Raw genomic sequence first — 72,089 nt, forward strand, 5'->3', positions numbered from 1 at the left:
ACGTAGGCCGACCGCGTTAACTTGGTGCGTCTGTGGTGTAGCGGTGAGTGCGTTGCGCTACGAACCAGGCGACCCGGGTTCGATTCCCCGGTGTGTAAACATCGCCACTTAGGGAGACAAAGGCGGTCCGGGCGTGATGCTGGCCACCCACCCCCTCGTGTACCGTGCCGGCCTTCATAGGTGCTCGCTAACAACAGCACTTGCCCCAACAGCCTGTTAAGGCTACACGGGGGATCTTTGCCTTTGTTTGTGTCGCGGTTAGCGCCGCAACTTCGCTACGAACACGGCGAGCTCGATTCCCGCTCACGGCGGCAAACACCGGTGACGATTATCTGAACCGGTCCTGGGCACCCCCTAGGTCGACTCAGCCTCAAATGAGTACCTGGTGCCGTGTGTAAACATCGCCACTGGGGAGACAAAGGCGGTCGGGCGTGGTGCTGGCCACCCACCCCCTCGTGTGCTGTTCCTGCCTTCATAGGTATCGTCTGTAAGTTGAACTTCTTTTGCACAGTACGTAGCCAACGGTGCTAATGGGAGGTGCTGCTCGCTAACAGCTCTTGCCCCCCCCCCCCCCGGATAGTCTGTTCACGACTATACGGGGGACCTTTGCCTTTTCGTGCGCACGCAAATTTTGCTTTGTGTTTATATTGATTTGCATATTTATGAGCCAATTGTAGGTTTAGGCTCATGATGTGCTTCCAAAAACAATCTGGCTTCAAGAGTTGTGACACGTTTCATTCAGGGTTGTTGTACGTGGGAAAAACGTTATTTTTAAATCCTTTATATTAAGTTCACTTGTCTTTTTAAATCCTTTATATTAAGTTCACTTGCTTGCTTGCTTGCGCGCTTGCGACCGTGCAAATCTTTCGGTCGTTTTTTAACCCACTTCCCGTGATCCAATCGAGCTGACATTGTGCACACAGACTCGTTGTGCGTGACAATTAATGTTCGTTAAAAAATTTTTCCAAAATTTTACACTTTTTAGGACAAAAATATTTTATTTAATTACCAATTGCTTAATGGTGGCAGGCAATCATCTGACCCATAGGTGGCAGCCATCTCAAGCCAGAGGACGAGAGGACTCTAGCCGCCACGCATATAAAGGATTTAGAGTGAAAAACTTTGTTTTTACTGGTTACACTTATTAACCGTGCAACGACCTATTTTAGACCTAAAAGCGAATTGGGTTTGGTAACGGAATGTGCTCAACTCTTTGAAGGCCACGCATGAACGGACATTGGCTTTTTTTTGGGGGGGGGGTGACACACCGTGTGTCTGCACGCACGCACGTGCCATCCACTGGCGAAGACACAACGAGCATCTCCAACGCGTCGACAAGAAAACCTTCATGTCACGGGTTTCTAATATTACACGCGTTTTATTAACTCACTCTGTCTGTTGTTGTTGTATCCTCAAATCTTGTAACTAAATTTGTACCCACTTGCCAATGTGGTATCGACTGCAAAGTTGGTATACTTATGTCTTACTGATGACCATACTATATTCTATCATAAAAAATAAAAAAAACATATTTTTAAACATTATTTTTTTTACGTTATATTTTGGCTTGGGTCTAATTGCCCACGGTAAACTGACGTTGGCTGTAAATGACCACGGTCCGTTACGTTGTGGCAAGCTTCGGGGGCCACTTCCTGGAGTCGTGGAGTTCTTCCAACACTAGTACATTTAATTAAAGCGTGTTTTTTTAAGTTTAAAAAAATATGACTTTTGTTCGATGAGATTTTTTTTTTGGCTGATATAAATGTTCCACGCGACAAGCCACTCCGTCGAGCAATCGTTTGCGCGCCACGTCGCTTCTGAAAGATAAGCTAATAGCTCGGAGGGGTTTTAACTGGTGGCATGTCAACTAAATTGATCCCCAAAAAAAAATATTTCTGGCAGGCGCGGTTCGTCCACTAGGGGATTTGGGGCACTGCCCCATCAATAAATAATTTAACTAATAAAAAAGACTTTTCTTCAATTGTTTTGTTGCGGAAATTTTTTAAGAAAATGTAACGATTCTTTCAACGTGAATTGTCTAATGAAGATACCATTTTAAATTTCGATTTAAAGCTTTCGTGACTGCAGGGATTCATCTTCTTGGTTCTTTCGGTAAAGTCACGTAGAAGAGAAGTAATAAAATAATAAAAATGAAACATAATAAAATACAATTCTCACGACGTTTCGGCCACAACGCAAGCAGCCGTACTCAGATGAAGAACAGGTCTGTCGGAAAGACAGCGTCTGAAACGTCGTGAGAATTATTTTATTATGTTTTATTTTTATCATTTTATTATTTCCCTTCTACGTGACTTTACCGAAAGAACCAAGAAGATGATCAATAATACTTTTCTTCAATTGCTTTGTTGCGGGAATTTTTTTTTAAAGAAAATGTAACGGTTCTTTCAACGTGAATTGTCTAATGAAGATACCATTTTAAGTCGTCTGATTTGTGCCTCGGGGAAGTCTCGGTGCGACTGTAAAGGCGACCTCTGAGCGAGAGATTTCCTTTCGTCATTCATTGCGATGGGCTTCCAGCATTGTAGCCACGCCGTTCGAGACCCATTCATGGCGGTGACAAAGGAGCCCACGGCTGCGATGAGACGATATCACGACACGAGGTGGCACTGTGCAAATATAGCAGGTCGCTGCTTTTGGTAGTGTCAAAGGGATGGCGTAGTGTGGACTTGAGGGTCAAGGGGACAGCATTCGAGTGCTTTGTTGTTTTATTTCGTATTGTTTATAAGTGTCTACCGTTGGTAAAATAAGACAGTTACATCACTTTCACTGGGAGGCCAATGACGTGACGAGGTTTTGCTTAATTAGAACAACATCTTCTTGGTTCTTTCGGTAAAGTCACGTGGCAGGGAAATAATAAAATAATACAAATAAAACATAATAAAATAATAAGAAATAATTATTTTATTATGTTTTATTTTTTAAAATAAAACATAATATTATGATAAAAATAAAACATAATAAAATCATTCTTTCTTATTATTTTATTATATTTTATTTTTATTAATAAAAATAAAACATAATAAAATAATTATTTCTTATTATTTTATTATGTTTTATTTTCATTATTTTATTATTTCCCTTCTACGTGACTTTACCGAAAGAACCAAGAAGATGAATCCCTGCAGTCACGAAAGCTTTAAATCGAAATAGAACACCATCTTTTCAGAGGTCACTCACAACAGCCCCGCCTGGTGGAAATATCAGCAGCCGCCATGCTTTCTGGTTATCGATGACCAGCTTGACTAGCCGGATTAACACACGGCCTACGCAGAGGGTGGAATGCGTGACGTCAGAAGGCACACTGCATGACGCTGCCGCATGCGGGTGACATCACACATGCGACGTCACCGCTCACTTGCCGTGCAATATGTTACATGCATTGTTGCGCCCCCACCCCCCCCCCCCCCCCAAATACAAAAGTCTATTTTTAGACTTTTTGCATTGTGTACCGTCTGGAAGCTACCCACATGCCAAATTTCAAGTTTGTTGCATGTCGGGAAGTATGCTAAACATTTCGAACAGACACACATTTACAAATTTATCTTTTATATATATAGATATCCATTATTTAGCTGCCAAGGCCACTTTACCATGCGAGCGAGGTGAGTGAGATCACGTGGTTTTAGCTGCCAAGGCCACTTTACCATGCGAGCGAGGTGAGTGAGATCACGTGGTTTTAGCTGCCCAGGCCACTTTACCATGCGAGCGAGGTGAGTGAGATCACGTGGTTTTAGCTGCCCAGGCCCCTTTACCATGCCAGTGAGGTGAGTGAGATCACGTGGTTTTAACTGCCCAGGCCACTTTACCATGCGAGCGAGGTGAGTGAGACCACGTGGTTTTAGCTGCCAAGGCTCCTTTACCATGCGAGCGAGGTGAGTGAGATCACGTGGTTTTAGCTGCCCAGGCCCCTTTACCATGCAAGCGAGGTGAGTGAGATCACGTGGTTTTAGCTGCCCAGGCCCCTTTACCATGCGAGCGAGGTGAGTGAGATCACGTGGTTTTAGCTGCCAAGGCCCCTTTACCATGCGAGCGAGGTGAGTGAGATCACGTGGTTTAGCTGCCCAGGCCCCTTTACCATGCGAGCGAGGTGAGTGAGATCACGTGGTTTTAGCTGCCCAGGCCCCTTTACCATGCAAGCGAGGTGAGTGAGATCACGTGGTTTTAGCTGCCCAGGCCCCTTTACCATGCGAGCGAGGTGAGTGAGATCACGTGGTTTTAGCTGCCAAGGCCCCTTTACCATGCGAGCGAGGTGAGTGAAACCACGTGGTTTTAGCTGCCCAGGCTCCTTTACCATGCGAGCGAGGTGAGTGAAACCACGTGGTTTTAGCTGCCCAGGCCCCTTTACCATGCGAACTAGGTGACTGATTGTGAGCAACATCGCCCCCTTCTGTGAAAAAATAAACTTAGCAGGAACTAAATTTCGATTTAAAGCTTTCGTGACTGCAGGGATTCATCTTCTTGGTTCTTTCGGTAAAGTCACGTAGAAGGGAAATAATAAAATAATAATAAAACATAATAAGGAACTCCTGAAACGAGTCTTCTGACCGGGTGAGCCTTTAACGGGTAAACACAAATCATAACACTAATAATACGTTGCCAGGTATCTTCAAAAAATGACTTAATGAACCTCAGCGGCGTGTGTGTCTTTAAATAGTCGGCGCAGCTCACTCGAATTCCACGTTGCCGTTTTAATCCCAGCCGAATTCACGAATTTGCCCTTAATGTGAATACGAATTAATCTCCCTTTCATCGCGAAGAATGTCGTAACTTTGTAATCGCCTAAAGAGCCTTTAATTTATTATGAGAACTTGAACGTGGGTAAAAAAAAGCACCTTTTAAAATTAACGATTTTCGAAAGGATTCCTTTCAAGGTTGCATTTAAAAGGCGTTGATTAATGTAAGAATGAAAACAAATATTCCACGGCGCAATACATCTTCCAACTCATTATTGCGGCCTAAGTCTGTTTATATGAAAGGAATAAGTAATACCATATGCTACGTTCAGCAATTCGACTGGCATCTGTGCGTGTTGGCGCACACGTGCATGTGTGTGTGTGTAGGGAGTGGCACTGCAGCACGAACCCTGCAACACTCACTGGGTGCAATTTCGAGCCACGGATTCTTTCACGTTGAATGTGGACCTGTATTGGGTTTCAACAAGGGTAAGTCAAATTTCGATTTAAAGCTTGCGTGACTGCAGGGATTCATCTTCTTGGTTCTTTCGGTAAAGTCACGTAGAAGGGAAATAATAAAATAATAAAAATAAAACATCAAATAATTCTCACGAAGATGTGTGGAATCCCACCCCGTAGTGGCGGTTAAATTTCGATTTAAAACATAATAAAATAATTCTCACCAGGGTAAGTCAGCCTTTGCTATTGAGGCACCGGTAGCCAATCACAGTGAGCTCTCACACTGCCTATAGGCACCAGTAGCCAATCAGTGATCTCTCACACTGCCTATAGTGGCACCAGCAGCCAATCAGTGGTCTCTCCTGCTGCCTATAAAGGCATCAGTAGCCAATCACAGTGAGCTCTCACACTGCCTATAGAGGCACCAGTAGCCAATCACAGTGAGCTCTCACACTGCCTATAGAGGCACCAGTAGCCAATCACAGTGAGCTCTCACACTGCCTATAGTGGCATCAGTAGCCAATCACAGTGAGCTCTCACACTGCCTATAGAGGCATCAGTAGCCAATCACAGTGAGCTCTCACACTGCCTATAGAGGCATCAGTAGCCAATCACAGTGAGCTCTCACACTGCCTATAGAGGCACCAGTAGCCAATCACAGTGAGCTCTCACACTGCCTATAGAGGCATCAGTAGCCAATCAGTGGTCTCTCCTGCTCCTATAGAGGCACTAGTAGCCAATCACAGTGATGTCTCGCTACCTATAGAGGCGATTGTAGCCAATCACCAGTCCCTCCAGAAAAACGCGATTATGCGATCGCATGATTCCACGCAAAATCAGCCAAAGTCCGCATATTTATGCGGGGGGCGCGTTTTTTCAAATACGCCGCACTTTCGCCGCATAAATTGCAGATTTCCGCGCGCAAAATATGCGGGCTTGCATGATTTCATAATCCCCGCATTTTCGTTGCAAAAAGTCACATATATCTTAGCAGAAAGTTGAAAAATGTTGCGTTTACTTCACACAAGCGCAGCCATTTCCCCTGTTGCCATGGGAACGTTATGAAGTAACGTCACTCATTACGCGACATCATTGAAAAGCTGCAAACCCCGCGATGCCAATGAAACCATGATGAAGCCCGCAAATCTTTCTCATTTGCCAACAAACATAAGCGCAAAAGACCACGCAAAGCAGTTGTAAGATTGCACTTTTTTGTTAGTAGTATGTAAATTTACATTACTGTAAGACTGTACTGTTACTGTATTGCTTACGTTACTGTGCACTGAAAACACTTATTTTAACAGAAGATGTCTGTTTTGTATAGCTACCTCTGTAAAACAGGAAGCACACATTTTATTTTTTTATATTTTATTTATTCATTTTTACAGAAGTTGTAGCATATTCATTTTGTAAAGCTACAGAACTTGTTCGACTCAATGTTTTGTAAGTTTGAGCCATCTGTTTGTTAAGGTCTGAAATAAAACAAGCTGAGAACTTAAATATTCCCAGCACTTTCTGTGATGTAGTATGCTTGCTTATCATAGGAAGTAATAAGAAATGACTCTTTACATTAAAGTAGTAGCCTAGTGAATAGGGTGTTGGGGGAATCACTTTTTTTTCTCTTTTTCATCAAACCGCAGTTTTTGCAAGTTCCCGCAATTTTTGCAAGTTCCCGCAATTTAATCGCGTAAAATTGCATAAATATCCCGCATATTCCATCGCATTTTTTAAGAAAACGTGCCGCATAATCAACGATTTTTGCCCGCAACAATCACCAAAAAACTCCGCGTTTTTCTGGAGGGACTGAATCACAATCATCTGCTACAACGTTTATAGAAAAGCCGAATGTGCCTTTTTTAGTCCGGTTATTGGTGAGGGGCGGGTGGCCAGTACCACGTTTGGCACATTTCACTGCGGCAGCAAAAACCAGCGGGCGGTCTGTCAAAAGTCACCAATTACCGGTTGAAGGGATTGCCCTGAGGGGATCTGTTTCTGCCACCGCCTACGGGGGTAGCGAGCTCGCAGGTTGCAGCTGTCACGCAGTGCATTGATGTTCATGTCATAGGCTCCGAGTGTGTGTGTGTGGTTTTTTGTACAACTCTGTCGTGGGAACCAGAGAGCAATGTCATCACGCTACGTCTCCTCCGTCCGGTCGCTTCGAAGCCAATCGCAGTGACCCCACTGTTTGTGGCCAGGATGCGTCTGGGCCTTACCCGGTCAAATACAAATTGTATTTTGCCTCTCGGCTGGCTGCCCGTCAAGATAAATGCACACTCGCTTCGACCTCGGAGATCCGACCGTGTCCGTCTGGTGCTCGGCGAGCTGCATTGGCTTCCAGTTGCCCGAACGAAAACATTATAAGGTGGCACTCATTACGCACAAAGTGCTTGCCTCAAATGAACCACAATACGTTGAACCTCTTTCGCACCGTACGTAGCCGACCATACCGATGGTCGCTGCGCGGGGAAGGACAACAAACGAAAACACTAAAGAAATTAGTTTTCAATCTAGATGATTTACAAGTGCGTAGCTCCCTTCGGCGTCCCATTATCGGAAGAGCGTTCCAGACGGCCGCAGAAACGCATCTGAAAGCGCCGTGCGATGCGGTGACCATCCTCTTCGTTCGATGGCCGAGCCAAACGACGCCACCGCTGGCTGCTGCTGCAATGACGACAGCAGCAGTTCGCGTGATGATGGTTTACGCTCCTTGACGAGATCACCCGAAGTATTGTGGGTCCATTTGTGGCGAGCGCTTTGTGTGCGCGCGCGACGGGACACGCTCGGGACAGATGCGTCGTCGCGTCTTTTGGCAATGCAATAAATGGCACAAGTTCACCGAGTTCACACAACACTGCTTGCCACAAATTAATCACGGTACATCGCTGGATCTCGTCAAAGGAGCAGTAAACCATCATCACGCGAACTCCGGTCATCATACCTGTCAACAATCCCTTCTCAATTTAAAGCTTTCGTGACTGCAGAGATTCATCTTCTTGGTTCACTGTCTTCTCGACAGACCTATTCTTCTGAATTCAGACTCTGTCTTCTCGACAGACCTGTTCTTCACCTGAGGACGGCTGCTTGCGTTGTGGCCGGAACGTCGTGAGAATTATTTTATTATGTTTTATTTTAATTATTTTATTACTTCCCTTCTACGTGACTTTACCGAAAGAACCAAGAAGATGAATCCCTTCTTAGTGCCCAACCTTTCTACAGACCAACTCAGACCTTATTGGTCACTCCGTGTCCTTCTACATCTCTATGTTCATCCGACAAAGTCCCATCAGAAGGGAGAAACACAAACACATCGAGAATCACCACTAGTACACTCACCACTACATACCTGTCAACCCTTTATCAGTACCTACCTTACTACAAACCAATTCAGATCGTATTGGTCACCCCGTGCCATTATAAATCTCAACGTTCATCCTACAACGTCCCATCACAAGAGAGAAACAAAAACAAATCGACACAAAATGTTTTGTGGCCCGTATTGAAACGGCTGTACGCCGTACGGACCTGAAAACTCAGTTTCCCTGTACAAGAATACGAGGTAAACCGTGATGGGTTGACAGCAATGGAGTTCTATGCTGCCCACGTGGGAACGTAGGGTTAGGAACATTCTGCAACCAGGTTGATAACTGCACTCCTTTTCAAGCCAAAACTATTTAAACGAAACTGTCTTTTTCCCACCAGGTGAGGCCCACTGAGCTACTTTAAAGCTCTTTTCAGGGGCAACCTGGCCACAAATGATAGCCCAACAACGTGGTTTGTCATCACGTGGAAATGTAAAGCAGCCCAAACAACTCCAAAACGCACCTGATTTCTAAATGTGGATGGGATAGCCCGCAGGAATCGGCGAAAAATCTCCGCGACCACGGGGAGAGAGAGACACGCAAACTACAAATATACAGCAGCCATCGTCAGGGTCGGGATCGAACCCACGACCTCCTGTATACCAGGCGAGGTAGTTCACATCTCACTACTGTGAGAGAGAGACACGCAAACTTCAAATATACAGCAGCCATCGTCAGGGTCGGGATCGAACCCACGACCTCCTGTATACCAGGCGAGGTAGTTCACATCTCACTACTGTGAGAGAGAGACACGCAAACTTCAAATATACAGCAGCTATCGTCAGGGTCGGGATCGAACCCACGACCTCCTGTATACCAGGCGAGGTAGTTCACATCTCCTAGCCACCGTGATGATGATGAGAGAGAGAGACACGCAAACTCCAAATATACAGCAGCCATCGTCAGGGTCGGGATCGAACCCACGACCTCCTGGATACGAGGCGAGGTAGTTAACATCTCATAGCCATCGTTGTCGCGGCTCCATAGCAGAATTGTTCCAATATATGTTTCTATAATAGCCATGAGGGCCAGCAAGGAAAAAAAAACACAGCAATTGGCAAAACGTCTCCCAAGCCCCCCCCCCCCCCAGTGTGTTCAGATTTCCCAACGTAAACGCCCGCTTGGGGAAGGCGTAAATATTTTGGCTACCTCACCCACCGCGCTCCCAAGATTATAAAAAATAAACCCGTCAAAACAAAGTTTTTCACTCTAAATCCTTTATATGCGTGGCGGCTAGAGTCCTCTCGTCCTCTGGCTTGAGATGGCTGCCACCTATGGGTCAGATGATTGTCTGCCAGCATTAAGCAATTGGTAATTAAATATTTTAAAACAATTCCCTAAACAGTGTAAAATTTTGGAAAACATTTTTTACGACCGAAAGAACTTAATATAAAGGATTTAAAAAAATAATTGTCACGCACAACGAGTCTGTGTGGAAAATGTCAGCTCGATTGCATCACGGGAAGTGTGTTAAAAAACGACCGAAAGATTTGCACGGTCCTAAGCAAGCAAGCAAGCACGCAAGCAAGCGAACTTAATATAAAGGATTAAAAAAAAAAGACACGCAGTGATTAATTGGTGCCCGAAAAAAGCAACTCCGAGAGAGAGAGAAACACAAAGAAGCCCATTGACTTGAGCTGTCCACCCCATGGGCTGTTAGTGATGGCACATTTTATTATTGTTTTTTGACAGGGGGGGGAGTGGCATTAGCACCAGAAGCTGCCAACATAAAGGAAAGTGATGTAGTGAGTTCGTTTTTATGAAAGTGTGGAAAGGGCCTCAAGTGTAGTGGCTTGTGCAACATTAAACAGAATCGATATAAATAAAGACCTTAATCGGTATGGCTCAAAAATCCTCTAGGGTACTTCCCGACAGGGTAGAAAGATGACATTTGGTACGTTGGTAGCTTTTAGGATACAAACAACAAGAACAATCTGAATCCGAGATTTGTCATTTTAAGGCCCTCAAATCTCGATTTTAAGTGCACCATGAACATGTTTGTGCCTGGTGTCATTCGGGAACTGTTCAAAATATAAGATTGCGGGGTTCTTTGTTTGATGCGTTAAACAGCAAATAATATTAAAGCGAGGACCATTGTTCTATATTTTATTGTTTTTGAGATATTTGGGGTTCGAACGGTTTAGAACGAAAAAAAATCCGCATTTTATGATGCTCAAATTTTGAATATTTAGAAACGGTAAGAAATAAGAGAGCGTCCTCTTAGAGTATTAAGTTAATAATTTTTTGTTCTTTCTAATAAAAAAACGGACTATTTCAATTGAGCGGTTTCCGATTGGTACGTCTTTAAACATAAGACGTTGAATCAAGTCGTCAAAAATTTTAGTTTCGTGGAAAAATGTAAACTTTTAGAAGAGTTATTAGTGTCTGTTCGTAGATAACAAATTGGAAAAAAGAGTTGCATCAGGTTCATTATCATATTTATTGCAAAACTTTTGCCTGGCGAAGACAGGATTTACGAACTATTATAAATAAAAAAAACGGTGATTAAAACAGCGCGCCACAATAAAGTCTGCGCATGAAAGGCGGTATAAATATACAACAGCACTTCATTTGTGTAAGGTTTTAGTCCCCATTGTGTGGTGGGAGCTTAGTTGAAAAGAGGACATTCAAGAAGAATTGCCTGTGTTTTATTCTTAGATTTTTTTCGGTAAAGTCACGTAGGTAAAACATTTAAAATTAATAAAAGTAAAATAAAAATATTTTTATTTTACTTTTAATTAAAATTAATAAAAGTAAAATAAAAATATTTTTTATTTTACTTTTATTAATTTTAATTTTAGTAATTAATAAAAGTAAAATAAAAATATTTTTTATCTTTTATTAATTTTATTTTTTTACCTACGTGACTTTACCGAAAAAACCTAAGAATATGAATCCTTGCAGTCACGAAAGCTTCAAATCTAGAATTGCCTGTGTACTTGTGATGATATTTTCTCCGCTATTGACAACCTTGCTAAGAAACTGCATCTACGGAACGTAAAACAGGAATTCGTAATAGGTGACATCGTAAAACATCCAATTAACGTACTTGTTGTTTTTCTTCTGTTCTTGTAATTTGCGAGTGTCAACAACTGTTTTTTGGATTCGGATTGCGAGGGTAAGTTACAGTTCATCGGCTACTCGTCAAATTCCGAGTGGATTTTAAGATGCTGCTATTAACCAATTATAGGCTTTGAAAGGTCTGACCACCCCACATTACTTGCAGTAACCAATACATTTATATATTCCATCAAGGTCTTTAGGATCTTCTTATCTCTAACTGCTCAGCACTCCCAGGTCTACAGGTTGCACTCTTTTGGCGATCGGGCTTTTATGAGCGTGGTACCCTAGCCACGGAAACGCTTTGCCACTTGAAACCAGGAAAATCGGGACAATCAAGAGTCGGCAGATACATTTCTAGTCTGCTTTGAAACCCCCATCTCTTTAAAGTGGCCTTCCCTCTTTAGATTTCTCGGTTGCTCCTGGTTCTGTTTTCGTTTTCCCTGCTTTCCATGCCAATGCGCATTGGGATCCTAGGATGGAATGCGCGTTATAAATTTGAATTATTATGAAAGTTACGCCGCGTTCAAAAAAGGCATTCCGGACCCCCGTTCCAGGTCCGTTTCATGCCAATTTACCAGAGGGCTCTCGATTCATTGCACACTTTACATTTGTATTATACTGGTAGGAACCTCCTGGTTACACCAGCCCACAGGGGATTATTGTGTCCGTCGTGCAGGGAGGGGCTGGGTGGGGAGGGCGGGGCTGGGTTGGGAGGGTGGGGAGGGGCTGGGTGGGGAGGGACTGGGTGGGGAGGGTGGGGAGGGGCTGGGTGGGGAGGGACTGAGTGGGGAGGGTGTGGCTGGGTGGGGCTGGGTGGGGAGGGGAGGGTGGGGAGGGGCTGGGTGGGGAGGGTGGGGAAGGTGGGGAGGTGCTGGGTGGGAAGGGTGGGGAGGAGAGGGTGGGGAGGGGCTGGGTGGGGAGGGTTGGGCTGGGTGGGGAGGGTAGGGAGGGGCTGGGTGGGGAGGGGCTGGGTGGGGAGGGTGGGGCTGGGTGGGGGGTGGGAGGGGTGGGGCTGGGTGGGGAGGGGCTGGTCACCCCGTGGTGCCCTTATAAAACTCAACGTTTAACCTACTCACGCTGGCTTGTGCCCGCCCTCACAATCGGCCAAATTTGCGGAATACACCACGCCGCCGTTGACCCTGCAGGCCATTGACCGAGCAACCCGACGTTCCTACCAGCTCCCTCCGCAGGACAATGTGTTACCAGGTAAGTCCCCACTGAGTTACCATGGCACTCACTGCAAATCGGCCGTCACACCGGGTAGCTACAGCGTTGATGCACGACTCTCAGATGCTCCACCTCCTCCTCGTGCGTGCGGTATTATCGGTGGCTTGACCACCTCAACGTGAAACTGTCGCGCTCACTTCGTTGGGCTGTCATTTGTGAGGTCCAGATCGCGTCTGAAAGAGGGATACACAGCTCAGGATTTAGAGAAATGTTCACTGAAGCCACAGGTCCTGAACTCTTTAGTGACAGTGGCTCTTGACACACAGACACGGAGTTCTAGATTAGAAGTTTTCGTGATTGCAAGTATCCATGCTTTTAGTTTTTTTCGGTAAAGTCTAAACAGCTCTATTTTTTCACTACAGTAATTTTGCTGTTGGCGGTTCCACCCGAAGACGGAGGCTTGTGTTGCCTCCGAAACGTCGGGATTTAATTTAGTTGTTTTCATTTTAATTTATTAAATTTTTTACCTACGTGACTTTACCGTATGGACACGAAGTTAGTTGAGTGGTATTCTTAGGTTTTTTCGGTAAAGTCACGTAGGTAAAACATTTTAATTAATAAAAGTAAAATAAAAATAAAATAAAAATCACGACGTTTCGGAGGCAACACAAGCTTCCGTCTTCAGGTGGAACAGTCACAGCACGATTGCTGTATCAAGATACAGCTTTTTTACCTACGTGACTTTACCGAAAAAACCTAAGAATATGAATCCTTGCAGTCACGAGAGCTTCAAATCTAGAATTAGTTGAGTGGCTCACTCCAACATTAAGCCACGCCAGCCACCGCCATGAAATTTACACTTTCAACACATCGCAAACGTTCAACACAATTTTTTTTATTCAGGAACCCATAACGCGTACATCACAGAGAAGAGACGCAACTAAAGATGTTTGTTTCGTTTTAACATCAATCAACCTAAATTTCGAATTAAAGCTTTCGTGACTGCAGGGATTCATCTTCTTGGTTCTTTATTATGTTTTATTTTTATTATTTTATTACTTCCCTTCTACGTGACTTTACCGAAAGAACCAAGAAGATCAATCAACCTGGACAAAGCACAATCTCTCACAACCGCTTAAAACATGTACGGCATACACCTAAAAAGAAGTTCACTCTCACTGATGCACCATTTCTGAGTGTCTGGTCGACAGACTGGGGCATCAACCCCCCCGCCTCTCTCCTGAGAAGACCATTCACCCTCGACCATTCCGATGATGCACGCGTGTACGTCACCAGCTTTTCTTCCGACTCCGATGACGCACAAAGTGCTTTATCGCGAGGACGTGCGGGAGGGCGTGCGGGAGGGCGTGCGGCAAGGTACAGCGCCGGTGGTCGCGTCGCCGGAGTTCTCTGCGGTGAGTAACGACGTCTTTAAGAAATTAACCCGTAAAAACAAAGTTTTTCACTATAAATCCTTTATGTGCGTGGCATCGGTTTTATTTTATTATTCATTTCAGTTTTTCTTGAGTAAGAGTTTCATTTTTATCACATTGGTATTTTAAATTAAATATGAAAAAACGTTTTTCCTAAAAAGTGGAAAATTTTAGAATTTTTTTTTTACGAAAATAAATTGTCACGCACAACGAGTCTGTGTGCAAATTGTCAGCTCGATTGGATCACGGCAAGTGGGCTAAAAAACGACCGAAAGATTTGCACGGTCGTAAGCGCGCAAGCAAACAAGTGAACTTAATATAAAGGATTTAAAAACAACGGCGCTCCTACGAAGCCTCTCGAAATTAAACTATGCCAAAAGCCGCTTGCGCGTTTCCGAGATTCAGCGGTGAACGGGGGGGGGGGGGGGGGGGGTGGACATCGCACACCCTGCAAACCAAAGGGCGTCTCGGGAACGGTGAAGGGTTAAACACTTCCCCCTAAAATATCCCCTCCCTTCTTCTTGGTTTCTTTCGGTAAAGTCACGTAGAATGGAAATAATAAAAATAAAACATAATAAAATAATTCTCACGACGTTTCGGCCACAACGCAAGCAGCCGTCCTCAGGTGAAGAACAGGTCTGTCGGGAAGACAGAGTCTGAATGTCATCTAGATTGACGCTGTCTTTCCGACAGACCTGTTCTGCACCTGAGGACGGCTGCTTGCGTTGTGGCCGAAACGTCGTGAGAATTATTTTATTATGTTTTATTATTATTTTATTATTATTTCCCTTCTACGTGACTTTACCGAAAGAACCAAGAAGATGAAGACAGTGTGTGTGTGTGCGCGTTGAACTTCTTTAGCACCGTACGCAACTCACCGTGCTAGTTGGAGGTGCGCGGAGCACCTCCACATTGACACTATGAGACACCTCCTTTACCAGTGGCAAAATATAGTAGTAGGTTTTTACCCTTTCAACTGGTACAAAACTGACACCTTTATACAAGGCATCATGTTTGCAATAACCGCAACACAAGCAGTCAAAATGCAAACAAAAAGAAACAACTCTGATATTGGTAATGATATGCACTGTCCTTGAAGTTGATTGGTCCACACCCGAGACAGCTTTCCTTAGAGCCTAGTCTCCATTGGTGTTGGACCAGATGACGCCTTTCTTTATAGATGTCCAGTGGTTTACGGATGTCCACTGGATGTCCACTCTAATGGAGCTTCCCACAGGGCCAGGTTGGCTTTGCATGACTCTTTCCCATGCAGTAACTTCACCGGTACCGAGGCTCCCACAAGGCCGTGCGGGAGGGGCGCGTGGCAGAGTGTTGGCGCCGGATATCGCAGAGCGCCGGTGGTCGTGCCGCTACGGTTCCCTGCGGTGAGCGGCGACGTCTTCAAATAAACAACGGTGCCGATTAAATGAACGCTACGTAATCGCGCAAGAAGTTCAACATACATACCATACAAAAACCCCCCTTAACCAGAGGTCGCAAACGGGTTTTGATTCCTTACCCGTACCCGGCCGCACCAGGGTCGCAAACGGGTACCCGATACCCGTACCCTACCCGATACCCGGCTACCCGTACCCGGCCGGGTATTGGGTAGGGTACGGGTACCCGTTTGCGACCTCTGGGATGAAGCCATGTTGCAGGCGCGGGTGGGTTGATTCTAGGAACTTGAATTGTGAGAAGAGACAAGACGTTGGGAAATGAGTGACAAACGGTGACTCACCAGTGACTCACGGCCTACCCGTACCCGTACCCGGCCGCACCAGGGTCGCAAACGAGTACCCGTACCCGTACCCGGCTGGGTACGGGTAGCCGGGTATCGGGTAGGGTACGGGTATCGGGTACCCGATTGCGACCTCTGCCCTTAACAGACTGTAGGGGCAAATGCTGTTAGCGAGTAGCACCTATGAAGGCCGGCACGGCACACGAGGGGGTGGGAGGCCAGCACTGCGCCCGACCGCCTTTGTCTCCCCAGTGGCGACGTTTACTACACACCGCACCGGGTACTCATCTGAGGCCGAGTCGACCTAGGGGAGCCCCAGGAGCGGTTCAGATAATCGTCACCTGCGTTGGTGGCCGTGAGCGGGACTCGGAGCGCGGGGTTGCCAACCGCCTACGCTGCCGCTCCCCACTACATACAACATGCGTACAACACGCGTACAACACGCGTACAACATGCGTACGTGCCTGCCACCGCCGCCAGCGAACGACGCAAACGGTGAGCGTCCAGTCACGGCTGCGGATCCATGTCGGTGGAGAAGGTCTGCAGGCACTTCTGCTGGTGCTCCCGCAACGTCTGCATGACCGCGGGACTGCGTAGCAGGGCCTGGGACAAGACAAGGAGCACACAAGTGACACAACAACAACAACATGAACAACGAAATAGGCTCGACTGGAACGCCCCCGCAACAACGATAACGCCACACTCCAACGGAGGAGGCCGCTCGCTCTTGCCGGGAGGCAAGGCGCGGGTAAACGAACGCATTGGGCGGTACACCGGTGGTGTTTGATAAAAAAAAAATTAACCCGTAAAAACAAAGTTTTTCGCTAACCACTACACTACAATGCGTTACGCTTCCACATGCGCGGGTCACGTGACAGATTTGACGTCACCCCCCCTAAAATAACACAAAAGTGTATTTTAATAATTGTTGCATGGTGTACAGTCTGGAAAGTACCCACATGGCAAATTTGCAGTTTGTTGCATGTCGGGAAGTACGCTAAACATTTTGAACAGACACACATTTGCAACTTTGCCTTTTATATAGATGGATATTTTACCAGGTAAGGTCCCACTGAGCTGTACAGATATTTTTCAGAAGCGATGTGGCCGCAAATGACAGCTCAACGAGGTGGCTTATCACGTGGAAATTTATAGCAGCTGCCAAATACTCTAAAATGCATTTTGCTAAATGGGTAGGGGAAAAATATCCGAGGACCCGGAGAAAAATCCACGCGACCACGGGGGAGAGAGAGAGACACGCAAACTCCAAATATACAGCAGGCGTCAAGGGTAGGAATCGAACCCACGACCTCTTGCACACCAGGCGAGGCAGTTTAACATCTCCTAGCCACCGTGATGATGATGAGAGAGAGAGACATGCAAACTCCAAATATACAGCAGGCGTCAAGGGTTGGAATCGAACCCACGACCTCCTGCATACCAGGCAAGTCAGTTAACATTTCCTAGCCACCGCGATGATGATGAGAGGGAGACACGCAAACTCCAAATATACAGCAGGCGTCAAGGGTTGGAATCGAACCCACGACCTCCTGCATACCAGGCAAGGCAGTTAACATTTCCTAGCCACCGTGATGATGATGATGAGAGACACACAAACTCCAAATATACAGCAGGCATCAGGGTTGGGATCGAACCCACGACCTCCTGCATACCAGGCGAGGTAGTCAACATCTCCTAGTCACCGTGATGATGATGACAGAGAGAGAGAGACACGCAAACTCCAAATATACAGCAGGTGTCAAGGGTTGGAATCGAACCCACGACCTCCTGCATACCAGGCGAGGTAGTTAACATCTCCTAACCACCACGGCACCCTCTTTGATTTCGTCTCGGATGCATTCCCGGCACGTTTGATTTCCATCGGCCACAACGAAAAAAACCTCTTGCGCGGGCGAAGAAAAAAAGGGTGCAATTCACATGGGGGCCATTGAATCAGTCTGTGCATTTTTCCCATTAGCTCAGGCAGGCTTAAATGACCCTCTGCCAAACAGGTGATTCACACTTGCAACACGTACGACCGTACGGGCCAAAATGATTACATACATTATGGTGGTGTAGCAGCAGCATTTTGCAGGATGATGATACCTTCTAAGCTCAGGACATGGCGAGCTTTATTGACAGGCTCTTAAACCCGTCCGAACATGGCAGGGCAACGTGTACCCCGGGAAGCTCGATTTTTCTTGGTTCTTTTGGTAAAGTCACGTAGAAGGGAAATAATAAAATAATATAAATATAAAACAATAAAAATTCTCACAACGTTTCGACTGCAACACAAGCAATCATCATCATGTGTGAAATCCACATAAAGAAAATTTGAACAAGTATAACCCGTAAAAACAAAGTTTTTCACTATAAATCCTTTATATGCGTGGCGGCTAGAGTCCTCTCGTCCTCTGGCTTGAGATGGCTGCCACCTATGGGTCAGATGATTGCATTGCACCATTAAGCAATTGGTAATTAAATATAATATTTTTGTCCTAAAAAGTGTAACATTAAGGAAAACATTTTTCACCAACATTAATTGTCACGCACAACGAGCCTGTGTGGAAAATGTCAGCTCGATTGGATCACGGGAAGTGGGTTAAAAAACGACCGAAAGATTTGCACGGTCCTAAGCGCGCAAGCGCGCAAGCAAGTGAACTTAATATAAAGGATTTAAAAAAGTGGCGGTTGGTCATAACGGTCAGCACCACGGACAGCGATTTGGCAGTTGGTCAGATGAACGAGTCCAACTATGTTCGGAACGGAGGAGGTGGTGGGAGAAGAAAATGGAATGCGGTCCGTAAGCGCGAACACAATCAATTAAGACCCGAAATGGTTGATCAAATCCTTGCAATGATTGCTGAGCCAGAATCCATCTTCTCGGTTGAAATTGTCTCTGTGTTCCGGGAGGTGGGGGGGGGGGGGGCAGCGTGCGTGGCGGTCGCAGACACCACCCACCCCCACCCCAGGTTTCGGTTTTCTACTCGTACCCCCCCCGGCACCAAACTCGACCAGAATACATAGTTTGATTACCACGTGCAAAACACAGCCAGGTGCTGCAATTGTTTTTTTTTTTATACCAGGGGCCCTACAACACATTCGATCAGCGTTGAGTCGTGACATGGCCAACACGGTGGCGTGTAGCGTCGTATAGGCAAGGCTCGATGACTGCAACTCGCTACTCAATGGGATGTCTGGGTGACTGGGTGACTGGGTTATTCTGTGCCTGGGTATTTGTGCCATTGTGTGCCTGGGTGCCTTGGTGACTGGGTGATTGTGTGCCTGGGTATCTGGGTGCCTGGGTGCCTGGGAATTTGGATATCTGGGTAATTGTGTGCTTGGGTGCCTGGGTATCTGGGTGATCGTGTGCCTGCATGCCTGGGTGAATGGGTGACTGGGTAATTGTGTGCCTGGGTATCTGGGTGATTGTGTGTCTGGGTGCCTGGGTGATCGTGTGCCTGCATGCCTGGGTGAATGGGTGACTGGGTAATTGTGTGCCTGGGTATCTGGGTGATTGTGTGTCTGGGTGCCTGGGTGACTGGGTGATCGTGTGCCTGCATGCCTGGGTGAATGGGTGACTGGGTAATTGTGTGCCTGGGTATCTGGGTGATCGTGTGCCTGCGTGCTTGGGTGACTGGGTGACTGGGTGACTGGGTAATTGTGTATCTGGGTGCCTGGGTAATTGTGTGCCTGGGTGACTGGCTGCCTGGATATCTGGGTGATTGTATGCCTGGGTGCCTGGGTGACTGGGTGACTGGGTGACTGGGTAATTGTGTGCCTGCGTGCCTGGGTGAATGGGTGACTGGGTAATTGTGTGTCTGGTTGCGTGGGTGACTGGCTGCCTGGATATCTGGGTGATTGTGTGTCTGGGTGCCTGGGTGAACGGGTGACTGGGTGATTGTGTGCCTGGGTGACTGGCTGCCTGGATATCTGGGTAATTGTGTGTCTGGGTGCGTGGGTGACTGGCTGCCTGGGTGATTGTGTGCCTGGGTGCCTTGGTGACTGGGTAATCGTGTATCTGGGTGCGTGGGTGCCTGGGTGAATGGGTGATTGTGTGCCTGGGTGCCTTGGTGACTGGGTGCCTGGATATCTGTGTGTCTGGGTGCCTGGGTGCCTTGGTGACTGGCTGCCTGGGTGACCGTGTGCCTGCGTGCTTGGGTGTCACGAGCGTCCCGTGCAGGTCACGTGCCTGCCGTTTCTGGTTGAGCACGCACTCGAGCAGTGTCGCCTTGCGTCCAACGGGCGGCTCCTTGATGGGGGTGCCCCGTCGCTGCTGAGCCGTCGCCAGGTCCTTCTTGTCCTGGCAGCAGACACCACGCACGCCTCACTCAGTCACCCAGATATCAAGGCAGCCAGTCACCCAGGCACACAATCACCCAGGCAGCCAGTCACCCAATCACCCAGTCACCCAGGCAGCCAGTCACACAATCACCCAGGCAGCCAGTCACACAGGCACACAATCACCCAGGCAGCCAGGCACACAATCACCCAGTCACCCAGACACACAATCACCCAGGCAGCCAGTCACACAATCACCCAGGCAGCCAGTCACACAGGCACACAATCACCCAGTCACCCAGGCACACAATCATCCAGGCAGCCAGTCACCCAGGCACCCAATCACCCAGGCAGCCAGTCACCCAATCACCCAGTCACCCAGGCAGCCAGTCACACAATCACCCAGGCAGCCAGTCACACAGGCACACAATCACCCAGGCAGCCAGGCACACAATCACCCAGTCACCCAGTCACCCAGACACACAATCACCCAGGCAGCCAGTCACACAATCACCCAGGCAGCCAGTCACACAGGCACACAATCACCCAGTCACCCAGGCACACAATCATCCAGGCAGCCAGTCACCCAGGCACCCAATCACCCAGTCACCCAGGCACCCAGGCACACAATCATCCAGGCAGCCAGTCACCCAGGCACCCAATCACCCAGTCACCCAGTCACCCAGGCACCCAGGCACACAATCATCCAGGCAGCCAGTCACCCAGGCACACAATTACCCAGTCACCCAGTCACCCAGTCACCCAGGCACACAATCACCCACGCACCCAGACACACAATCACCCAGTCACCCAGTCACCCAGTAACCCACGCACCCAGGCACACAATCACCCAGTCACCCAGTCACCCACGCACCCAGACACACAATTACCCAGTCACCCAGTAACCCAGGCAGCCAGTCACCCACGCACCCAGACACACAATTACCCAGTCACCCAGTCACCCACACACCCAGTCACCCACGCACCCAGACACACAATCACCCAGTCACCCAGTCACGCACGCACCCAAACACACAATTACCCAGTCACCCAGTCACCCACGCACCCAGTCACCCACGCACCCAGACACACAATCACCCAGTCACCCAGTCACCTAGGCACACAATCACCCAGTCACCCAGTCACCCAGACACACAATCACCCACTCACCCAGTCACCCACGCACCCAGACACACAATCACCCAGTCACCCAGTCACCCACGCACCCAGACACACAATTACCCAGTCACCCAGTCACCCACGCACCCAGACACACAATTACCCAGTCACCCAGTCACCCACGCACCCAGACACACAATCACCCAGTCACCCAGTCACCCACGCACCCAGACACACAATTACCCAGTCACCCAGTCACCCACGCACCCAGACACACAATCACCCAGTCACCCAATCACCCACGCACCCAGACACACAATCACCCAGTCACTCAGTCACCCACGCACCCAGACACACAATCACCCAGTCACCCAGTCACCCACGCACCCAGACACACAATCACCCAGTCACCCAGTCACCCACGCACCAAGTCACCCACGCACCCAGACACACAATCACCCAGTCACCCAGTCACCCAGTCACCCAGGCACACAATCACCCAGTCACCCAGTCACCCACGCACCCAGACACACAATCACCCAGTCACCCAGTCACCCACGCACCCAGACACACAATTACCCAGTCACCCAGTCACCCAGGCAGCCAGTCACCCACGCACCCAGACACACAATTACCCAGTCACCCAGTCACCCAGGCAGCCAGTCACCCACGCACCCAGACACACAATTACCCAGTCACCCAGTCACCCACGCACCCAGTCACCCACGCACCCAGACACACAATCACCCAGTCACCCAGTCACCCAGGCACACAATCACCCAGTCACCCATGCACCCAGACACACAATCACCCAGTCACCCAGTCACCCAGGCACACAATCACCCAGTCACCCAGTCACCCAGACACACAATCACCCAGTCACCCAGTCACCCACGCACCCAGACACACAATCACCCAGTCACCCAGTCACCCACGCACCCAGACACACAATAACCCAGTCACCCAGTCACCCACGAACCCAGACACACAATTACCCAGTCACCCAGTCACCCACGCACCCAGACACACAATCACCCAGTCACCCAGTCACCCAGGCACACAATCACCCAGTCACCCACGCACCCAGACACACAATCACCCAGTCACCCAGTCACCCAGTCACCCAGGCACACAATCACCCAGTCACCCAGTCACCCAGACACACAATCACCCAGTCACCCAGTCACCCACGCACCCAGACACACAATCACCCAGTCACCCAGTCACCCACGCACCCAGACACACAATTACCCAGTCACCCAGTCACCCATGCACCCAGACACACAATTACCCAGTCACCCACGCACCCAGACACACAATCACCCAGTCACCCAGTCACCCACGCACCCAGACACACAATTACCCAGTCACCCACGCACCCAGACACACAATCACCCAGTCACCCAGTCACCCACGCACCCAGACACACAATCACCCAGTCACCCAGTCACCCAGTCACCCAGTCACCCAGGCACACAGGCACACAATCACCCAGTCACCCAGTCACCCACGCACCCAGTCACCCAGACACACAATCACCCAGTCACCCAGTCAGCCAGTCACCCAGTCACCCAGACACACAATCACCCAGTCACCCAGTCACCCAGTCACCCAGACACACAATCACCCAGTCACCCAGTCACCCAGGCACCCAGACACACAATTACCCAGTCACCCAGTCACCCACGCACCCAGACACGCAATTACCCAGTCACCCAGTCACCCACGCACCCAGACACACAATCACCCAGTCACCCACGCACCCAGACACACAATCACCCAGTCACCCACGCACCCAGACACACAATCACCCAGTCACCCAGTCACCCAGTCACCCAGGCACACAATCACCCAGTCACCCACACACCCAGACACACAATCACCCAGTCACCCAGTCACCCAGTCACCCAGGCACACAATCACCCAGTCACCCAGTCACCCAGACACACAATCACCCAGTCACCCAGTCACCCACGCACCCAGACACACAATCACCCAGTCACCCAGTCACCCACGCACCCAGACACACAATTACCCAGTCACCCAGTCACCCACGCACCCAGACACACAATTACCCAGTCACCCACGCACCCAGACACACAATCACCCAGTCACCCAGTCACCCACGCACCCAGACACACAATTACCCAGTCACCCACGCACCCAGACACACAATCACCCAGTCACCCAGTCACCCACGCACCCAGACACACAATCACCCAGTCACCCAGTCACCCAGTCACCCAGGCACCCAGGCACACAATCACCCAGTCACCCAGTCACCCACGCACCCAGTCACCCAGACACACAATCACCCAGTCACCCAGTCAGCCAGTCACCCAGTCACCCAGACACACAATCACCCAGTCACCCAGTCACCCAGTCACCCAGACACACAATCACCCAGTCACCCAGTCACCCAGGCACCCAGACACACAATTACCCAGTCACCCAGTCACCCACGCACCCAGACACGCAATTACCCAGTCACCCAGTCACCCACGCACCCAGACACACAATCACCCAGTCACCCACGCACCCAGACACACAATCACCCAGTCACCCAGTCACCCAGGCACCCAGACACACAATCACCCAGTCACCCAGTCACCCACGCACCCAGACACACAATCACCCAGTCACCCAGTCACCCACGCACCCAGACACACAATCACCCAGTCACCCAGTCACCCACGCACCCAGACACACAATCACCCAGTCACCCACGCACCCAGTCACCCAGTCACCCAGTCACCCACGCACCCAGACACACAATCACCCAGTCACCCAGGCACCCAGACACACAATCACCCAGTCACCCACGCACACAATCACCCAGTCACCCAGGCACCCAGACACACAATTACCCAGTCACCCAGACACACAATCACCCAGTCACCCAGTCACCCAGTCACCCACGCACCCAGACACACAATCACCCAGTCACCCAGTCACCCACGCACCCAGACACACAATCACCCAGTCACCCAGTCACCCACGCACCCAGGCACCCAGACACACAATTACCCAGTAACCCAGTCACCCAGTCACCCACGCACCCTGGCACCCAGACACACAATTACACAATCACCCAGTCACCCACGCACCAGGGCACACAATCACCCAGTCACCCAGGCACCCAGGCACACAATCACCTAGTCACCCAGTCACCCATGCACCCAGACACACAATCACCCAGTCACCCAGTCACCCAGTCACCCAGGCACACAATCACCCAGTCACCCAGTCACCCAGTCACCCAGTCACCCACGCACCCAGACACACAATCACCCAGTCACCCAGTCACCCACGCACCCAGACACACAATCACCCAGACACCCAGTCACCCACGCACCCAGACACACAATCACCCAGTCACCCAGTCACCCACGCACCCAGGCACACAATCACCCATCACCCAGTCACCCAGGCACACAATCACCCAGTCACCCAGTCACCCACGCACCCAGACACACAATTACCCAGTCACCCAGTCACCCACGCACCCAGACACACAATCACCCAGTCACCCAGTCACCCACGCACCCAGACACACAATCACCCAGTCACCCAGTCACCCAGGCACCCAGGCACACAATCACCCAGTCACCCAGTCACCCACGCACCCAGTCACCCAGACACACAATCACCCAGTCACCCAGTCAGCCAGTCACCCAGTCACCCAGACACACAATCACCCAGTCACCCAGTCACCCAGTCACCCAGTCACCCAGACACACAATCACCCAGTCACCCAGTCACCCAGGCACCCAGACACACAATTACCCAGTCACCCAGTCACCCACGCACCCAGACACGCAATTACCCAGTCACCCAGTCACCCAGGCACCCAGACACACAATCACCCAGTCACCCAGTCACCCACGCACCCAGACACACAATCACCCAGTCACCCAGTCACCCAGTCACCCACGCACCCAGACACACAATCACCCAGTCACCCAGTCACCCACGCACCCAGACACACAATCACCCAGTCACCCACGCACCTAGTCACCCAGTCACCCACGCACCCAGACACACAATTACCCAGTCACCCAGTCACCCACGCACCCAGACACACAATCACCCAGTCACCCAGTCACCCACGCACCCAGACACACAATTACCCAGTCACCCAGTCACCCACGCACCCAGACACACAATCACCCAGTCACCCAGTCACCCACGCACCCAGACACACAATCACCCAGTCACTCAGTCACCCACGCACCCAGACACACAATCACCCAGTCACCCAGTCACCCACGCACCCAGACACACAATCACCCAGTCACCCAGTCACCCACGCACCAAGTCACCCACGCACCCAGACACACAATCACCCAGTCACCCAGTCACCCAGTCACCCAGGCACACAATCACCCAGTCACCCAGTCACCCACGCACCCAGACACACAATCACCCAGTCACCCAGTCACCCACGCACCCAGACACACAATTACCCAGTCACCCAGTCACCCAGGCAGCCAGTCACCCACGCACCCAGACACACAATTACCCAGTCACCCAGTCACCCAGGCAGCCAGTCACCCACGCACCCAGACACACAATTACCCAGTCACCCAGGCACCCAGACACACAATCACCCAGTCACCCAGTCACCCACGCACACAATCACCCAGTCACCCAGGCACCCAGACACACAATTACCCAGTCACCCAGTCACCCAGACACACAATCACCCAGTCACCCAGTCACCCAGTCACCCACGCACCCAGACACACAATCACCCAGTCATCCAGTCACCCACGCACCCAGACACACAATCACCCAGTCACCCAGTCACCCACGCACCCAGGCACCCAGACACACAATTACCCAGTAACCCAGTCACCCAGTCACCCACGCACCCTGGCACCCAGACACACAATTACACAATCACCCAGTCACCCACGCACCAGGGCACACAATCACCCAGTCACCCAGGCACCCAGGCACACAATCACCTAGTCACCCAGTCACCCATGCACCCAGACACACAATCACCCAGTCACCCAGTCACCCAGTCACCCAGGCACACAATCACCCAGTCACCCAGTCACCCAGTCACCCAGTCACCCACGCACCCAGACACACAATCACCCAGTCACCCAGTCACCCACGCACCCAGACACACAATCACCCAGACACCCAGTCACCCACGCACCCAGACACACAATCACCCAGTCACCCAGTCACCCACGCACCCAGGCACACAATCACCCATCACCCAGTCACCCAGGCACACAATCACCCAGTCACCCAGTCACCCACGCACCCAGACACACAATTACCCAGTCACCCAGTCACCCACGCACCCAGACACACAATGACCCAGTCACCCAGTCACCCACGCACCCAGACACACAATCACCCAGTCACCCAGTCACCCAGGCACCCAGGCACACAATCACCCAGTCACCCAGTCACCCACGCACCCAGTCACCCAGACACACAATCACCCAGTCACCCAGTCAGCCAGTCACCCAGTCACCCAGACACACAATCACCCAGTCACCCAGTCACCCAGTCACCCAGACACACAATCACCCAGTCACCCAGTCACCCAGGCACCCAGACACACAATTACCCAGTCACCCAGTCACCCACGCACCCAGACACGCAATTACCCAGTCACCCAGTCACCCACGCACCCAGACACACAATCACCCAGTCACCCAGTCACCCACGCACCCAGACACACAATCACCCAGTCACCCAGTCACCCAAGCACCCAGACACACAATCACCCAGTCACCCAGTCACCCAGTCACCCACGCACCCAGACACACAATCACCCAGTCACCCAGTCACCCACGCACCCAGACACACAATCACCCAGTCACCCACGCACCTAGTCACCCAGTCACCCACGCACCCAGACACACAATCACCCAGTCACCCAGTCACCCACGCACCCAGACACACAATCACCCAGTCACCCACGCACCTAGTCACCCAGTCACCCACGCACCCAGACACACAATCACCCAGTCACCCAGTCACCCACGCACCCAGACACACAATCACCCAGTCACCCAGTCACCCAGTCACCCAGGCACCCAGGCACACAATCACCCAGTTACCCAGTCACCCACGCACCCAGTCACCCAGACACACAATCACCCAGTCACCCAGTCAGCCAGTCACCCAGTCACCCAGACACACAATCACCCAGTCACCCAGTCACCCAGACACACAATCACCCAGTCACCCAGTCACCCAGGCACCCAGACACACAATTACCCAGTCACCCAGTCACCCACGCACCCAGACACGCAATTACCCAGTCACCCAGTCACCCACGCACCCAGACACACAATCACCCAGTCACCCACGCACCCAGACACACAATCACCCAGTCACCCAGTCACCCAGGCACCCAGACACACAATCACCCAGTCACCCAGTCACCCACGCACCCAGACACACAATCACCCAGTCACCCAGTCACCCACGCACCCAGACACACAATCACCCAGTCACCCAGTCACCCACGCACCCAGACACACAATCACCCAGTCACCCACGCACCCAGTCACCCAGTCACCCAGTCACCCACGCACCCAGACACACAATCACCCAGTCACCCAGGCACCCAGACACACAATCACCCAGTCACCCACGCACACAATCACCCAGTCACCCAGGCACCCAGACACACAATTACCCAGTCACCCAGACACACAATCACCCAGTCACCCAGTCACCCAGTCACCCACGCACCCAGACACACAATCACCCAGTCACCCAGTCACCCACGCACCCAGACACACAATCACCCAGTCACCCAGTCACCCACGCACCCAGGCACCCAGACACACAATTACCCAGTAACCCAGTCACCCAGTCACCCACGCACCCTGGCACCCAGACACACAATTACACAATCACCCAGTCACCCACGCACCAGGGCACACAATCACCCAGTCACCCAGGCACCCAGGCACACAATCACCTAGTCACCCAGTCACCCATGCACCCAGACACACAATCACCCAGTCACCCAGTCACCCAGTCACCCAGGCACACAATCACCCAGTCACCCAGTCACCCAGTCACCCAGTCACCCACGCACCCAGACACACAATCACCCAGTCACCCAGTCACCCACGCACCCAGACACACAATCACCCAGACACCCAGTCACCCACGCACCCAGACACACAATCACCCAGTCACCCAGTCACCCACGCACCCAGGCACACAATCACCCATCACCCAGTCACCCAGGCACACAATCACCCAGTCACCCAGTCACCCACGCACCCAGACACACAATTACCCAGTCACCCAGTCACCCACGCACCCAGACACACAATCACCCAGTCACCCAGTCACCCACGCACCCAGACACACAATCACCCAGTCACCCAGTCACCCAGGCACCCAGGCACACAATCACCCAGTCACCCAGTCACCCACGCACCCAGTCACCCAGACACACAATCACCCAGTCACCCAGTCAGCCAGTCACCCAGTCACCCAGACACACAATCACCCAGTCACCCAGTCACCCAGTCACCCAGTCACCCAGACACACAATCACCCAGTCACCCAGTCACCCAGGCACCCAGACACACAATTACCCAGTCACCCAGTCACCCACGCACCCAGACACGCAATTACCCAGTCACCCAGTCACCCAGGCACCCAGACACACAATCACCCAGTCACCCAGTCACCCACGCACCCAGACACACAATCACCCAGTCACCCAGTCACCCAGTCACCCACGCACCCAGACACACAATCACCCAGTCACCCAGTCACCCACGCACCCAGACACACAATCACCCAGTCACCCACGCACCTAGTCACCCAGTCACCCACGCACCCAGACACACAATTACCCAGTCACCCAGTCACCCACGCACCCAGACACACAATCACCCAGTCACCCAGTCACCCACGCACCCAGACACACAATTACCCAGTCACCCAGTCACCCACGCACCCAGACACACAATCACCCAGTCACCCAGTCACCCACGCACCCAGACACACAATCACCCAGTCACTCAGTCACCCACGCACCCAGACACACAATCACCCAGTCACCCAGTCACCCACGCACCCAGACACACAATCACCCAGTCACCCAGTCACCCACGCACCAAGTCACCCACGCACCCAGACACACAATCACCCAGTCACCCAGTCACCCAGTCACCCAGGCACACAATCACCCAGTCACCCAGTCACCCACGCACCCAGACACACAATCACCCAGTCACCCAGTCATCCACGCACCCAGACACACAATTACCCAGTCACCCAGTCACCCAGGCAGCCAGTCACCCACGCACCCAGACACACAATTACCCAGTCACCCAGTCACCCAGGCAGCCAGTCACCCACGCACCCAGACACACAATTACCCAGTCACCCAGGCACCCAGACACACAATCACCCAGTCACCCAGTCACCCACGCACACAATCACCCAGTCACCCAGGCACCCAGACACACAATTACCCAGTCACCCAGTCACCCAGACACACAATCACCCAGTCACCCAGTCACCCAGTCACCCACGCACCCAGACACACAATCACCCAGTCACCCAGTCACCCACGCACCCAGACACACAATCACCCAGTCACCCAGTCACCCACGCACCCAGGCACCCAGACACACAATTACCCAGTAACCCAGTCACCCAGTCACCCACGCACCCTGGCACCCAGACACACAATTACACAATCACCCAGTCACCCACGCACCAGGGCACACAATCACCCAGTCACCCAGGCACCCAGGCACACAATCACCTAGTCACCCAGTCACCCATGCACCCAGACACACAATCACCCAGTCACCCAGTCACCCAGTCACCCAGGCACACAATCACCCAGTCACCCAGTCACCCAGTCACCCAGTCACCCACGCACCCAGACACACAATCACCCAGTCACCCAGTCACCCACGCACCCAGACACACAATCACCCAGACACCCAGTCACCCACGCACCCAGACACACAATCACCCAGTCACCCAGTCACCCACGCACCCAGGCACACAATCACCCATCACCCAGTCACCCAGGCACACAATCACCCAGTCACCCAGTCACCCACGCACCCAGACACACAATTACCCAGTCACCCAGTCACCCACGCACCCAGACACACAATGACCCAGTCACCCAGTCACCCACGCACCCAGACACACAATCACCCAGTCACCCAGTCACCCAGGCACCCAGGCACACAATCACCCAGTCACCCAGTCACCCACGCACCCAGTCACCCAGACACACAATCACCCAGTCACCCAGTCAGCCAGTCACCCAGTCACCCAGACACACAATCACCCAGTCACCCAGTCACCCAGTCACCCAGACACACAATCACCCAGTCACCCAGTCACCCAGGCACCCAGACACACAATTACCCAGTCACCCAGTCACCCACGCACCCAGACACGCAATTACCCAGTCACCCAGTCACCCACGCACCCAGACACACAATCACCCAGTCACCCAGTCACCCACGCACCCAGACACACAATCACCCAGTCACCCAGTCACCCAAGCACCCAGACACACAATCACCCAGTCACCCAGTCACCCAGTCACCCACACACCCAGACACACAATCACCCAGTCACCCAGTCACCCACGCACCCAGACACACAATCACCCAGTCACCCACGCACCTAGTCACCCAGTCACCCACGCACCCAGACACACAATTACCCAGTCACCCAGTCACCCACGCACCCAGACACACAATCACCCAGTCACCCACGCACCCAGACACACAATCACCCAGTCACTCAGTCACCCACGCACCCAGACACACAATCACCCAGTCACCCAGTCACCCACGCACCCAGACACACAATCACCCAGTCACCCAGTCACCCACGCACCAAGTCACCCACGCACCCAGACACACAATCACCCAGTCACCCAGTCACCCAGTCACCCAGGCACACAATCACCCAGTCACCCAGTCACCCACGCACCCAGACACACAATCACCCAGTCACCCAGTCACCCACGCACCCAGACACACAATTACCCAGTCACCCAGTCACCCAGGCAGCCAGTCACCCACGCACCCAGACACACAATTACCCAGTCACCCAGTCACCCAGGCAGCCAGTCACCCACGCACCCAGACACACAATTACCCAGTCACCCAGTCACCCACGCACCCAGTCACCCACGCACCCAGACACACAATCACCCAGTCACCCAGTCACCCAGGCACACAATCACCCAGTCACCCATGCACCCAGACACACAATCACCCAGTCACCCAGTCACCCAGGCACACAATCACCCAGTCACCCAGTCACCCAGACACACAATCACCCAGTCACCCAGTCACCCACGCACCCAGACACACAATCACCCAGTCACCCAGTCACCCACGCACCCAGACACACAATAACCCAGTCACCCAGTCACCCACGAACCCAGACACACAATTACCCAGTCACCCAGTCACCCACGCACCCAGACACACAATCACCCAGTCACCCAGTCACCCAGTCACCCAGGCACACAATCACCCAGTCACCCACGCACCCAGACACACAATCACCCAGTCACCCAGTCACCCAGGCACACAATCACCCAGTCACCCAGTCACCCAGACACACAATCACCCAGTCACCCAGTCACCCACGCACCCAGACACACAATCACCCAGTCACCCAGTCACCCACGCACCCAGACACACAATTACCCAGTCACCCAGTCACCCACGCACCCAGACACACAATTACCCAGTCACCCACGCACCCAGACACACAATCACCCAGTCACCCAGTCACCCACGCACCCAGACACACAATTACCCAGTCACCCAGTCACCCACGCACCCAGACACACAATCACCCAGTCACCCAGTCACCCACGCACCCAGACACACAATCACCCAGTCACCCAGTCACCCAGTCACCCAGGCACCCAGGCACACAATCACCCAGTCACCCAGTCACCCACGCACCCAGTCACCCAGACACACAATCACCCAGTCACCCAGTCAGCCAGTCACTCAGTCACCCAGACACACAATCACCCAGTCACCCAGTCACCCAGACACACAATCACCCAATCACCCAGTCACCCAGGCACCCAGACACACAATTACCCAGTCACCCAGTCACCCACGCACCCAGACACGCAATTACCCAGTCACCCAGTCACCCACGCACCCAGACACACAATCACCCAGTCACCCACGCACCCAGACACACAATCACCCAGTCACCCACGCACCCAGACACACAATCACCCAGTCACCCAGTCACCCAGGCACACAATCACCCAGTCACCCACGCACCCAGACACACAATCACCCAGTCACCCAGTCACCCAGTCAACCAGGCACACAATCACCCAGTCACCCAGTCACCCAGACACACAATCACCCAGTCACCCAGTCACCCACGCACCCAGACACACAATCACCCAGTCACCCAGTCACCCACGCACCCAGACACACAATCACCCAGTCACCCAGTCACCCAGTCACCCAGGCACCCAGGCACACAATCACCCAGTCACCCAGTCACCCACGCACCCAGTCACCCAGACACACAATCACCCAGTCACCCAGTCAGCCAGTCACCCAGTCACCCAGACACACAATCACCCAGTCACCCAGTCACCCAGACACACAATCACCCAGTCACCCAGTCACCCAGGCACCCAGACACACAATTACCCAGTCACCCAGTCACCCACGCACCCAGACACGCAATTACCCAGTCACCCAGTCACCCACGCACCCAGACACACAATCACCCAGTCACCCACGCACCCAGACACACAATCACCCAGTCACCCAGTCACCCAGGCACCCAGACACACAATCACCCAGTCACCCAGTCACCCACGCACCCAGACACACAATCACCCAGTCACCCAGTCACCCACGCACCCAGACACACAATCACCCAGTCACCCAGTCACCCACGCACCCAGACACACAATCACCCAGTCACCCAGTCACCCAGTCACCCAGTCACCCACGCACCCAGACACACAATCACCCAGTCACCCAGGCACCCAGACACACAATCACCCAGTCACCCAGTCACCCATGCACACAATCACCCAGTCACCCAGGCACCCAGACACACAATTACCCAGTCACCCAGTCACCCAGACACACAATCACCCAGTCACCCAGTCACCCACGCACCCAGACACACAATCACCCAGTCACCCAGTCACCCACGCACCCAGACACACAATCACCCAGTCACCCAGTCACCCACGCACCCAGGCACCCAGACACACAATTACCCAGTAACCCAGTCACCCAGTCACCCACGCACCCTGGCACCCAGACACACAATTACACAATCACCCAGTCACCCACGCACCAGGGCACACAATCACCCAGTCACCCAGTCACCCAGGCACCCAGGCACACAATCACCTAGTCACCCAGTCACCCATGCACCCAGACACACAATCACCCAGTCACCCAGTCACCCAGTCACCCAGGCACACAATCACCCAGTCACCCAGTCACCCAGTCACCCAGTCACCCACGCACCCAGACACACAATCACCCAGTCACCCAGTCACCCACGCACCCAGACACCCAGTCACCCACGCACCCAGACACACAATCACCCAGTCACCCAGTCACCCACGCACCCAGGCACACAATCACCCATCACCCAGTCACCCAGGCACACAATCACCCAGTCACCCAGTCACCCACGCACCCAGACACACAATTACCCAGTCACCCAGTCACCCACGCACCCAGACACACAATCACCCAGTCACCCAGTCACCCACGCACCCAGACACACAATCACCCAGTCACCCAGTCACCCAGTCACCCAGGCACCCAGGCACACAATCACCCAGTCACCCAGTCACCCACGCACCCAGTCACCCAGACACACAATCACCCAGTCACCCAGTCAGCCAGTCACCCAGTCACCCAGACACACAATCACCCAGTCACCCAGTCACCCAGACACACAATCACCCAGTCACCCAGTCACCCAGGCACCCAGACACACAATTACCCAGTCACCCAGTCACCCACGCACCCAGACACGCAATTACCCAGTCACCCAGTCACCCACGCACACAGACACACAATCACCCAGTCACCCAGTCACCCACGCACCCAGACACACAATCACCCAGTCACCCAGTCACCCAGGCACCCAGACACACAATCACCCAGTCACCCAGTCACCCACGCACCCAGACACACAATCACCCAGTCACCCAGTCACCCAGTCACCCACGCACCCAGACACACAATCACCCAGTCACCCAGTCACCCACGCACCCAGACACACAATCACCCAGTCACCCACGCACCCAGTCACCCACGCACCCAGACACACAATCACCCAGTCACCCAGGCACCCAGACACACAATCACCCAGTCACCCAGTCACCCACGCACACAATCACCCAGTCACCCAGGCACCCAGACACACAATTACCCAGTCACCCAGTCACCCAGACACACAATCACCCAGTCACCCAGTCACCCAGTCACCCACGCACCCACGCACCCAGACACACAATCACCCAGTCACCCAGTCACCCACGCACCCAGACACACAATCACCCAGTCACCCACGCACCCAGGCACCCAGACACACAATTACCCAGTCATCCAGTCACCCAGTCACCCAGTCACCCACGCACCCAGGCACCCAGACACACAATTACACAATCACCCAGTCACCCACGCACCAGGGCACACAATCACCCAGTCACCCAGTCACCCAGGCACCCAGGCACACAATCACCCAGTCACCCAGTCACCCATGCACCCAGACACACAATCACCCAGTCACCCAGTCACCCAGGCACACAATCACCCAGTCACCCAGTCACCCACGCACCCAGACACACAATCACCCAGTCACCCAGTCACCCACGCACCCAGACACACAATCACCCAGACACCCAGTCACCCATGCACCCAGACACACAATCACCCAGTCACCCAGGCACCCAGGCACACAATCACCCAGTCACCCAGTCACCCAGTCACCCACGCACCCAGATACACAATCACCCAGTCACCCAGTCACCCAGGCACACAATCACCCAGTCACCCAGTCACCCACGCACCCAGGCACACAATCACCCAGTCACCCAGTCAGCCAGTCACCCAGTCACCCAGACACACAATCACCCAGTCACCCAGTCACCCAGACACACAATCACCCAGTCACCCAGTCACCCAGGCACCCAGACACACAATTACCCAGTCACCCAGTCACCCACGCACCCAGACACGCAATTACCCAGTCACCCAGTCACCCACGCACCCAGACACACAATCACCCAGTCACCCAGTCACCCACGCACCCAGACACACAATCACCTAGTCACCCAGGCACCCAGACACACAATCACCCAGTCACCCAGTCACCCACGCACCCAGACACACAATCACCCAGTCACCCAGTCACCCACGCACCCAGACACACAATCACCCAGTCACCCAGTCACCCACGCACCCAGACACACAATCACCCAGTCACCCACGCACCCAGTCACCCAGTCACCCACGCACCCAGACACACAATCACCCAGTCACCCAGGCACCCAGACACACAATCACCCAGTCACCCAGTCACCCACGCACACAATCACCCAGTCACCCAGGCACCCAGACACACAATTACCCAGTCACCCAGTCACCCAGACACACAATCACCCAGTCACCCAGTCACCCAGTCACCCACGCACCCACGCACCCAGACACACAATCACCCAGTCACCCACGCACCCAGACACACAATCACCCAGTCACCCAGTCACCCACGCACCCAGGCACCCAGACACACAATTACCCAGTCACCCAGTCACCCACGCACCCAGGCACCCAGACACACAACTACACAATCACCCAGTCACCCACGCACCAGGGCACACAATCACCCAGTCACCCAGGCACACAATCACCCAGTCACCCAGTCACCCACGCACCCAGACACACAATCACCCAGTCACCCAGTCACCCACGCACCCAGACACACAATCACCCAGTCACCCACGCACCCAGTCACCCAGTCACCCACGCACCCAGACACACAATCACCCAGTCACCCAGGCACCCAGACACACAATCACCCAGTCACCCAGTCACCCACGCACACAATCACCCAGTCACCCAGGCACCCAGACACACAATTACCCAGTCACCCAGTCACCCAGACACACAATCACCCAGTCACCCAGTCACCCAGTCACCCACGCACCCACGCACCCAGACACACAATCACCCAGTCACCCACGCACCCAGACACACAATCACCCAGTCACCCAGTCACCCACGCACCCAGGCACCCAGACACACAATTACCCAGTCACCCAGTCACCCAGGCACCCAGGCACCCAGACACACAACTACACAATCACCCAGTCACCCACGCACCAGGGCACACAATCACCCAGTCACCCAGGCACACAATCACCCAGTCACCCAGTCACCCAGTCACCCATGCACCCAGACACACAATCACCCAGTCACCCAGGCACACAATCACCCAGTCACCCAGTCACCCAGTCACCCACGCACCCAGACACACAATCACCCAGTCACCCACGCACCCAGACACACAATCACCCAGACACCCAGTCACCCACGCACCCAGACACACAATCACCCAGTCACCCAGTCACCCACGCACCCAGGCACACAATCACCCGTCACCCAGTCACCCAGGCACACAATCACCCAGTCACCCAGTCACCCACGCACCCAGACACACAATCACCCAGTCACCTAGTCACCCAGGCACACAATCACCCAGTCACCCAGTCACCCAGTCACCCACGCACCCAGATACACAATCACCCAGTCACCCAGTCACCCAGGCACACAATCACCCAGTCACCCAGTCACCCACGCACCCAGGCACACAATCACCCAGTCACCCAGTCACCCACGCACCCAGGCACACAATCACCCAGTCACCCAGGCACCCAGGCACACAATCACCCAGTCACCCAGTCACCCAGTCACCCAGTCACCCACGCACCCACACACACAATCACCCAGTCACCCAGTCACCCAGGCACACAATCACCCAGTCACCCAGTCACCCACGCACCCAGGCACACAATCACCCAGACACACAATCACCCAGTCACCCAGGCACACAATCACCCAGTCACCCAGTCACCCAGTTACCCACGCACCCAGACACACAATCACCCAGTCACCCAGTCACCCAGTCACCCAGGCACACAGACACCCAGACACACAATCACCCAGTCACCCAGTCACCCAGTCACCCAGACACACAATCACCCAGTCACCCAGTCAGCCAGTCACCCAGTCACCCAGACACACAATCACCCAGTCACCCAGTCACCCAGACACACAATCACCCAGTCACCCAGTCACCCAGGCACCCAGACACACAATTACCCAGTCACCCAGTCACACACGCACCCAGACACGCAATTACCCAGTCACCCAGTCACCCACGCACCCAGACACACAATCACCCAGTCACCCAGTCACCCACGCACCCAGACACACAATCACCCAGTCACCCAGTCACCCAGGCACCCAGACACACAATCACCCAGTCACCCAGTCACCCACGCACCCAGACACACAATCACCCAGTCACCCAGTCACCCAGGCACCCAGACACACAATTACCCAGTCACCCAGTCACCCACGCACCCAGACACGCAATTACCCAGTCACCCAGTCACCCACGCACCCAGACACACAATCACCCAGTCACCCACGCACCCAGACACACAATCACCCAGTCACCCACGCACCCAGACACACAATCACCCAGTCACCCAGTCACCCAGGCACACAATCACCCAGTCACCCACGCACCCAGACACACAATCACCCAGTCACCCAGTCACCCAGTCACCCAGGCACACAATCACCCAGTCACCCAGTCACCCAGACACACAATCACCCAGTCACCCAGTCACCCACGCACCCAGACACACAATCACCCAGTCACCCAGTCACCCACGCACCCAGACACACAATTACCCAGTCACCCAGTCACCCACGCACCCAGACACACAATTACCCAGTCACCCACGCACCCAGACACACAATCACCCAGTCACCCAGTCACCCACGCACCCAGACACACAATTACCCAGTCACCCAGTCACCCACGCACCCAGACACACAATCACCCAGTCACCCAGTCACCCACGCACCCAGACACACAATCACCCAGTCACCCAGTCACCCAGTCACCCAGGCACCCAGGCACACAATCACCCAGTCACCCAGTCACCCACGCACCCAGTCACCCAGTCACCCAGACACACAATCACCCAGTCACCCAGTCAGCCAGTCACCCAGTCACCCAGACACAATCACCCAGTCACCCAGTCACCCAGTCACCCAGACACACAATCACCCAGTCACCCAGTCACCCAGGCACCCAGACACACAATTACCCAGTCACCCAGTCACCCACGCACCCAGACACGCAATTACCCAGTCACCCAGTCACCCACGCACCAAGACACACAATCACCCAGTCACCCACGCACCCAGACACACAATCACCCAGTCACCCAGTCACCCAGGCACCCAGACACACAATCACCCAGTCACCCAGTCACCCACGCACCCAGACACACAATCACCCAGTCACCCAGTCACCCACGCACCCAGACACACAATCACCCAGTCACCCAGTCACCCACGCACCCAGACACACAATCACCCAGTCACCCAGTCACCCAGTCACCCAGTCACCCACGCACCCAGACACACAATCACCCAGGCACCCAGACACACAATCACCCAGTCACCCAGTCACCCATGCACACAATCACCCAGTCACCCAGGCACCCAGACACACAATTACCCAGTCACCCAGTCACCCAGACACACAATCACCCAGTCACCCAGTCACCCAGTCACCCACGCACCCAGACACACAATCCCCCAGTCACCCAGTCACCCACGCACCCAGACACACAATCACCCAGTCACCCAGTCACCCACGCACCCAGGCACCCAGACACACAATTACCCAGTAACCCAGTCACCCAGTCACCCACGCACCCTGGCACCCAGACACACAATTACACAATCACCCAGTCACCCACGCACCAGGGCACACAATCACCCAGTCACCCAGTCACCCAGGCACCCAGGCACACAATCACCTAGTCACCCAGTCACCCATGCACCCAGACACACAATCACCCAGTCACCCAGTCACCCAGTCACCCAGTCACCCAGGCACACAATCACCCAGTCACCCAGTCACCCAGTCACCCAGTCACCCACGCACCCAGACACACAATCACCCAGTCACCCAGTCACCCACGCACCCAGACACACAATCACCCAGACACCCAGTCACCCACGCACCCAGACACACAATCACCCAGTCACCCACGCACCCAGGCACACAATCACCCATCACCCAGTCACCCAGGCACACAATCACCCAGTCACCCAGTCACCCACGCACCCAGACACACAATTACCCAGTCACCCAGTCACCCACGCACCCAGACACACAATCACCCAGTCACCCAGTCACCCACGCACCCAGACACACAATCACCCAGTCACCCAGTCACCCAGTCACCCAGGCACCCAGGCACACAATCACCCAGTCACCCAGTCACCCACGCACCCAGTCACCCAGACACACAATCACCCAGTCACCCAGTCAGCCAGTCACCCAGTCACCCAGACACACAATCACCCAGTCACCCAGTCACCCAGTCACCCAGACACACAATCACCCAGTCACCCAGTCACCCAGGCACCCAGACACACAATTACCCAGTCACCCAGTCACCCACGCACCCAGACACGCAATTACCCAGTCACCCAGTCACCCACGCACCCAGACACACAATCACCCAGTCACCCAGTCACCCACGCACCCAGACACACAATCACCCAGTCACCCAGTCACCCAGGCACCCAGACACACAATCACCCAGTCACCCAGTCACCCACGCACCCAGACACACAATCACCCAGTCACCCAGTCACCCAGTCACCCACGCACCCAGACACACAATCACCCAGTCACCCAGTCACCCACGCACCCAGACACACAATCACCCAGTCACCCACGCACCTAGTCACCCACGCACCCAGACACACAATCACCCAGTCACCCAGGCACCCAGACACACAATCACCCAGTCACCCAGTCACCCACGCACACAATCACCCAGTCACCCAGGCACCCAGACACACAATTACCCAGTCACCCAGTCACCCAGACACACAATCACCCAGTCACCCAGTCACCCAGTCACCCACGCACCCACGCACCCAGACACACAATCACCCAGTCACCCAGTCACCCACGCACCCAGACACACAATCACCCAGTCACCCACGCACCCAGGCACCAAGACACACAATTACCCAGTCACCCAGTCACCCAGTCACCCAGTCACCCACGCACCCAGGCACCCAGACACACAATTACACAATCACCCAGTCACCCACGCACCAGGGCACACAATCACCCAGTCACCCAGTCACCCAGGCACCCAGGCACACAATCACCCAGTCACCCAGTCACCCATGCACCCAGACACACAATCACCCAGTCACCCAGTCACCCAGGCACACAATCACCCAGTCACCCAGTCACCCACGCACCCAGACACACAATCACCCAGTCACCCAGTCACCCACGCACCCAGACACACAATCACCCAGACACCCAGTCACCCACGCACCCAGACACACAATCACCCAGTCACCCAGGCACCCAGGCACACAATCACCCAGTCACCCAGTCACCCAGTCACCCACGCACCCAGATACACAATCACCCAGTCACCCAGTCACCCAGGCACACAATCACCCAGTCACCCAGTCACCCACGCACCCAGGCACACAATCACCCAGTCACCCAGTCAGCCAGTCACACAGTCACCCAGACACACAATCACCCAGTCACCCAGTCACCCAGACACACAATCACCCAGTCACCCAGTCACCCAGGCACCCAGACACACAATTACCCAGTCACCCAGTCACCCACGCACCCAGACACGCAATTACCCAGTCACCCAGTCACCCACGCACCCAGACACACAATCACCCAGTCACCCAGTCACCCACGCACCCAGACACACAATCACCTAGTCACCCAGGCACCCAGACACACAATCACCCAGTCACCCAGTCACCCACGCACCCAGACACACAATCACCCAGTCACCCAGTCACCCACGCACCCAGACACACAATCACCCAGTCACCCAGTCACCCACGCACCCAGACACACAATCACCCAGTCACCCACGCACCCAGTCACCCAGTCACCCACGCACCCAGACACACAATCACCCAGTCACCCAGGCACCCAGACACACAATCACCCAGTCACCCAGTCACCCACGCACACAATCACCCAGTCACCCAGGCACCCAGACACACAATTACCCAGTCACCCAGTCACCCAGACACACAATCACCCAGTCACCCAGTCACCCAGTCACCCACGCACCCACGCACCCAGACACACAATCACCCAGTCACCCACGCACCCAGACACACAATCACCCAGTCACCCAGTCACCCACGCACCCAGGCACCCAGACACACAATTACCCAGTCACCCAGTCACCCACGCACCCAGGCACCCAGACACACAACTACACAATCACCCAGTCACCCACGCACCAGGGCACACAATCACCCAGTCACCCAGGCACACAATCACCCAGTCACCCAGTCACCCAGTCACCCATGCACCCAGACACACAATCACCCAGTCACCCAGGCACACAATCACCCAGTCACCCAGTCACCCAGTCACCCACGCACCCAGACACACAATCACCCAGTCACCCACGCACCCAGACACACAATCACCCAGACATCCAGTCACCCACGCACCCAGACACACAATCACCCAGTCACCCAGTCACCCACGCACCCAGGCACACAATCACCCGTCACCCAGGCACACAATCACCCAGTCACCCAGTCACCCAGTCACCCACGCACCCAGACACACAATCACCCAGTCACCTAGTCACCCAGGCACACAATCACCCAGTCACCCAGTCACCCAGTCACCCACGCACCCAGATACACAATCACCCAGTCACCCAGTCACCCAGGCACACAATCACCCAGTCACCCAGTCACCCACGCACCCAGGCACACAATCACCCAGTCACCCAGTCACCCACGCACCCAGGCACACAATCACCCAGTCACCCAGTCACCCAGGCACCCAGGCACACAATCACCCAGTCACCCAGTCACCCAGTCACCCAGTCACCCACGCACCCACACACACAATCACCCAGTCACCCAGTCACCCAGGCACACAATCACCCAGTCACCCAGTCACCCACGCACCCAGGCACACAATCACCCAGACACACAATCACCCAGTCACCCAGGCACACAATCACCCAGTCACCCAGTCACCCAGTTACCCACGCACCCAGACACACAATCACCCAGTCACCCAGTCACCCAGTCACCCAGGCACACAGTCACCCAGACACACAATCACCCAGTCACCCAGTCACCCAGTCACCCACGCACCCAGACACACAATTACCCAGTCACCCAGTCACCCACGCACCCAGACACACAATCACCCAGTCACCCAGTCACCCAGTCACCCACGCACCCAGTCACCCAGTCACCCACGCACCCAGACACACAATCACCCAGTCACCCAGTCACCCAGTCACCCATTCACCCACGCACCCACGCACCCAGTCACCCACGCACCCAGACACACAATCACCCAGTCACCCAGGCACCCAGACACACAATCACCCAGTCACCCAGTCACCCACGCACACAATCACCCAGTCACCCAGGCACCCAGACACACAATTACCCAGTCACCCAGTCACCCAGACACACAATCACCCAGTCACCCAGTCACCCAGTCACCCACGCACCCACGCACCCAGACACACAATCACCCAGTCACCCAGTCACCCACGCACCCAGACACACAATCACCCAGTCACCCACGCACCCAGGCACCCAGACACACAATTACCCAGTCACCCAGTCACCCAGTCACCCAGTCACCCACGCACCCAGGCACCCAGACACACAATTACACAATCACCCAGTCACCCACGCACCAGGGCACACAATCACCCAGTCACCCAGTCACCCAGGCACCCAGGCACACAATCACCCAGTCACCCATGCACCCAGACACACAATCACCCAGTCACCCAGTCACCCAGGCACACAATCACCCAGTCACCCAGTCACCCACGCACCCAGACACACAATCACCCAGTCACCCAGTCACCCACGCACCCAGACACACAATCACCCAGACACCCAGTCACCCACGCACCCAGACACACAATCACCCAGTCACCCAGGCACCCAGGCACACAATCACCCAGTCACCCAGTCACCCAGTCACCCACGCACCCAGATACACAATCACCCAGTCACCCAGTCACCCAGGCACACAATCACCCAGTCACCCAGTCACCCACGCACCCAGGCACACAATCACCCAGTCACCCAGTCATCCAGTCACCCAGTCACCCAGACACACAGTCACCCAGTCACCCAGACACACAATCACCCAGTCACCCAGTCACCCAGGCACCCAGACACACAATTACCCAGTCACCCAGTCACCCACGCACCCAGACACGCAATTACCCAGTCACCCAGTCACCCACGCACCCAGACACACAATCACCCAGTCACCCAGTCACCCACGCACCCAGACACACAATCACCTAGTCACCCAGGCACCCAGACACACAATCACCCAGTCACCCAGTCACCCACGCACCCAGACACACAATCACCCAGTCACCCAGTCACCCACGCACCCAGACACACAATCACCCAGTCACCCAGTCACCCACGCACCCAGACACACAATCACCCAGTCACCCACGCACCCAGTCACCCAGTCACCCACGCACCCAGACACACAATCACCCAGTCACCCAGGCACCCAGACACACAATCACCCAGTCACCCAGTCACCCACGCACACAATCACCCAGTCACCCAGGCACCCAGACACACAATTACCCAGTCACCCAGTCACCCAGACACACAATCACCCAGTCACCCAGTCACCCAGTCACCCACGCACCCACGCACCCAGACACACAATCACCCAGTCACCCACGCACCCAGACACACAATCACCCAGTCACCCAGTCACCCACGCACCCAGGCACCCAGACACACAATTACCCAGTCACCCACGCACCCAGGCACCCAGACACACAACTACACAATCACCCAGTCACCCACGCACCAGGGCACACAATCACCCAGTCACCCAGGCACACAATCACCCAGTCACCCAGTCACCCATGCACCCAGACACACAATCACCCAGTCACCCAGGCACACAATCACCCAGTCACCCAGTCACCCACGCACCCAGACACACAATCACCCAGTCACCCACGCACCCAGACACACAATCACCCAGACACCCAGTCACCCACGCACCCAGACACACAATCACCCAGTCACCCAGTCACCCACGCACCCAGGCACACAATCACCCGTCACCCAGTCACCCAGGCACACAATCACCCAGTCACCCAGTCACCCAGTCACCCACGCACCCAGACACACAATCACCCAGTCACCTAGTCACCCAGGCACACAATCACCCAGTCACCCAGTCACCCAGTCACCCACGCACCCAGATACACAATCACCCAGTCACCCAGTCACCCAGGCACACAATCACCCAGTCACCCAGTCACCCACGCACCCAGGCACACAATCACCCAGTCACCCAGTCACCCACGCACCCAGGCACACAATCACCCAGTCACCCAGTCACCCAGGCACCCAGGCACACAATCACCCAGTCACCCAGTCACCCAGTCACCCAGTCACCCACGCACCCACACACACAATCACCCAGTCACCCAGTCACCTAGGCACACAATCACCCAGTCACCCAGTCACCCACGCACCCAGGCACACAATCACCCAGACACACAATCACCCAGTCACCCAGACACACAATCACCCAGTCACCCAGGCACACAATCACCCAGTCACCCAGTCACCCAGTTACCCACGCACCCAGACACACAATCACCCAGTCACCCAGTCACCCAGTCACCCAGGCACACAGTCACCCAGACACACAATCACCCAGTCACCCAGTCACCCAGTCACCCACGCACCCAGACACACAATTACCCAGTCACCCAGTCACCCACGCACCCAGACACACAATCACCCAGTCACCCAGTCACCCAGTCACCCACGCACCCAGTCACCCAGTCACCCATGCACCCAGACACACAATCACCCAGACACCCAGTCACCCACGCACCCAGACACACAATCACCCAGTCACCCAGGCACCCAGGCACACAATCACCCAGTCACCCAGTCACCCACGCACCCAGATACACAATCACCCAGTCACCCAGTCACCCAGGCACACAATCACCCAGTCACCCAGTCACCCACGCACCCAGGCACACAATCACCCAGTCACCCAGTCAGCCAGTCACCCAGTCACCCAGACACACAATCACCCAGTCACCCAGACACACAATCACCCAGTCACCCAGTCACCCAGGCACCCAGACACACAATTACCCAGTCACCCAGTCACCCACGCACCCAGACACGCAATTACCCAGTCACCCAGTCACCCACGCACCCAGACACACAATCACCCAGTCACCCAGTCACCCACGCACCCAGACACACAATCACCTAGTCACCCAGGCACCCAGACACACAATCACCCAGTCACCCAGTCACCCACGCACCCAGACACACAATCACCCAGTCACCCAGTCACCCACGCACCCAGACACACAATCACCCAGTCACCCAGTCACCCACGCACCCAGACACACAATCACCCAGTCACCCACGCACCCAGTCACCCAGTCACCCACACACCCAGACACACAATCACCCAGTCACCCAGGCACCCAGACACACAATCACCCAGTCACCCAGTCACCCACGCACACAATCACCCAGTCACCCAGGCACCCAGACACACAATTACCCAGTCACCCAGTCACCCAGACACACAATCACCCAGTCACCCAGTCACCCAGTCACCCACGCACCCACGCACCCAGACACACAATCACCCAGTCACCCACGCACCCAGACACACAATCACCCAGTCACCCAGTCACCCACGCACCCAGGCACCCAGACACACAATTACCCAGTCACCCACGCACCCAGGCACCCAGACACACAACTACACAATCACCCAGTCACCCACGCACCAGGGCACACAATCACCCAGTCACCCAGGCACACAATCACCCAGTCACCCAGTCACCCAGTCACCCATGCACCCAGACACACAATCACCCAGTCACCCAGGCACACAATCACCCAGTCACCCAGTCACCCAGTCACCCACGCACCCAGACACACAATCACCCAGTCACCCACGCACCCAGACACACAATCACCCAGACACCCAGTCACCCACGCACCCAGACACACAATCACCCAGTCACCCAGTCACCCACGCACCCAGGCACACAATCACCCGTCACCCAGTCACCCAGGCACACAATCACCCAGTCACCCAGTCACCCAGTCACCCACGCACCCAGACACACAATCACCCAGTCACCTAGTCACCCAGGCACACAATCACCCAGTCACCCAGTCACCCAGTCACCCACGCACCCAGATACACAATCACCCAGTCACCCAGTCACCCAGGCACACAATCACCCAGTCACCCAGTCACCCACGCACCCAGGCACACAATCACCCAGTCACCCAGTCACCCACGCACCCAGGCACACAATCACCCAGTCACCCAGTCACCCAGGCACCCAGGCACACAATCACCCAGTCACCCAGTCACCCAGTCACCCACGCACCCACACACACAATCACCCAGTCACCCAGTCACCTAGGCACACAATCACCCAGTCACCCAGTCACCCACGCACCCAGGCACACAATCACCCAGACACACAATCACCCAGTCACCCAGGCACACAATCACCCAGTCACCCAGTCACCCAGTTACCCACGCACCCAGACACACAATCACCCAGTCACCCAGTCACCCAGGCACACAGTCACCCAGACACACAATCACCCAGTCACCCAGTCACCCAGTCACCCACGCACCCAGACACACAATTACCCAGTCACCCAGTCACCCACGCACCCAGACACACAATCACCCAGTCACCCAGTCACCCAGTCACCCACGCACCCAGTCACCCAGTCACCCACGCACCCAGACACACAATCACCCAGTCACCCAGTCACCCAGTCACCCATTCACCCACGCACCCAGTCACCCAGTCACCCACGCACCCAGACACACAATCACCCAGGCACAAAGCACGCCTCACTCAGTCGTGGCGGCATGGAAGGCATTTCCACGCGATGATGACGATGATGATGACGAGCCAATGTGTTGGGCTATCATTTGTGGCCAGGTGGCTTATGGGAAAAGTGCTGCGGAGCTGAGCAGCCCTTAGGGGCAGTCCATAAATGACGTCACGCACCTGGGGGGGGGGGGGGGTGAGACATTTGTGACGATGTGTGACGAGGGGGGGGGGGGTGTTTGAGAAATGTGACGTCACGTAAAAATACGCAACTTTAAATAAACATAGAATTGTTATAACAACACTAATTGTTCGAACAACACTCCTACGGCATCAGAGTGCAGCGCCACATTAAATACGCACTACAATGACAATAGTTTAAAGCGATTTGAAGCAAGTTTTATTTTCAAAATGGAAATATGGTTTGGGGGGGGGGGGACAGAGCTTTATAACGTCACATTTGAGGGGGAGGGGGGTCTGACTTTTTGTGACGCCGTGTGACGAGTGGGGGGGGGTTAAAAATCGTCCAAAATCGCGTGACGTCATTTACTAAGACAGGCCCTGGCGTGAAATGCAGATGTTTGCGGCTGCCTAACGCAATGTATTGGGATGCCGTTGAGCGCAAATCTTTAAACGAAACTGAACGTTTTATTTTACATACCGAAGGCCCAACCGAGAAATGAAAGCTCGACGAACCAATCGCACTTCGAATACCGCTCACAACCGACAACAGTGGCCTTTTGGCGTCATCTGGTCCAACACCATGTGAGAATAGGCTCTAAGCAAAGCTGTCTCGGGTGTGGACCAATCAACTTCAAGGACAGTGCATACATTATCAGAGTTGTGTTTTTTGTTTGCATTACGACATCAGGTATTGTGGTCAATGCAAACATGACTCCTTGTAAAAAAAAGTGTAAGTTTTGTTGCCAGATAGAAGGGTAAAAAACCAATTATCATATTTTTTACTGGCAAATGAGGTTCCAATTGTGAAAATTCTTACCCCGAGCTCTCATACTCTGATGGTGCATTGTCCATGAGTTGTGCGCCTTTTTGCGTCATCTGGTCCAACACCATGTGAGACTAGGCTCTAAGGAAAGCTGTCTCGGGTGTGGACCAATCAACTTCAAGGACAGTGCATACATTATCAGAGTTATGTCTTTTGTTTGCATTATGACTGCAGGTATTGTGATCTATGCAAACATGACTCCTTGTAAAAAAAAAAGGTGTCAGTTTTGTTGCCAGATAAAAGGGTAAAAAAACAATTATCAACAGTGGAGAATATTCGAACCGGGTACTGGGCCTCCCCTAGGTCGACTCAGCCCCAAAGAAGCCAGCCTCCTAAACCGCAGACCAACCTTGCCTCCGCCGCCGCCGCTCGCTCCGCCAGCCGAGAAATTCTTCTTGGTCTTGAACTTGGCCTTGTACGCCTTGTTCTTGTGCTTCTTACACATCCATGCCGCGTGGTGGTGGTGGTGGCTACCGGTGGCGGTGAGCTGCCCGGCTTGCCGCGCGGAGCGAGCCGTCGTTTCGACGCAGCCCTCGTACGAGCACCGTCGCAGCCTGGGCACCTCGTCCTTTGCGGCGTCCACCTCCTCCTCCTCCTCCTCCTCGTCCTCCTCCCCTCCTCCTCCTCCGACTGTCACGTCCCCTTCGCTCGCGCTCCCCGGACTTTCGTGCGTTGCGTCGTCCGTGGACGCGGGATGCACTCCACCGCCCGGGCTCGCCGCTCTGCTCTGGTCCGAGCCGCTGTCGGAGACTCCTGCTGCTGCTGCTCCTGCTGCTGCTGCTGCTGCTGCTCCTGCTGCTGCTGCTGCTGCGCTCATGGTCGGGGGTACGGCCCTGCGACACGAGTGGGCCACGCGTCAACATTTGTCGCTCGATGAAAGGGGGCGACGACACCACGCGGCTTCGCTGAAGACGTGGACGCATTTGCGGGAAAAGGATGCCGTTGCCGCCTGCTGCCTGCCAAAGATTTTTTGAGTCCGGCTTTCCCCCCCCCCCTCCCCCCCTAATCTTTAATGATTCGCAATGGAGTGGTCTGATGGTTTTTAACAAAAACACGCGGTCACTATATATATGCAACAAAAAAAACCTGGTCTCTTTGGAAAATAATGAATCGTGGCATTTTAGCTGCTTATGAGGGGCGTTTCAGGCCACCTTGGTCTGATGTAGCCAAACCGTGCACGCCAATTATTCAGCAAAGGTATTAATGCAGCGGCGACACATTGACCTCTGACAACGTCTCGTGCGCCAAATGAAGTCGCCAAATGATGCTGGCCATTGAAAGTGCTGATCTCACGCGGGAAGAAAAAAAAAAACGACATCCCCCATGATGGCACGCTTTAGGGTTCCATTCGTAGCTACTAATATTTGTACCCAAACTTTTTTTTTTCCCTTCCCCAGGACACTAATGGGGACGTCCGCTGCGTCGCCTGGGAGCCAATTTGCCAAGAGAGCCGGACAATGGAGGGACGGGGCGAGGGTGAAAAGCGATGGAGCAGCACAACGAGTCTCAAGGGGCTGGGCAACCCACAGCCACCAAGAAAAATTCGCATCGATCTTTGGAAAAGAAACTCCCCGGGCTCACAAACACACACATACGTGCACACACGAGTAAATGTTATGCAGTCTACTCTTGGTCTTCAGCCTCACCTTACCATATTAATAAAAAAGTATGCCGTTCCTGGCCCTTCCCCCCTCAACCATTATATATACGGGGTAGTATTTCTTGTGAGCTCTCATTTACTTGATACAGCTGTCGTGGCTGTGACGGTTCCACCTGAAGACGGAGGCTTGTGTTGCTTCCGAAACGTCGTGAATTTTTTAAATTTGTTTTATTTTACTTTTATTAATTAAAAAAACTGTTTTACCTACTTGACTTTACCGAAAAAAAACTTAAGAGTATGGCCAGCTTCCGTGCGCGACAACGCACGAGCGAGACTTGGGTTTCGATCGGACGCAGCAATTACTTTGCCGAACGATCTCACCGTTTCGAAGAGCCAACAGCAGGAGATCCGTGCCTTGGGGGTTGATCTTCCACGAAACCGCTCACGGATCCGTCCTAAATCGCATCAACCACTGCACAAAACCGTGCCGGCAGTCGACGCAGATGCCCTGGTGATGCACAAAATGGAAAATTAAAAACTCTCCGGTAGCAGTGTGGCGACTGCATTTCCTGTCAACCTCCTATCACCTTATTGCAGACCAATTCAGATCGTGTTGGTCACCCCGTGTCCCTTATGAATCCCAACGTTCATCCTACAAAGTTCCATTTTTTAAATCCTTTATATTAAGTTCGCTTGCGCGCTTACGACCGTGCAAATCTTTCGGTCGTTTTTTTAACCCACTTCCCGTGATCCAATCGAGCTGACATTTTCCACACAGACTCGTTGTGCGTGACAATTAATTTTCGTGAAAAAAAAATTCCTAAATTTTACACTTTTTAGGGAAAAAATTATTATATGTAATTACCAATTGCTTAATGGTGGCAAGCAATCATCTGACCCATAGGTGGCAGCCATCTCAAGCCAGAGGACGAGAGGACTCTAGCCGCCACGCATATAAAGGATTTATAGTGAAAAACTTTGTTTTTACGGGTTAATTTTTTGGTAAAGTCACGTAGATGAAAAATAAAATAAATTAATTCATGACGTTTCGGAGGCAACACAAGCTTCTGTCTTCATGTGGAATCATCACAGCAAAATTACTCACTTCATACAGTAATTTTGATACGGTAATTTTGCTGTGACGGTTCCACCTGAAGACGGAAGCTTGTGTTGCCTGCGAAACGTCGTGCTTTAATTTATTTTCATTTTATTTTTTACACCTACGTGACTTTACCGAAAAAACCAAAGAGTATATAGACCCATGCAGTCACGAAAACTTCAAATCTATAAAAAAAAAGGCACCCCCCGAAAAATAGATAGCTCGTAGAGCCAGACCAGGGGACCACAGGAGGTCTTGGGGCCTCGATTATAAGCCGGTCGTTGTCGCTCACAAAGCACACGATGAGCCTTAATTTTGGAGCTTTCGTGACTGCAGGAATTATTCTTTGGTTCTTTCGGTAAAGTCACGTATAAAGATAAAATAATAAATTAAATAATAGCATACTACTACGTTTCGATTGCAACACAAGGCAATCGTCATCAGGTATAAATGAATGAGCGACATAAAATCTAACCAGAAAACTCTAGACAGACATGTAAGCAGACAGATATCACCAAGATACACATAGAGAGAGTAACACAGGTACAGAGAGGGAGATGGTCTCTGTGGCGAGGCCCTAAATAGACAGAGGCGGGCGGAGGCAGAGAGAGGGAGGGGGTTAGAGAAAACATTTACATGCCAATGAGTACGAAGAGACGCGTAGTAAAGTACGCAGGCTTAGAGGGAGAAACGAACACACTAAAATTAAACAACCTATCAAAGTATCGAAATGTTATGTAAAACGACACACAATTAACGCATAGCCTGGTCGATTACGTATTTCGAAGATTTCGATTGCAACACAAGCAGTGCAGTGCTCATCGGAGTCACGACAATTGTCGAGAGAGACCCGAGCTGTCAGCAGGTGACGGACACGCTGTGATTACCTGTGCTGCATTTTTGCACACTCCTGTCTGAGATTTTGCTGTAATGTCTGTTGCGGTAATGCTCTGTGACCCCGTGCCCCCCACCGACCCCCCCCCCCTACCTTAACATCTCGTGAAATAAGTAATATTTAAAACAACTTGAGTAAAAATACGCTTTTATGAAATGTACTTGTAATGGCAGAACTCAACGACTCCAGGAATTGGCCCCGAAGGTTGCCACAACGTAACGGACCGTGGCCAATAAGACCCAAGCCGACACATAACGTGTAAAAAATAATGTTTTAAAATATATATTTCTTATTTTTAATGATAGAATATAGTGTTGTCGTCGGTAAGACACAAGTATACCATGTTTGCATTCGATACCACATTGGGAAGTGGGTTAAAATTGCGTCACAAGATTTGAGGAGTTAAATGAAAGCGTGTAATATAAAGAGCTTCACTGCTCATCGGATTTGCTCCTCCAGTATAGACACAGATACCCATCCTGTACACGTACATTTCAATTGAAAGCTTTCGTGACTGCAGGGATTCATCTTCTTGGTTCTTTCGGTAAAGTCACGTAGAAGGGAAATAATAAAATAATAAAAAATAAAACATAATAAAATACAATTCTCACGACGTTTCGGCCACAACGCAAGCAGCCGTCCTCAGGTGAAGACCAGGTCTGTCGGGGAGACAGCGTCTCCCTGAAAACGGCTGCTTGCGTTGTGGCCGAAACGTCGTGAGAATGATTTTATTATGTTTTATTTTTATTATTTTATTATTTCCCTTCTACGTGACTTTACCGAAAGAACCAAGAAGATGAATCCCTGCAGTCACGAAAGAAGCTTTAAATTGCAACACAAGCGGTCTTCTTCAGGAAACAAACCCGTAAAAACAAAGTTTTTCACTCTAAATCCTTTATATGCGTGGCGGCTAGAGTCCTCTCGTCCTCTGGCTTGAGATGGCTGCCACCTATGGGTCAGATGATTGTCTGCCACCATTAAGCAATTGGTAATTAAATATTTAATTTCTTTTCCCTAAACAGTGTAAAATTTTGGAAATTATTTTTCACGAAAATTAATTGTCTGGCACAACGAGTCTGTGTGCGAAATGTCAGCTCGATTGGATCACGGGAAGTGGGTTAAAAAACGACCGAAAGATTTGCACGGTCCTAAGCAAGCAAGCAAGCGAACTTAATATAAAGGATTTAAAAAGGGCAAAATATAAAAAATCTTGCACTCACGAACGCTTCCAAGCCACGAAAGTTACCGTATTGTGCAGCACACAATTACGGATTAAATAATTATCGTGTTGGCGAAAGAGTACAGAACACACAAAAACGCTTTGGTTCTTTCGTTAAAGTCACGTAGGTATACAATCTATTACATTAAATGTAAAAATAAAATTAATTAAATGTAATGTATTGATTTTATACCGACGTATTGATCCCTGAAATCACGAAAACTTCAAATCTAGATTAGTACACGAGGGGGTGGATGGACCCAGTGGCGATGTTTACTACTAACACACCTCGCCGGGTTATCGATTTGAGGCTGAGGCGACCTAGGCGGAGGCCCAGGAACCGGTTCAGAGAATTATCGACAACCTGGTTATCTGTGGGAATCGAACTCGGGCGCTAATCGCTGCACCACCGCTCCCACAAAGACAAAGATCCCCCGTGTAGCCTGTGGCGATGTTTACTTACACACCTCGCCGGGTTATCTATTTGAGGCTGAGGCGACCTAGGCGGAGGCCCAGGAACCGGTTCAGAGAATTATCAACAACCTGGTTATCTGTGGGAATCGAACTCGGGCGCTAATCGCTGCACCACCGCTCCCACAAAGACAAAGACCCCCGTGTAGCCTGTAACAGTCTGCTGGGGCAAGTGCCGTCACGCGGAAGGGATTTGGGGTTCCCTAGCAATAGAACCCGACCGCCTTTGTCTCCCCCGGCGACGATGTTGTTACATACCGCGCCAGGTCCTCGTTTGAGGCCGAGGCGACCTAGAGGGAAGAAACGCGGGGGGGGGGGAGAGCCCCGGTTCACGCGCACTGTACCGCGTACTGTACAGCGTACTGTACAACGCACTGTGCCGCTCACTGTACCGATCATATGTACTGGAAACTGTACTCACTGTACCCCCGCACTGGCCCCTCACTGTACCCCGCACTGTACCCTCACTGTCCCGCTCACTGTACCACGCACTGTAGTCAATGTACCCCGCACTGGCCCCTCACTGTACCCCGCACTGTACCCTCACTGTCCCGCTCACTGTACCACGCACTGTAGTCAATGTACCCCGCACTGCCCCCTCACTGTACCATCACTGTACCCTTCACTGTACCACTCACTGTACCCCTCACTGTACTCACTGTCCCCTCACTGTACCCGCCACTGTACCCCTCACTGCACCCGCACTGTACCCCGCACTGTACCTGCACTGCCCCCTCACGGTCCCCCTCACTGTACCCGCACTGTACTCACTGTACCCGCACTGTACTCACTGTACTCGCCTGGGGTGTCGCGCGCGCGACCCACGTGGACTCGCGACTCACGCCGGCAAGGAGCTTCTCCACTTGGTTCTCGACACGCAGATTCGCCATCAAAGCACCACCCCCCCCCCACATCAATACATTCCCTTCGAGTTTACTTCACGTTCGCTAACAAAAAAAAAACGTGCGCGTTTAAAATCGGCGTCTCTATAGGACGCGAACATCGGCGGAAGTTTTACATTTTTTAGTTTTTAATTTAAATTTCTCTCTCGCTTGCCCGCTCGCGAATGTGCGCGTCGCGAAACCCGCGGACGAGTTCACGTGGTTCGCTGCTCGCTATTGCTTCGTTCATGGACACGTTCAAGCATCTCGGATGGTTCGTTTTGCTGCGATTATTGCATTTTTATCGCTATTGTTATCATCGTTGCGTACACACAATGTGCAACTTTGCATCGTACACATGTACGGTGCTTGCGTGACGAACACAGCGTTTTTATTGCATGTGCAGTGTAACACATCTTACACGCGGTTTCACACACGCAATGAGTTTGTGTCAAACTTGGTGTGTGTGGATTGTGTTATATCTATATACACGATTTGTACTCGTACATGCTATGCTGGTGTGTAAGATATACACGCTTATACTGCACGCTTATTCATAGTGTGTACACTGCACTCAACATGCATAAACTATACATTACACAATGTCTACACACTACTACACATTGCACAATGTCTACACACTACTACACATTACACATACTGTCTACACACTACTACACATTACACATACTGTGTACACACTACTACACATTACACACTGTCTACACACTACTACACATTACACATACTGTGTACACACTACTACACATTACACACTGTCTACACACTACTACACATTACACATACTGTCCACACACTACTACACATTACACAATGTCTACACACTACTACACATTACACATACTGTGTACACACTACTACACATTACACATACTGTGTACACACTACTACACATTACACATACTGTCTACACACTACTACACATTACACAATGTCTACACACTACTACACATTACACAATGTCTACACACTACTACACATTACACATACTGTCCACACACTACTATACATTACACATACTGTCTACACACTACTATACATTACACAATGTCTACACACTACTACACATTACACATACTGTCTACACACTACTACACATTACACATACTGTCCACACACTACTACACATTACACATACTGTCTACACACTACTACACATTACTATACTGTCTACACACTACTACACATTGCACATACTGTCTACACACTACTACACATTACTATACTGTCTACACACTACTACACATTGCACATACTGTCTACACACTACTACACATTACTATACTGTCCACACACTACTACACATTACACATACTGTCCACACACTACTACACATTACACATACTGTCTACACACTACTACACATTACACAATGTCTACACACTACTACACATTACACATACTGTCCACACACTACTACACATTGCACATACTGTCCACACACTACTACACATTACACATACTGTCCACACACTACTACACATTACACATACTGTCTACACACTACTACACATTACACATTCTGTCTACACACTACTACACATACTGTCCACACACTACTACACATTACACATACTGTCTACACACTACTACACATTACACATACTGTCTACACACTACTACACATACTGTCCACACACTACTACACATTACACATACTGTCTACACACTACTACACATTACACATTCTGTCTACACACTACTACACATTACACATACTGTCCACACACTACTACACATTGCTAATACTGTCTACACACTACTACACATTACACATACTGTCCACACACTACTACACATTACACATACTGTCCACACACTACTACACATTACACATACTGTCTACACACTACTACACATTACACATACTGTCCACACACTACTACACATTACACATACTGTCCACACACTACTACACATTGCACATACTGTCTACACACTACTACACATTACACAATGTCTACACACTACTACACATTACACATACTGTCTACACACTACTACACATCACACAATGTCTACACACTACTACACATTACACAATGTCTACACACTACTACACATTGCACATACTGTCTACACACTACTACACATCACACAATGTCTACACACTACTACACATTACACATACTGTCCACACACTACTACACATTGCACATACTGTCTACACACTACTACACATTACACAATGTCTACACACTACTACACATTACACATACTGTCTACACACTACTACACATCACACAATGTCTACACACTACTACACATTACACATACTGTCCACACACTACTACACATTGCACATACTGTCTACACACTACTACACATTACACATACTGTCTACACACTACTACACATCACACAATGTCTACACACTACTACACATTACACATACTGTCCACACACTACTACACATTGCACATACTGTCTACACACTACTACACATCACACAATGTCTACACACTACTACACATTACACAATGTCTACACACTACTACACATTACACATACTGTCTACACACTACTACACATTACACAATGTCTACACACTACTACACATTACACAATGTCTACACACTACTACACATTACACAATGTCTACACACTACTACACATTACACATACTGTCTACACACTACTACACATTGCACATACTGTCTAAACACTACTACACATTACACATACTGTCCACACACTACTACACATTACACATACTGTCTACACACTACTACACATTACACATACTGTCTACACACTACTACACATTACACATACTGTCTACACACTACTACACATTACACATACTGTCCACACACTACTACACATTACACATACTGTCCACACACTACTACACATTACACATACTGTCCACACACTACTACACATTACACATACTGTCTACACACTACTACACATTACACATACTGTCTACACACTACTACACATTACACATACTGTCTACACACTACTACACATTACACATACTGTCCACACACTACTACACATTACACATACTGTCTACACACTACTACACATTACATACTGTCTACACACTACTACACATTACACATACTGTGTACACACTACTACACATTACACAATGTCTACACACTACTACACATTACACATACTGTCTACACACTACTACACATTACACAATGTCTACACACTACTACACATTACACAATGTCTACACACTACTACACATTACACAATGTCTACACACTACTACACATTACACATACTGTCTACACACTACTACACATTACACATTCTGTCTACACACTACTACACATTACACAATGTCTACACACTACTACACATTACACAATGTCTACACACTACTACACATTACACAATGTCTACACACTACTACACATTAGACATACTGTCTACACACTACTACACATTACACATACTGTCTACACACTACTACACATTACACATTCTGTCTACACACTACTACACATTACACAATGTCTACACACTACTACACATTACACATACTGTCCACACACTACTACACATTACACATACTGTCTACACACTACTACACATTACACATACTGTCCACACACTACTACACATTACACATACTGTCTACACACTACTACACATTACACATACTGTCCACACACTACTACACATTACACAATGTCTACACACTACTACACATTACACATACTGTCCACACACTACTACACATTACACATACTGTCTACACACTACTACACATTACACATACTGTCCACACACTACTACACATTACACAATGTCTACACACTACTACACATTACACATACTGTCCACACACTACTACACATTACACATACTGTCCACACACTACTACACATTACACATACTGTCCACACACTACTACACATTACACATACTGTCTACACACTACTACACATTACACATACTGTCTACACACTACTACACATTACACAATGTCTACACACTACTACACATTACACAATGTCTACACATTACTACACATTACACAATGTCTACACACTACTACACATTACACATACTGTCTACACACTACTACACATTACACATACTGTCTACACACTACTACACATTACACATACTGTCCACACACTACTACACATTACACATACTGTCTACACACTACTACACATTACACAATGTCTACACACTACTACACATTACACAATGTCTACACACTACTACACATTACTAATACTGTCTACACACTACTACACATTACACAATGTCTACACACTACTACACATTACTATACTGTCTACACACTACTACACATTACACAATGTCTACACACTACTACACATTACACATACTGTCCACACACTACTACACATTACACATACTGTCTACACACTACTACACATTACACATACTGTCCACACACTACTACACATTACACATACTGTCTACACTACTACACATTACACATACTGTCTACACACTACTACACATTACACAATGTCTACACACTACTACACATTACACATACTGTCCACACACTACTACACATTACACATACTGTCTACACTACTACACATTACACATACTGTCTACACTACTACACATTACACAATGTCCACACACTACTACACATTACACATACTGTGTACACACTACTACACATTACACAATGTCTACACACTACTACACATTACACATACTGTCCACACACTACTACACATTACACATACTGTCTACACTACTACACATTACACATACTGTCTACACACTACTACACATTACACTGTCTACACACTACTACACATTACACATACTGTCCACACACTACTACACATTACACAATGTCTACACACTACTACACATTACACATACTGTCCACACACTACTACACATTACACATACTGTCCACACACTACTACACATTACACATACTGTCTACACACTACTACACATTACACATACTGTCTACACTACTACACATTACACATACTGTCTACACTACTACACATTACACATACTGTCTACACACTACTACACATTACATACTGTCTACACACTACTATACATTACACATACTGTCTACACACTACTACACATTACACATACTGTCTACACACTTCTACACATTACACTGTCTACACACTACTACACATTACACATACTGTCTACACACTACTACACATTACACAATGTCTACACACTACTACACATTACACAATGTCTACACACTACTACACATTACACATACTGTCCACACACTACTACACATTACACAATGTCTACACACTACTACACATTACACATACTGTCTACACACTACTACACATTACACAATGTCTACACACTACTACACATTACACATACTGTCCACACACTACTACACATTACACAATGTCTACACACTACTACACATTACACATACTGTCCACACACTACTACACATTACACATACTGTCTACACTACTACACATTACACAATGTCTACACACTACTACACATTACATACTGTCTACACTACTACACATTACACAATGTCTACACACTACTACACATTACACATACTGTCTACACACTACTACACATTACACATACTGTCTACACACTACTACACATTACATACTGTCTACACTACTACACATTACACAATGTCTACACACTACTACACATTACACATACTGTCTACACACTACTACACATTACACATACTGTCTACACACTACTACACATTACACAATGTCTACACACTACTACACATTACACATACTGTCTACACACTACTACACATTACATACTGTCTACACACTACTACACATTACACATACTGTCCACACACTACTACACATTACACAATGTCTACACACTACTACACATTACACAATGTCTACACACTACTACACATTACACAATGTCTACACACTACTACACATTACACAATGTCTACACACTACTACACATTACACAATGTCTACACACTACTACACATTACACAATGTCTACACACTACTACACATTACACATACTGTCTACACACTACTACACATTACACACTGTCTACACACTACTACACATTACACATACTGTCTACACACTACTACACATTACACATACTGTCTACACACTACTACACATTACACACTGTCTACACACTACTACACATTACACATACTGTCTACACACTACTACACATTACACATACTGTCTACACACTACTACACATTACACATACTGTCTACACACTACTACACATTACACACTGTCTACACACTACTACACATTACACATACTGTCTACACACTACTACACATTACTCATACTGTGTACACACTACTACACATTACACATACTGTCTACACACTACTACACATTACACACTGTCTACACACTACTACACATTACACAATGTCTACACACTACTACACATTACACAATGTCTACACACTACTACACATTACACATACTGTCTACACACTACTACACATTACACATACTGTCTACACACTACTACACATTACACATACTGTCTACACACTACTACACATTACACACTGTCTACACACTACTACACATTACACATACTGTCTACACACTACTACACATTACACAATGTCTACACACTACTACACATTACACAATGTCTACACACTACTACACATTACACATTCTGTCTACACACTACTACACATTACACATACTGTCTACACACTACTACACATTACACAATGTCTACACACTACTACACATTACACAATGTCTACACACTACTACACATTACACATCCTGTCTACACACTACTACACATTACACATACTGTCTACACACTACTACACATTACACATACTGTCCACACACTACTACACATTACACATACTGTCCACACACTACTACACATTACTCATACTGTCTACACACTACTACACATTACACATCCTGTCTACACACTACTACACATTACACAATGTCTACACACTACTACACATTACACATACTGTCTACACACTACTACACATTACACATACTGTCTACACACTACTACACATTACTCATACTGTCTACACACTACTACACATTGCACATACTGTCTACACACTACTACACATTGCACATACTGTCTACACACTACTACACATTGCACATACTGTCTACACACTACTACACATTACACATACTGTCTACACACTACTACACATTACACATACTGTCTACACACTACTACACATTACACATACTGTCTACACACTACTACACATTGCACATACTGTGTACACACTACTACACATTACACATACTGTCTACACACTACTACACATTACACAATGTCTACACACTACTACACATTACACATACTGTCTACACACTACTACACATTACACACTGTCTACACACTACTACACATTACACATACTGTCTACACACTACTACACATTGCACATACTGTCTACACACTACTACACATTGCACATACTGTCTACACACTACTACACATTGCACATACTGTCTACACACTACTACACATTACACATTCTGTCTACACACTACTATACATTACACAATGTCTACACACTACTACACATTACACATACTGTCTACACACTACTACACATTACACATTCTGTCTACACACTACTATACATTACACAATGTCTACACACTACTACACATTACACATACTGTCTACACACTACTACACATTGCACATACTGTCCACACACTACTACACATTACACAATGTCTACACACTACTACACATTGCACATACTGTGTACACACTACTACACATTACACAATGTCTATACACTACTACACATTACACAATGTCTACACACTACTACACATTACACATACTGTGTACACACTACTACACATTACACAATGTCTACACACTACTACACATTACACATACTGTCCACACACTACTACACATTACACATACTGTCTACACACTACTACACATTACACATTCTGTCTACACACTACTACACATTACACATTCTGTCTACACACTACTACACATTACACAATGTCTACACACTACTACACATTACACATACTGTCCACACACTACTACACATTACACATTCTGTCTACACACTACTACACATTACACAATGTCTACACACTACTACACATTACACATACTGTCCACACACTACTACACATTACACATTCTGTCTACACACTACTACACATTACACATTCTGTCTACACACTACTACACATTACACAATGTCTACACACTACTACACATTATACATACTGTCCACACACTACTACACATTACACATACTGTCCACACACTACTACACATTACACATACTGTCTACACACTACTACACATTACACATCCTGTCTACACACTACTACACATTACACATACTGTCTACACACTACTACACATTACACATACTGTCTACACACTACTACACATTACACATACTGTCTACACACTACTACACATTACACATCCTGTCTACACACTACTACACATTACACACTGTCTACACACTACTACACATTACACATCCTGTCTACACACTACTACACATTACACACTGTCTACACACTACTACACATTACACACTGTCTACACACTACTACACATTACACATACTGTCTACACACTACTACACATTACACATCCTGTCTACACACTACTACACATTACACACTGTCTACACACTACTACACATTACACATACTGTCTACACACTACTACACATTACACATACTGTCCACACACTACTACACATTACACATACTGTCTACACACTACTACACATTACACATACTGTCTACACACTACTACACATTACACATCCTGTCTACACACTACTACACATTGCACATCCTGTCTACACACTACTACACATTGCACATCCTGTCTACACACTACTACACATTACACATACTGTCTACACACTACTACACATTACACATACTGTCTACACACTACTACACATTACACAATGTCCACACACTACTACACATTACACAATGTCTACACACTACTACACATTACACATCCTGTCTACACACTACTACACATTACACACTGTCTACACACTACTACACATTACACATACTGTCTACACACTACTACACATTACACATACTGTCTACACACTACTACACATACTGTCTACACACTACTACACATTCGAAATACTGTACACACACTATATACTCATATTTACTACACACTTGCATTGCATATACACATTGTTCATGCTATATACTCAACAATACATATACCGCAGATTGCACACTCTGATAATGATAATAATATGCACTGTTATCAGAGTTGCTTCTTTTTGTTTGCATTTTGACTACTTGTGTTGTGGTCATTGCAAACATGATGCCTTGTATAAAGGTGTCAGTTTTGTACCAGTTTAAAAGGGTAAAAACCTACTACTACATTTTGCCACTGGTAAAAGAGATCTCATAGTGTAAGTGTGAAACCTATTGTAATATTTATTTCCTGGCATAGAAAGGTCCATCACTGAATCTGTTTTTCTGGCCCACATTGTGTCTGTGTGACCCCACCGCATTTGAACATCTTAACCTCATTGTTTAATTGTCAGAAAGAGTGTAAAACTTATTGTAATATTTCGTTATTGGCGTAGAAAGGTCCCTCACTGAACCTTTTTGTCTGGCCCACATTGTGTCCGCGTGACCTCGACGCAGTTTCCACTTCAAGCAAGGAGCAGTGGAGGGCAGTGTTGCCTCGTTCATTCACAAACTTTGCCATCCGCGATGTTTGGCTATCCGCGAATCCCATCGAGAACGCCACACGACCGCCGTATCGAGAGAGAGAAAGTGATGAGAGAGAAAGTGATGAGAGATAAATCGATGGGAGATAAAGTGATGAGAGATAAAGTGATGAGAGAATGTGATGAGAGATAAAGTGACGAGAGATAAAGTGACGAGAGATAAAGTGACGAGAGATAAAGTGATGAGAGATAAATCGATGGGAGATAAAGTGATGGGAGATCAAGTGACGAGAGATAAAGTGACGAGAGATAAAGTGATGATCAATATACATTTATGAGAGATAAAGTGATGAGAGAAAGTGACGAGAGACAATTTGATGCTAGAAAGTGATGAGAGAGATTGAACAAGAACTTACGGAATCAAGATTGAACTTATCGAATCTTTAGAAGCATCTGGCAGACATTGCCGGTACGATATTCGTCTGCTAATGTAATCTTTGAAATGTGTTATTCACCAACATCAGTCCCTCGCGAATATCGAGGGAACACTGTAATGATGTTCACGTGTTTTGCGTGGTCAAGCTGCAAGTCCAAAGCCCAGCCTAGGGACAGACTGGCCTCGCATTCCCGAGGTGGATAAAATTGGGTACCCGTTTGTTGATTGTAAACACCGATCGTCCCATTTAATCGAGTCACGAACTCTCGGTTCGCGAATTTTCGCGTGAACGCGAATGACGGATTGCAGACACTTTGCGATTCACGATTTCGAATTTTTGCATTAAGACGAAATTTCTTCCGGGAGGGATGCGTCGTCATCCGTCAGCCGCAGCGTGTCACCCCTGCAGTCAGTAGAGTAGCGAGCGTGGGGCCAGGCAGGGGGTGCCTTCCCCCCCTTTCCCCCGGTGGGCAAAGCTACGGGTTAAAACAATGATCGGCAACTGCAGAGGTATTGGTCCTACCGTGTTTCAGATCTGCTTTGTGTTCACGAACGTGGTCCGAGACATGTCGCTTAGTTTCCCCAATGTAACTGCTGCCTATCTGTGACTTGACCCAAAGAACCAAAGAGTATGGATTCCAGCAGTCACGAAAGCTTCAAAATCAAGATATGCCACCTAGGTCACTTTTCACAATACAAAAACTAAGAAAGAACATGAATATTAAAACGATTGAATAATTGTTGATTTCAGCAAAAAAAAAAAATTCTTACTGTGGTTTTCCCACCTGATGACGATTGCTTGCGTTGCAATCGAAACGTCGTGATTTCATTTATTTTATACCTACGTGACTTTACCGAAAGAACCACAGAGTATGGATAATGTTAGGAGTCGAGTTGAAATGACTGCTCGCAACACATCCCTCAATTTTATGGTTAAATTAGTGGGAATACCCGTTTCGATTTTTACGATATTTTGTTCGACGACCCTGGTTTTCTTTTTCATGAGAACGCATCCCTTTTGTAAATCAAGGAATACATGTGCAGCGCTTTCACTCATGGCTGACAGCTGTTAAGTGGAAGGTGAGCGCTTTTGCACACTCATTTGGCCAGGAACTCATCTTTATTTTTCTACTTGCGAATGACTTGGGTTCCAGAGGTCTATATTCTTAGGTTTTTTCGGTAAAGTCACGTAGGTAAAACAATTTAAATTAATAAAAGTAAAATAAAACAATAAAAAATCACGACGTTTCGGAAGCAACACAAGCTTCCGTCTTCAGGTGGAACCGTCACAGCCACGACAGCTGTATCAAGTAAATGAGAGATCACAAGAAATACCATCTCTCTCATTTACTTGATACAGCTGTCGTGGCTGTGACGGTTCCACCTGAAGACGGAGGCTTGTGTTGCCTCCGAAACGTCGTGATTTTTATTTTACTTTTATTAATTAAAATTTTTGTACCTACGTGACTTTACCGAAAAAACCTAAGAATATTAATCCTTGCAGTCACGAAAGCTTCAAATCTAGAATTCCAGAGGTCTGTTCGTAAGTCAATTTGTTCGTGAGAACTTTTCTCCCTCATCATGGGACAATGCATACATTATCAGAGTATTAAATTTCGATTTAAAGCTTTCGTGACTGCAGGGATTCATCTTCTTGGTTCTTTCGGTAAAGTCACGTAGAAGGGAAGTAATAAAATAAGAAAAATATTATTTTATTATGTTTTATTTTTATTATTTTATTACTTCCCTTCTACGTGACTTTACCGAAAGAACTAAGAAGATGAAACTTACGTTTCGATTTAAAGCTTTTGTGACAGCAGGGATTCATCTTCTTGGTTCTTTCGGTAAAGTCAGACCTGGGTTTCACCTGAGGACGGCTGCTTGCGTTGTGGCCGAAACGTCGTGAGAATTATTTTATTATGTTTTATTTTTTATTATTTTATTACTTCCCTTCTACGTGACTTTACCGAAAGAACCAAGAAGATATCAGAGTATTGTTTTTCGTTTGCATTTGACTGCAAGTATTGTGGTTAATGTTAAGCATGATTCCTTGCAAAAGGTGTCAGTTTTGTTGCCATAAAAAAGGGGAAAACCCCTATTAGTAAGACTTTACTTTCGTCGATTTCGAACGTGTTGTACGGCATGTACACTCAACGCGGGGAACTTGCTTTCAAAGTTGTATAATCTCCCGTAGATGTAGATGCCACCGGTTCTTCACGTTCCGCAGATGTAGATTCCACCTCCACCATCTATTGCGAAGGTGGCAGGCATTTCGACATACCGACTGGTTTGTGCGCATCTGAAAGTTCGTAAGTAGAGGAAGTTAGGCCTATGACAAAATGTGTCGTTGCCCAGTTTTGTCACGAGCATCAAAACACTTTTCGATTTGAAGCTTCTTTCGTGACTGCAGGGATTCATCTTCTTGGTTCTTTCGGTAAAGTCACGTAGAAGGGAAGTAATAGAATAATGAAAATAAAACGTAATAAAATTTCGATTTAAAGCTTTCGTGACTGCAGGGATTCATCTTCTTGGTTCTTTCGGTAAAGTCACGTAGAAGGGAAGTAATAGAATAATGAAAATAAAACGTAATAAAATTTCGATTTAAAGCTTTCGTGACTGCAGGGATTCATCTTCTTGGTTCTTTCGGTAAAGTCACGTAGAATGGAAATAATAAAATAATAAAAATAAAACACAATAAAATTTCGATTTAAAGCTTTCGTGACTGCAGGGATTCATCTTCTTGGTTCTTTCGGTAAAGTCACGTAGAAGGGAAGTAATAAAATAATAAAAAATAAAGCACAATAAAATTTCGATTTAAAGCTTTCGTGACTGCAGGGATTCATCTTCTTGGTTCTTTCGAAAGAACCAAGAAGATGAACAACACACTCGATCAGCACCTTCATGTAGCAACATTTTAACCCTTTACGATGACGTACGTAAGTGTACGTCATCGGTTTTTCTTCCCATTCCATTACGATGACGTTCACGTAATCGGAAGTAAAAGTCCACGACGGGAGGGCGTGCGGAGGTACGGTTCTCTGCGGTGAGTAACGACGTTTTTTAAAAACAACAACAGCAGCGCTGCTATAGTAGTAGGTTTTTACCCTTTTAAACTGGTACAAAACTGACACCTTTATTCAAGGCATCATGTTTGCAATGACCACAACACAAGTAGTCAAAAAACAAAAAAAAAGAAGCAACTCTGATAATGATAATAATATGCACTGTCCTTGAAGTTGATTGGTCCACACCCGAGACGGCTTTCCTTAGAGCCTAGTCCCCATTGCTGTTGGACCAGATGACGCCAGAAGGCGTACAACTCAAACACAGTGCACTATCAGAGTATTGAGAGTTCGGGGTAAGCATTTACACTATGAGATCTCTTTTACCAGTGGCAAAATATAGTAGTAGGTTTTTACCCTTTTAAACTGGTACAAAACTGACACCTTTATACAAGGCATCATGTTTGCAATGACCACAACACAAGTAGTCAATAAAGCAAAGAAAAAGAAGCAACTCTGATAATGATAATAATATGCACTGTTATCAGAGTTGCTTCTTTTTGTTTGCATTTTGACTGCTTGTGTTGTGGTTATTGCAAACATGATGCCTTGAATAAAGGTGTCAGTTTTGTACCAGTTTAAAAGGGTAAAAACCGACTACTATATTTTGCCACTGGAAAAAAGAGATGTCTCATAGAGCAACGCTGCTGCTGCTGCTACTACTACACCTCTCGAAACGAAATGAACGCCGAAACCCGCTCGCGCGTTCCGATGATTCGGCGTTGAACGGAGGAGACACCACCCACCCCGCAACTTGCAGGCATATCGGAGCGTTGAAGGGTTAAGTGGGGGGGGGTTTAAATGAATTTTAAATCAAGCGGTGCTATAGAGCGTGTTAATTACACTTGTAATTATTAAGTGTCAATTTAGTGCTTCGGCTAGACATATTTGGGTCTGAAATGAAAAGGTCTTTGCTTTCTTTTTAAATCCTTTATATTAAGTTCGCTTACTTGCTTAGGACTGTGCAAATCTTTCGGTCGTTTTTTAACCCACTTCCCGTGATCCAATCGAGCTGACATTTTGCACACAGACTCGTTGTGCGTGACAATTTATTTTCGTGAAAAATTTTTCCCAAAATTTTACACTTTTTAGGACAAAAATATTATATTTAATTACCAATTGCTTAATGGTGGCAGGCAATCATCTGACCCATAGGTGGCAGCCATCTCAAGCCAGAGGACGAGAGGACTCTAGCCGCCACGCATATAAAGGATTTATAGTGACAAACTTTGTTTTTACGGGTTATACTTGTTTTCCCCCTCTTTGAAGTCAAGGATCTTGCTTTTCATTTAATTTGCTCCCCTCTCCTGCGTTCCCCTGGTGCAGTTGCTAATGGTGTGTGGAGGGGGACGGGCATTGATGTCTCCTTTGTGCTGACAGTAGAGCGGATGCTTTCCACAAGTTTGGTGCAATTCCGTGCCACGTTTAACGTGTCCGCGCCGACACCCTAAATAACCACGTTGAGATAATTGGCGCTAAACAACCGGGTCACATGTTCGGGCACGGCGTACGTGCAAAGAAAGCACAAGCGCACGTTTAATTTGCAATGAAACCACATTCATAGGATTGTCATTCCTCAAAGCTCCTTTCATTTCGGGACGCTGTTCCGTTAACCGCGTGAGAATTGGTCGAGATTGATTATCTTTTGGGAAGGGGTGGCCATCGTTCAGTTTAATTTCATGGCGTGGGTGAGTAATATTCAGCCGATGGCTGCATTGCAAGATGGAGCCACGGAGTAGTACCTTGTAAGAGATGTTACATTTCGATTTAAAGCTTTCGTGACTGCAGGGATTCATCTTCTTGGTTCTTTCGGTAAAGTCACGTAGAAGGGAAGTAATAAAATAATGAAAATAAAATATCATAAAATAATTCTCACGACGTTTCTGTCTGTCGAGAAGACAGTGTCTGAAAAAAAAATAACCCGTAAAAACAAAGTTTGTCACTATAAATCCTTTATATGCGTGGCGGCTAGAGTCCTCTCGTCCTCTGGCTTGAGATGGCTGCCACCTATGGGTCAGATAATTGCCTGCCACCATTAAGCAATTGGTAATTAAATATAAAAAAAATCCTAAAAAGTGTAAAGTTATGGAATTTTTTTTTCACGAAAATTAATTGTCACGCACAACGAATCTGTGTGCAAAATGTCAGCTGGATTGGATCACGGGAAGTGGGTTAAAAAACGACCGAAAGATTTGCACGGTCCTAAGCAAGCAAGCAAGCAAGTGAACTTAATATAAAGGATTTAAGAACAGGTCTGTCGAGAAGACAGAGTCTGAAATTTCAGACGCTGTCTTTCCGACAGACCTGTTCTTCACCTGAGGACGGCTGCTTGCGTTGTGGCCGAAACGTCGTGAGAATTATTTTATTATGTTATATTTTTATTATTTTATTATTTACATTCTACGTGACTTTACCGAAAGAACCAAGAAGATGTTAAATTTGTTAGCGTATAGAACAACAAATCGTAAGAAGGATTACACCGCAATTTCAACACAATGTAGGCGCATCAACATGCATCTGTAGTGGCTAAAGAGTAACACTTTACAGCGTACGAGGAATTTCAATAAAAAATTACCGGTGTTAGGCAGAGCGTGTGAAAGACGTGCAAGTAAATGTGTATTTTAAATCAAGTTCGGAATTTAAATAGGCTGTTGAGAAATTCTTCTTGGCTGGTGGAACTTCAGTTCCAGCAATGTTGTTTTCCATTTGCTATGGGCATGACATGGAATACAAAACCATAGTTGAGTGAGTTTCGGTACAGGGGATTTAAATTTCCCTGCATGGTATTTCTAGATTATCCTTTAAAACTGCTTTTGGTTATAAGTTTTGTTATCCATCCCCCGCACCTCCGATTAAGACGGTTGGCTACGTAGGGTGCGAAAGAAGTTCAGCATCCGTATGATCGGACATACGTACGACCCGGTGCAAATCGGGGATGGAGATTGGTCGGCAAAATATTTCCTCTGGTTTCAAACAGAAACGTTCCGTTTTCTTGACTTCTCCGAGTCTTTTCGAATGTACTTGGTCCTCTTCTTGGTTCTTTCGGTAAAGTCACGTAGAAGGGAAATAATAAAATAATAAAAATAAAACATAATAAAATAATTCTCACGACGTTTCGGCCACAACGCAAGCAGCCGTCCTCAGGTGAAAACCAGGTCTGTCGGGGAGACAGCATCTGAATGAAACAGCACACGTGCTTGGAGCGTATATTTAAGCTGGGTTGGGAGGGGGGGGAAAGGGCGCCTTGACAAAATAATTTACATATCAAGAGGAATTTAGCATATTTATGGGAAATGCAGGAATGTGAATAGTACTAATTATGCCCGTGCATTATGCAGGATTAGCAGCATCAACGGGAGGGGATAGGGGTAGCATTAATGAAGGGAAGGAGTGTTAATAGTATGTAGCTGCATTAACTAAAACCACCACGTAAACAACTAAAGTATAAACTACATAGTATCATCAGTATACTAACTATACTCTACAATAAGCTGAGTTACTAACAGTAAGTAATACATTACAATTCTACGTCGTAAAAATTATATAATAATTTTTAAGGGACCGTCACAGAAACGACCCCTCTCTTTGTGCCGATTTGTGTCCTCTCTTTGTGTGCCGTTGTGTCTGCTTCTATGTCTGTCTATAGTTTTCTAGTTAGATTTTTGTTGCTATTTCTTTTATACCTGATGATGATTGCTTGTGTTGCATTCGAAACGTCGTAATATGTTATTTTAATTTATTATTTTATTTTTAGACGTGACTTAACCGAAAAGAACCAAAGAATTATATAATATGCTTCCATCTAAACTTTTTTCTCTTGGTCCTTTCGCTCCGGTGTCAAAAGAACACAGCGGATTTTCGATGAAACCGCTCAAGAGCGATAGGCACGGAGCGAAAATAACGAACATTTCTGACATTTTTTTTATTTCATAGGACCTCCTTTGCCACTACCGAAATATACTAATAGGGTTTAGTATATGTTGGTACTGGCAAAGGAGGTCCCACGATGTAGCTGCTCAACCCCGAGCTCTCATTACTCTGGTAGTGCGTTGTCTTAGAACTGTGCGCCTTTTGGCGTCATCTGGTCGAACACCATACGAGACTAGGCTC

General features: G+C 49.7%; 1 protein-coding gene across 4 annotated transcripts; it reads right to left on the minus strand.

Annotated features, from left to right (window-relative positions):
* Positions 1 to 13,617: 13,617 nt before the first annotated feature.
* RFXAP (regulatory factor X associated protein) lies at positions 13,618 to 54,751 on the minus strand. 4 transcript variants are annotated; one of them, XM_078618927.1, is made up of 5 exons: positions 54,688 to 54,751; positions 50,594 to 50,720; positions 48,962 to 49,445; positions 20,106 to 20,216; positions 13,618 to 16,516 (listed from the first exon to the last, which is right to left on the minus strand). In XM_078618927.1, exons 3-5 carry the CDS (start codon positions 49,427 to 49,429, stop codon positions 16,421 to 16,423), a joined length of 675 nt encoding a protein of 224 aa, XP_078475053.1. In that variant the 5' UTR covers positions 49,430 to 49,445; positions 50,594 to 50,720; positions 54,688 to 54,751; the 3' UTR covers positions 13,618 to 16,420. The 4 variants fall into 4 exon arrangements, with proteins under 4 accessions (XP_078475053.1, XP_078475051.1, XP_078475052.1 ...); XM_078618925.1 differs by lacking the exon at positions 54,688 to 54,751 and adding an exon at positions 54,155 to 54,263; XM_078618926.1 differs by lacking the exon at positions 54,688 to 54,751 and adding an exon at positions 53,710 to 54,143.
* Between the last annotated feature and the right edge of the window lie 17,338 nt (positions 54,752 to 72,089).

The sequence above is a fragment of the Lampetra planeri genome, chromosome 60 (genome assembly GCF_965212315.1).
Source record: "Lampetra planeri chromosome 60, kcLamPlan1.2.h2, whole genome shotgun sequence".
Taxonomy (NCBI): Eukaryota; Metazoa; Chordata; class Hyperoartia; order Petromyzontiformes; family Petromyzontidae; genus Lampetra; species Lampetra planeri.

Coding starts and splice junctions, on each gene's coding strand:
- RFXAP (XM_078618927.1), bottom strand. CDS start 49,429: ATGAGCGCAGCAGCAGCAGCAGCAGGAGCAGCAGCAGCAGCAGCAGCA. Junction 20,217..48,961: donor GCGGCGGCGGCGGAGGCAAG/GTTGGTCTGCGG, acceptor GTCTGCTGCCAG/GACAAGAAGGACCTGGCGAC. Junction 16,517..20,105: donor TGCTCAACCAGAAACGGCAG/GCACGTGACCTG, acceptor GTCTTGTCCCAG/GCCCTGCTACGCAGTCCCGC.